The following is a 72,089-nucleotide window of genomic DNA, read 5'->3' on the forward strand; positions in this document are numbered from 1 at the left end:
CTTTCTATTGCTATAAAAGACTTTCGTAGACGTCTCTATAAACTTATCGATTTTTTATCTACTTTACAGCGGCCTAAATATAGAGCTCGGACGTTTCGAAAACATCATCATATATATTATTTCTAATTGCTATTTTTATGCACGGGTCCCTTTTTCGCTCTTATTTGGACTCCAAATCTATAAATAAAGTTTTGGTTGTAAAGATGGAGATTCGGGCTATTAGCGAGCTTTTGGCAGTTTCGGTCGTAGTGCTTTTGTTTAGCTATATTTTATTAGAATAATTTGTTAAAAATAAACGATTGTGAGCACACAAAGAAATCTATTTGCACTATGGCACCATTGTGAATATTTGCACTGTATTACCGGCAGTTGCTACCACGCGCCAGATGGCAGCGCAACCTGTAAATTTTAACTGATTTATAGAACACCTGATTTCTGTTGATATTTGATAAAAGACTTTTATATTGGTTGCGCAAGATGCGCACGGGTCCGGCTGTTATATATTATTTCTAATTGCTGTTTTTATGTAAGGGCCCTTTTTCGCTATTATTTGAATCCAAATCTATAAACAAAGTTTTGGTTGTAAATATGGAGATAAGGGCTGTTAGCGAGCTTTGGGCAATTTTGATCGTAATGCTTGTATTTAGCTATATTTTATTAAAATAATTTGTTAAAAATAAACGATTGTGAGAACACAAAAAAATCTATGCACTATTGCGAATATTTGCACTGTATTCCCGACAGTTGCTACCATACGCCAGCGGTAAGTTTTAATTGATTGATAGAACAGCTGATTTCTGTTGATATTTAATAAGAGACTTTTATATTGGTTGCGCAAAATGCGACCGGGTTCGGCTCGTACCTCATATTTGAGGTGACATAACATTTGCATTGAGCTTAGCGAAATAGTTTATGCTGCATGAAAATGTTGTAGGAATGGTTATTAAAGAAATATATAAGGACTCATATTGCATAAATTTTTTAAATGAAACGTTGCTTTTTGTTGGTCAAAACTCTAGTTGATCCTGTTCGTTCATCCGGGCTCGAACGTTCGATTTTTTTTTCAACTTCATCACTCCGATATGAGAATATGTTTCAAATAAATTTGTAAAGATATAGAAAATGTTTAATAAGCTCTCGAACATTCCGGTTTTTGACATCCTTACAATCTTGACTGCTAATGATTCTCGGAAAACAAGTTATGGGACCATTAAGATACCTTAAAATCCAACAAATTTCTGGAGCTATAAGATGTTATTGTGATTGTTGAGAACTAGCTGAAGGCGAACATTTATGGTATCAAGTTTTACGAATCTTGTGTTCCGGGGTTCATTGCGGTTTTACGGAAACGGGTTGCTTGAAGTCGTTAATTATCCCAAACCAGCATGGATTTGTATCAGAACGGTTGACAGTATCCAATTTTTGGATGTTATCGTTTTCCATTGGCTCGAAAGTTTATTGTATTATCGGATTCTCGAAGTCGTTTTATATTCCCATATAATTCAAGTAAGTTAGCTTTCCTAGGCTTCCATTGATCGCTTTTAATATGTATAATTTCATACCTGTCTAACCGGCGGTGTGTAGTATCGATTGATGGTGCCATCTCTGATGGTTTTGTTGCCTCATACGAGACATTTTTATGCGGACATCGACTGATCCAGGGAAATAGCGCGGTTGATCAAAGTCCAAGCAAGGGGATATATAGTCCAGAGACTAATAAAGAAAGAGTACGGGGAATTGTCACGCATGGGTAAAGAGTCCTTGAGGTGCTTTTAAACACACATTTCCCATCGGGAGATGATGCAAAAAACCAGCGGACAGCACCAACACTTCGATCACGAAGCGGGTAGTGCCGGGCTTGATGACTGATACCAAGATTCAATGGATGATGAAGATTTTTTCTAAGTTTGCATCTTGGAGCTCAGATGGTATATTCCTTGACATGCCACAAAGATCGATCGCGAAATGGCTTAAAATAATATTCGACAGGCGCATAAAACTGAATCCTGTACTCCACTCTTGGAGAACTTCATTTTTGCTCAAAACGTTGGGGGACTGATAGATGTGTATCAAAAGTGCAATATGGATGAAAAACTGCTCTCAACAACGCAACATGCGTACACCAAAGTCAAGTGAGTAGAACGTTATAGACAAAAATAAAACCGTGGGATATAAGGAGCACGTCTAAGGAGTCTTCTTCGGCGAAAAACAAAGCTGTTACAACTCCAATGAGCGTAATGCCTCGAGTAAGCTTGAGTGCAAGCCGTAGGCAAGTAATAGATTGTAAGCGTTGGCATCTCGGATACGGATTATTGGTAGAAGGAGCCGCCGAACCTGAGCGATAGACTGCAGATATATACTGATGGCTACAAACTGGATTGGCGGCCACCGTGGTGTGATGGTAGCGTGCTCCGCCTATCACACCGTATGCCCTGGGTTCAACTTCCGGGCAGAGCAACATCAAAATTTTAGAAATAAGATTATTCAATTAGAAGAAAATTTTTCTAAGCGGGGTCGCCCCTCGGCAGTGTTTGTCAAGCACTCCGGGTGTATTTCTGCCATGAAAAGCTCTCAGTGAAAACTCATCTGCTTTGCAGATGCCGTTCGGAGTCGGCATAAAACATGTAGGTCCCGTCCGGCCAATTTGAAGGGAAAATCAAGAGGAGCACGACGCACATTGGAAGAGAAGCTCGGCCTTAGATCTCTTCGGAGGTTATCGCGCCTTACATTTATTTATTTTTTTACAAACTGGATTATAAGGTGGGTAGCGGTGTCTTTGCACCTCAACTAGGGTGGAATCCATCATTTAGCCTACACGATCATTGCAGCGTCTTTTAGGCGAAGGTGGCTGCTAAAAATGAGGCCGCTGATCGCCTGGGGAAAGCTGCTTACGGCTATAACCAAATTTGTATTTACTCTGAGTGCCAGGCTGCACTAAAAGCTCTTGGATCGGTCACATGTAAGTCCAGGACAGTAGAGAAGTGCGGCAAATCTCTTAACGAGATCGCTGAGTAAATTTCCCTCAGTCTGGTATGTGTGCTTGGATACTCGAATATGAGATGGCTGACGAACTTGCAAGAGAGGGCACATCCGTTCCGCTTTCGTCGTCCTGGAAGGGATTCAGCATGCCGCTCGCTACCTGTAAGCTCATTTTGAAAGAGATTTTCCTTAGGGAAGCGGGTGTGAGATGGAGCAATCTTGAATCCTGCTACCATTCCAAGCTCGTGTGGCCTGAATGGGACGCGAGAAGCACAAAAGTTCTCCTTCTTCTTGGTAGGGGGGCATATCTCTGGTGGTTGGACTTGCAACCTCATAGCAATCGGGAGGCACGTACAACGGCTGGGTGCTCCCTATAATGATTGCTGCAGGAGCTGCAAAAACGAAGAGGATATAGAAACAGTCAAACATTTTCTGTGCGATTGTCCCACGCTTTGGCACAAGAGAAATAAATCTCTGGGATCTCCCTTCTTTCACGATTTTTGTGATCTGGCTAAGTTGGAACCTTAGAAACTCCAAACGTTTGCTGTATCGAGCTGTTGGTTTGAGTAGGGGAGAGACCCACGTGGTATCACAATGGGACCTTTTTGGGCATAGGTGCACTGGTGCTCGCACCCCTGGCCACTCTAACCTAACATAAGCTAACCTAAGGGTTGGCACAAGGGTGCGGAAATGACAGAACATATTGTATACGTGTATACCGATGGTTCAAAATTAACGGAAGCGGTTGGATCTGCTGTTCACTGTGTCGATCCAGGAATACGTAGATCATAGAGGCTGCCAGATCACTATAGCGCGTTTTAGGCAGAAATTTTAATCGTTCAGAAAGCAGTAGAAATCTGGAGGAAGCGTGCTTAAGTTGCGGCCGCGTCGTTACATAAATTGATACTCAGGCGGCCATTAAGGCAATAATCTCACGCACTTCATCAAAAAGTGTCCTGGAATACAAACAGGCATTGGAAAGTCTTCGGTGAGGCCGCACCATACATCTATATGTAGTTTCAGGTAGTAAAGTTTTGAAAGGTAACGAAAAGGCAGAAGACTTGGCTGCCTCCTTTGCCGGCCCGATGAATCGAGAGTAGACGTGACAAAACCCTTGGGAGAAATCAAAAGGATACGCCAGTGGCATGTAAGCTATGAAGACAGAAAAGCGTGGAAAGAAGCACTGGGCTGCAAAAATTTCTAAATTCTCCGAAATAAGTCTTACAAAGTTTCTGTTGTTGTTGTTGTCAAAGTCCTCTAACGGGAGTCCAAGGAAGCTGGCAGTTTCAACAGGAACGGACCGTATGGAGATTGGTGTTACAGACGTAGGTTGCACATTACAATTGAAAAGATGGTTGGTGTTATGTGGGTATGTCATGCAGGACATACATTAATTATGTCGGTGTTGATTCTGAACAAGTAAGAGTTTAACCTGTTACAGTATCCAAAACGAAGTTGGGATAGGATGACTCGAGTCCCCTTGGTAGTGTGCTTCCTTCTTCTGCAGGAGAAGGATATTGCATATTAATAACAGGGTTCACCGGTCGCGTCCTGGCAAAAGCGTTTACCGATTTTGTGTGAATTTGGCTTAGGGCCTGCTTATGCTTGTCTGGATAAAACGACTGTGTTTGCAGGTGCCAGATCTCGTCTTATGAAGATGGTCCCTTAACCCCCGTGGAGGTAGGGCTACATGAAGCAGTTGTTTGCTATTATGTCCTGGTTTGTGATAATTTAGCAAAAACTGCCTCTTCAGCATTTCCTTGTGCTCTTTAATGTTGAGCTCTTTGGCCTCACTATGTAGATGGTGTTCGGGGATAATAAGGAGACATCCCGTTGCAGTTCTTATTGCCGCATTGCAATCTTTTGCAGTATGTGTTTTTAAGACCAGGCGACCAAACTGGTAACGCGTAGCTTATCATATGTGGTTAGCAACGTTTCTTTATCTTTTCCCCAGCGTCACATGCATATAAATTAGGCCACGTCAGTAAAAGCAGATGTAGGAATTGTGGGCTGCAGGAAGAAACGGTTGTGTACGTGTTGTGTTCGTGTCCTGCGCTCGCCATCCTTGAAGATCGTCTTGACCTCCAGCAGGTTAGGGGGTCAGAATATACCCCCGGTAGGTATGCCTGTCGTAAGAGGCGACTAAAATACCAGATTCAAGGGGCTGTGTAGCGCAACCCTTTCAGGTCGCCAGCGCAATATATAGCTTCTCCAAACCCAATAGTCAACCTCACCTATCCGTGGCAAATCCTGTTTCACTAAGAGACGAGGCTCTGGCGATCCCAAGCTCCTCATGAAACTTGGGGGTGGGCAGTGAGAAATGGCCTGAATGTTTAATTTGGCCATATAAATCGTTCCCGAAATGGTGCGGTTAACACCTTAATGGTGCTGTGTTACCGGAGCGTACCGGATCTGTATCCGGCAAAGGACCATCATATCGATAACACTCCCCAAAGCCTTCGGGGACTAACCTTCTACAACAACAACAAAAACAAGATGGCCTTGAAGTTTAAATGTGGTCATATTTAAACGATCCAGAGATGATCTGGCTTGTACCTTAATGGTGCTTATTACCGGGATGCACCGGATCTATATTCAGCAACGACCTTCAATATAGATAACACTCCCCAAACCAACAACATTGATTGTTCGGATTGCCCAGCCGATACTGATTTAAGATGTTAAAAAAGTCTGGTTCTTCATTCACTCGCCCAGTTTTAAAATTAGCTTTTTAATGTGTTTTCAGGTCTTACCACCCACAAACCTGCATAAAAGATATTTTATAAGATGCTCGAAAAAAATGTTTAATTGTTGTAAATATATTGGAATAGAAGCAAAAAAACTGATTATTAGTCGTTCTCTGTATGTAGTTCTAAAACATGAAAAATGTCTAATGCACCGACTGATGGCGGTTCATAATTGCATTTTGCTTTTACATTCATAAGTCTGGTAACCTCGCCAAATATCTGCACCAACTCGATTTGCAGCCAATAAATCCCACGCACAAAAAGTGACGGTATTGTCCGCGTTTTAAGTGTTCCATTTGTGATGTAGTAAAAGCCGCGTATCAATGGACAAGAAGTAATGAAGGTACTTTGAAGAAATGTTGCATTCTGTGTAGTCATGCTGAAGTTTTGTACCATTTCGATTATTTTGCAAAAATCCAAATTTTTCTCTTTCACTACATTTACTGATTTCTCACCAGAATTTGTAGCAACTTTCCGTATGAATATATTTATAAGTATTTTTCCCGGGAATGATTGCAACAAAGTGAGGTTATAATCGATACCACCACCATTTCCAATACGATACGCAATATGCAATCCATTCGGCACAAATGATTGAGAATAGAAATCTTCGATTTTCAGTAGGTTCTAAAATTAATAAAATAGTACTCACAATAAAAAAAATACGCAATAGCACATTACTTACGCAGTCTACCCCAAAACTGTGGTAATTTAATATTCTGTTGTATTCAGTCCAACCAAACAACATCATTATTGCGATTAATTCAATAACTGAGTATCGCGCAAAGTACAGCATTATGCATTAATGGTTTGTTAATAAGCTAAAAAAAAATTTGGAAAAATATTTATAATTTAGTAAATTTTGTCGGTGGGTATATGCTCTAATGATTCTAGCAAATATTTATTTTGCTGCACTTATATAGATTTTTTGATAATTTTTAGTTATACTCAGCGTGCTTTGCACACAGAGTATACTAACTTTGATTGGATAACGGTTGGTTGTACACGTTTAAAGGAATCGAGATAGATATAGACTTCCATATATCACAATCATCAGTATCGAAAAAAATTTGAATGAGCCATGTCCGTCCGTCTGTCCGTTAACACGATAACTTGAGTAAATATTGAGATATCTTGACCAAAATTTGGTACACGAGTTTATCTGGACCTAGAATAGATTGGTATTGAAAATGAGCTAAGTCGGATGATAACCACGCCCACTTTTTATATATATAACATTTTGAAAACACAGAAAACCTGATTATTTAGTAAATAATACACCTAGAATGTTGAAATTTGACGTGTGGACTGATATTGAGACCCTTGATAAATATTTGAAAACAACATTTTAAAATGGGCACCGCCCACTTGTGATAAAATCAATTTTACAAATATTATTAATCATAAATCAAAAATCTTTAACCTATCGTAACAAAATTCAGCAGAGAGGTTGCCTTTACTATAAGGAATGCTTTGAAGAAAAATTATCGAAATCCGTTAAGGACCACGCCCACTTTTAGATTAAAGATTTTTAAAAGGGTCGTGGACGAATAAAATAAGCTATATCTTTGCAAAAAAAGAGCTTAATATCAATGGTATTTCATTTCCCAAGTGGATTTATAACAAGAAATAGGAAAAACTTCAAATTTAAAAAATGGGCGTGGCACCGCCCCTTTTATGACTGAGCAATTTTCTATGTTTCGGGAGCCATAACTCGAACAAAAATTAACGGATCGTAATGAAATTGTGTACACATATTTTCCTTATAGCGGAAAAATATTTCCAGTAAAAATGGACGGGATCGGTTAAAGACCACGGCAACTTAGATATAAAACTAGCTTACACTGAAGGAAATGGTGCTAGTAAAATCAACAAATCGATTCTGTTGTTCTTGACTTAACGGATATTCGGTGAAATTGATCGAATTATGGTTAATTCGACCGAGTTCTTTGTCATGCGAACAAATTAGTTTAACCATTTCAAGAAGAGAAATTGTCGTCCTTAAGTTAACAAAATTCTGTAAAATTGACAGATTCCTAATCAATCTAACTGATTTTTCTGTTAACACAACTGATCTCACTGGTCATTTCAACAGCGATCAACAGTCAATACCATTGTTTACTATATAGTTTGGCAACTTAAATAGAGGTTTTGTTGCGAATAGAGTGGAAGGCAGTGGACTAGGCAGTCGAATGTCATATAATGAAAGAATGGTGTTCGGAGTCTTTTCAAAGTTAAAAAAAAAAAATGATAAAAGCTTTAATAAAAATAAAACTATTGTTTTAATAACAATAAAAACGCCTTATATATTCTATATACACAAAATTCGTAAGGATTGTCTCACTTTAAAATTTGAGTTAAATAATCTAAAGTTTGTTTTTGAAACTGAGTCGAGAACTGTGCGTGTGAATGTGCGAATTTTCACCGATCAGCTGTTAGTTGCGCTACTTGGTAAAATTTACAATGGTCAATACCCTCGGCAGTGTTTGGCAATCGCTCCGAGTGTATTTCTGCCATGAAAAGCTGTCAGTGAAAACTCATCTGCCTTGCAGATGCCGTTCGGAGTCGGCATAAAACATGTAGGTCCCGTCCGGCCAATTTGTAGGGAAAATCAAGAGGAGCACGACGCAAATTGGAAGAGATGCTCGGCCTTAGATCTCTTCGGAGGTTATCGCGCCTTACATTTATTTATTTATGTATACGGCAACATAGATACTTTGCTTACCTTTTTCAACAGTCAATACATGAGCAAATTTCAAAGAGAATTTTACGCTCACTGCGCTCTCTACTTTGTTCATATGACGATGGTGCCACTTGTTTAAAAAAAACACCAAAATAAGAAAACCACCAAATCGAAAAAACACGCAAAATGGAAAAACAACAAAAAACTAGTTTTTCAGTTATCAATACAAAACGAAAAACCCTTTTTTGAATTTACTGTGAAAAAATCATGAGATACCGGGACACCAAGCGAAATGCAAAATTACGCCCTCTTGTTGCAAAAGTTTTGTTTGAACGAACAGGATTTTTCCAAAGTTAGTAACATTTTGTACAAGTTTTTACGAATTTTCACTCACGCGCTGTTCGGCAAGCACTCCGAATGTATTTCTGCCATGAAATACTCTCAGTGAAAACTCATATGCCTTGCAGATGCCGTTCGGAGTCGGCATAAAACATGTAGGTCCCGTCCGGCCAATTTGTAGGGAAAATCAAGAGGAGCACGACGCAAATTGGAAGAGAAGCTCGGCCTTAGATCTCTTCGGAGGTTATCGCGCCTTACATTTATTTATTTATGTATATGGCAACATAGGTACTTTCGTACAAAGCTGTCGCAACAACTTTTTTGTGTTCATTTGACTACTAAAACGGTCAATTACGAATCAACGATTTGTGCGCAGTTGATTCAACATCTTATTGCGATGGATAAAAATTGACAGAAATTTCGGTTGAATTGACCCGTATTTCGGTTGATTTTACCAGTATTTTTCTTTCAGTTTAAAAGGGTCGTAGACTAGAACAATAAGCTATAACTTAGCAAAAAATTGTTTTGAATCAATGATATTTCACTTATCAAATTTTATTGTAAGAGGTAATGGGGAGACATTTAAACGGGCGGTGCCACGTGTTATGTAGAAAAGTACTTTATCTGAAATGAAATGTGCAATTGAAGCTCACGCTGAGTATATATAATGTTCGGTTACACCCCAACTTAGATACCTTTACTTGTTTTTTAATTGTGGAACATAGCGATATGTGTAGAAATAATTGGTTTTTGGTAACGTTAATTCTTATAGGTTATATACAGCCGGACGAATGCCGCACAGTGGCATTTTTGCTTGGTTTAGACGCGAAATAGTAAAAAGTTTCAAGTCATTTTTTTTTTTTTGAAATTTTAATGCAGTTTGTTTTTAAAATGTCCACAGTATATAACGGTAATTATCATTTCTTATAATTATTGTTCTTCATTGAATAATCTGCTGTCAAACTGTGGGTTTTTGATGACGCGCTAAGCAGTACAATTTACCGAAGTGAAATAAGGCGTGGTTTAAGATGAAATAAAACTTTGTGGTGCAACAAAAGCTAAAATATTTTTTGGTTATTTAAAATCTGCACGTATTTATATTATTTTGCATGTGTTCAAAAGTTTTTTGGTTAAGTACTTTTTCATGAAATTATGAGTTTTTTAATGTGTATTATTTTGTACTGAAAATATATAAAACCGTGAAAAGAAAAGCCTGCCAAAAGTTTGAACCACGCTGTACCACAATAATTTTTGAATTTCTACAATAATTTAATATCATTGCATATAACTCAAATGATTCTTCATCCCCCTAGGTCCCCCTTTTTATATAATGACGATCACAAATAGGGAGTTGTATGAGGTGTGGATTGCAGAACGTGGCCAAAAGCAAAAGGATAAAGCCGTTTTAGACCACGTGTGTACTGTTTTAGGGAGGGAGTAAATAGAGACGCGGGATTGTACGATAAGTGCTGCAGTAAACTTCGAATTTGTTTATCAAACTTTGTATGAGATGGATTCAAGGAATTACACCTAAGTTAATTTTCTTGGAAAGTTTGCTTCATGGTTTGAAGAAGATACGAAATTTAAATATATGTAGGTATGTTCAATTGTGAACAAAAGAAGAAGATAAGGCTATAATAAAGTTTTTGTTTGGGGTAAATTCAAAATTTTTGGAAGGGGGTCCAAATCCCCCACCCCCTTCGCCTATCTTCACTGAAGGGCGGTAAAGCATACAAACATATACACTTGGCTTGAATGAAATATATTCATTTTTCAGTGAGTTATTAATTTTTCGCGTCTAAATAATGCAAAATGCCACTGTACGCCGTGGTGTTGGTTAGTTGTTGTTAGTTGCTGTGCCGCCCGGGTGTCAATGATCTAAGCCCAAGTAACGCATGGAACGCCATTTCGATGCTCATTTTTCCTGGAATCCATTGCTGCTGTTTTAGTATGGCTAGTCGGTACTCTATTCGCACCATTAAGCTAATTCCATAAGATTCAGCACTATAGAAACCTAGTGCGTGCTAAAGCCGCAGCTCCTACAAATGCCGTTGAAAGTGATCCCCATTATCGTGGCATACAGGCCAGGCGGCCTGTGTCCCGTGAACGTGCCAGTGACCCTGAAGATTTCTTTCTTTGGCCTATTTTGTAGGTCCTCTGTTCTCCTATTATCGCAGTTCGGCCATGTTTACTGGGTTATATTGCAGGTGTCCGTGGAGTACTAGCTTGAGACTGCTAACTCCTGAAAAATGCCACGTATGCTTTTTTTGATTGGTGTAAGTGGATTATGTATCTCGACCGCCTTCACTGCTTCCTGCAGTGCGCCTGCCCTTGCAAGTTTGTCTGCCTTCTGGTTTCCTTCGATGTTTCTGTGGCCAGGTATCCATATAAATGTAATGTTTCCGAAGTACGCCGCGGCTTGAAGTGGCCTCTTTCAGCTGCCGACGACCTTACGACTTAGTGATAGGTGAGCTAAGCACCATGAGTGCTACATGGCTTAGTAACAAAATTGGGCAGATGGACTGACCGCTGAACACCTTAAGATGTTCACAGAAGACACACGTTCCCACACCGCAGTCTATTTTTGAACCGTGGTCAAGTAGGTATTATGCTAACTTTAAGTGTCAGAGACCTCGTGCTCAAATAAGTAAGCCATAAACTTAGTTTATGAAGCTCTTCTCGTATTAGCTGTCCCTATGAGGTGGTGGACACATACTTATTGAATGTCCACAATGAGGCCAAAAAAATACCGAGATCCAATCCTTGCGATTTCCCTTAATATCTAGATTCGTGTGACACCTAGAGAAACGTCTTGCCATATATTTTAAGCTGTCATTGACCCCTGAACCACATTTTAAATTTCAATCCTCTAGCCGGTAGAGTCTATCTCACTAGGAAATCACTCAAAACCGATCCCAAGATTCCGAATTCCGTATACATTTTCTAAAGATCTCGACCCGTTCAACACCGAACAAAAATTCTTTCCTCTTTTGTTGCTTGGTTCCGTTGCCCTAATGAAATTTGGCGTAAGAATTGTTTTTATGACAAGAAATGGGCGAAATCGGTTGGAAGCCACGGTCGCTTTTCATACCCAGCCGTATGTTTTCATTCATTTCGCTAACATGATAACTTGATTAAAAATTTAGATACCTTTACCAAATTAATTCACGGGCTTATTGAAAATGGTGTAAGGTAGATAATAACCACGTCTACTTTTTCGATATTGAAAATTTCGAAAATTGGAAATAATGGGACAATGTCTTAATACTGGCAAAGAGATGAAACTTGGTAGGTATGTGGATTAACGCAAAATAAAAATTTAGTGAAGCGTCGGAAAATAGGACAGGCATCGCTCACATTTAGGTGAAGAAAACTTATAGAAAAAAGTTGCTAAAATCTTCGCAATATATTTGGCATTATAGACGTGTAAGTGCAAAGTACCTTTATTTAAAAAAAAAAATTTTGAAATGATCCTGGTGCGCCCCTTTTAACTAATCTCTTCACAGAACTTTTAATATCCAAGTCGGACAAGTTTGATGGATTTGGCAGAAACATTGTCTATATGATAGTGGTGCTTTTCGTGACATTCTCTTTAAATGTATCTTTAATATTGTGGCGAATATAAACATCACTATGCTGCTACGAAATAAATGCACAGCAACAATAAAGCAAGCAGCCACACTTATGTACAAGGCAACGAAGCATATTCCATACACATAACCAGCAGCTTGAAGCAGAGAGATAATTTCACATACACATATATCGCCGGCAGCTAAGAGCAGAAGTTGTTGCTCACACATACATGCATATGGCTAGAAGAAAAACATAAACTACAGATATGTATATGTACATCTATATAGCTAAATAACCAAGAATGAGATACAACTGCTCTAGAAGAAATGTTTGTGAAATGTGTAGACCTTAGAAGAACGAGGCTAACTGAAAGTATAAAAGCAGAGCGGTGCAAGCGATAATAGATCAGTTTGATTTAAATACGTTATTAATTTAAGTATAATTGCTATTGTGAAGTACTACTTCCAAAGTAGTCTAAATAAAGACCATTTTGCAATACTGAGTATTGGAGTAATTTATTCGACAGTTCAGGGATTCGAACGTTAGCAGAAGGTGCAAAATAATCGGAATCCCACAAAATTCGTTACAATGTATAATATTTTGTTTCTCCCGAACTTAGACTACCTTAATTGTTTGTTTAGCAATTTCCTTCATTCATTTAGCAACATTTAGAGCCCAGTTTTTCAGTTTGAGTTTGAACTCCAGTCAAAGTTGACTAGAGTTCAAACCAGCCACTTCGGCCGCATGAGCAGCAAAATTTTATGTTAACGAATAAAGTGCCAATATTAAATTCTAGTCAACTTTAGCTAGAGTTTAAACTCGCACTGAACAACCGGGCATAAGCCTAATTTTGTGTTAGCAAATATAACAATCATGACTCCTACCTGCATTTTTTTGTTAGCAAATCAAATGAACAAACCTAAACCAATTTACACCTTTAATTTATTTTGACGGTTTATAGTTAGCAAGCAAAATTAAATTAACATGTAGGCATTAGACCAGGGAAATTGTTTTGTGCGTTTTAAACATTCAATAAATTTTAAATCATTAAATCTATTGGTGTCGAGGCCGGGCTGATTTGTATCCTCCTGAAGTGAAAAGCTGACATCATATCCATATTTTTCCTGCAGGCCACATATTAAATAGTGAAATTGGCATGGCTTTTTCGAAACACTCATTCAAGATAAAATCTGAAAAAGTTGGTTCACCAATACATGCGATGGGCGAAACATGGAAACAAGAGTACTAATTTGTGACGTTTACTGGAGAAAAAGAGAGGGAGAGACTTCGTCGCAAAGTACTGTCGTTCACGCATGTGGACTAAAAACTATTTACTCTCTCATTCATCTGTACTCATATGCACTGAGGAAAAAGGCGATTAGGTAAAGGACGCGCTTTCTAAGGCAGCCGGTACAAGGGCTGTCATTTAAGTGTAACCCCATATAAAATTTTTGCTTACCACCAGCACTGCCACTTGAAGGAGAAAATTGGCGGTTAACCGCCTAAGTGATTTTGGCCATTTCGTTACAAATCATGCCATGTTTCACGATAACTGACGCCAATTTAAATCTCCCAACTCAGAGGATGTCTCCCCCTTTCCTCTGTTGTTGTTGTTGTTGTATTAAGGATAAAGACACTCCCCGAAGGCTTTGGGGTACTAGCCCGACCATCTCGGCAGCGATTTATATGACCACATTAAACCTTCTAGGGCATCCTGCCCTCCACACCTCCTAGTTCCAGGAACTTGGCGTCGCTAGAGCCTCGCCTGCTAAATATGTGTATGATACACTCATATTTGTAACAGGATTCCCCTCGCGTAGGTGAGATTTACAATTGGGTTGCGGAAACTTTGAAGTTAAAGGGCTTTGCATTGCGCTTATCAACCCCTTGAATCCCCCCCCCCCCCTTCCTCTGGTTCCAAACTACGGTGCCAACAGAATTAATTTCTTGCCCAGAGCGTCTTCGTCCATTCGCATAAAATTACCTAGCCGGCGAAGGCTTTGCAATTATATTCATTGTACTACGTCATATCTGCGTAAAGCTTATACAGCTCCTCAACCTTCTTCTGCACTCGCCAATGACATCACGGACAGACCATTAATCCTCCGGACAACTTGTCTCTTGAACACTTTAAGTGCCCCCTCACCTTATCCCGACACCGTCCATGATTTCGAGCCATATATCACGACAGGTTTAATAGGCGACTTATAGAGCGTAATTTTTGTTTCTCGAGAGAGGTCTTTACTTTTCGATTGCCTGCACAGTTCAAAGTATGACTTGTTGGCAAAAAAAAATTCTCCGTTTGATTTCCAAGCCTGCTGGTTATTGGGGCTTAGAATATGCCCGCTGAAGGTATGCCTGTCATAAAAGGCGACTAAAAACCAAATCCCGTTCCTGGGTTGTGCGCTAGACTTGTGACTTGCCACGTTAAAACGCTTTTCAATGAAACATAAAAATAAAAACGTTCGGATGAGAACTCCTTTTTCTGATGACGACCACGAAGCTACCACCACCATGATATAAAATAAGTTACTTTTGACTTTGCCGATTGGACGGACAATGAAGGTTTTTTCCCACAGTCGGAAAGTTCTACCTCACTACAAAGCCTCACCTAAAATTTCGAGGCTGATCAACTTCGCTGGTGCCCGAAAAATGGTTATATACACAAGGTTCACTATTGTAATAACTATATGTCAAGCTACATGGCTGTCGCCCAATCGAAAGTCATGCAATTAGATCGACCATGTTGCGATAGACGGACAGGATGACTCCAGTATTTTAGATATGTGTATGATTCGAGACCCTTTTATCGACTCGGATCTATTTGAAGCCAAAATCCGCGACCGCCTCTGCCCGGCCAAAGGCAAGCACAAAAACACAAGGAAGGCTAGACGCCGAAAAGCTGCAACCGCATATTTCATATAGCGAAATTTAATTGATATTTTGACGAATATTAGCATCACTAAGCTGATACTAAATAAATGATGGCACAACAACAATAAAGCAAACTGCCACTCTTGTGTACGTAAAATAAATCAATCATCGCTTACACAGATACATACAAGGCAACAAAGAGATACTCACAAACACATGTAATCATCACCCTTAGTACTCACGCATACACCCGCATATGGCTAGAAGATAGACATAAACTACAAATATACATGTATATAGAAATTACCAAGCAGGAGGTACAGCAGTTCTAGAAGGCGAAACGTCTAGACTTTAGTAGAAATATGCCAATGAAGCAACGGAATAATCAGAATCAGTTTGATTTAAACACGCTATCAGTTGCGAAGTGAAGTATAATTGTGAAGCATAATTGTACTACTCCCAAAGTAATCTAATAAAGACCATTTTTCAGTACAGAATATTGGAGTGATAAATTCAACAGTTTAGCGATTCGAACGTTAGCAGAAGGTCTCAAATAAGCGGAATTTCACAAAATTCGTTACAATATACTCTTAGACCAACCAAATATGTTTTGAAGCACAAAAGCCAGACGACAATGCAATATGTGGTGGCCATATATTTATTAATTGTCCACAGCTAACACTGCATTACATTTAAAAATCTATAGTTATGGGTACTGTTTACCAATGCAACTGCTTATGAGCCAAAAAAAATGTTGTGTCTGGTACATCCATCCATCATTAGTTGGCACCCTTGCACTTAATCCCTCTAGTGGCGGAATCAGAGTAAGTTTTAATCGACTTAAAATTAAAATACGCTTCACACAATCCAATTAAATCAGACGACATAAACCCGAATTAGCAAGCAGCATTACAAGTGAAAACGTAAACCGCTATGTCGATACTTCCAGTTTGGCTTTCAACTGACGTACCTGAAGGCGATCGCAAAAAGTCTGGTTTACCTTGATTTAGAATAATCAAAATTCACATAAAAAGAAGATTGTAAAAAACAATCTGAAGGGCGCGTTTAAACTTCCTTGTTGTCTTTATTTTGATAGTCGTTTGACCGATATTCATTAAAGCTCTTGTAAGAGGCGCAACTTTTATGTATCGTAAATATAAATGACTACTTAAAAACTTGTACTTACCCGCAATTAATTCACTCTTCACACAGGTAGGCAGGCACTCGTGTTTGCATAAAATACATATGTACATTAGGGTGGGCCAATTTATTAACCGATATCACGCCATCGATTTTTCGATAGGATTTGGGCTCAGGAAAAAAAGTTCCACTACGCATACCCAAAAAAATAATTTTCGAGCCTGCGAAATTTCATTTTCATTACACATTATTTGAAAAAAAATTTAAAACATTTTCACCACGAATTTTTAATAAATACATAAAAAATGATTTGGAGCCTTGAAAATGGATGCATGTATGCTGAAAAAACCCTTAAAAAATGGCGAAAGGGTAACATTTTCGACCAAAACACTCCCCAAAACCCAAAAAATATTTCGCAGGCTCGAAATTTTTTTTTTTTGGGTATGCGTAGTGGAACATTTTTTCCTGAGCCCAAATCCTATCGAAAAATCGATGGCGCGATATCGGTTCACTTTCGTCCATACAAATTCACCCACCCTAATGTACATAGTTACATACATACATCTATAGTACAAATAGATTATTGCGATTAGGGTATTCGATTGTTCCATGTTTTTCCAAAATCTTTCAAATTAAGAACCGTTTTCTCCATTTTCGGTTAAAATTAACCGGTAGTTTATGGATAGTCCACCGGTTTCTGTCAATTAAAGTGCCGGCCGGCGTAAACCGGAAACGATGAAAACGTTCCCAAAAGGTTTAAAGAATGTATTTCCTATAGAGCCTAATTCTGAAATGAAAAGTAAATGGGATATTTTTGAAAGGCTACCAAAATCATCATAAAAAAACCGGTAACGGTAAAGGGGAGAACTACGGAGGAAAGACAGGGATCAAACATTTATAAGAGCAGGGAGAAGCAAGAAGATAACAAGTTTTCTTTGCAGAAGCTACAATATGACAAATAGCCGTGTTTACTGAGAAATTAGATGCATCGGAGAACGTTTTAGTTACACAGGCCGACAAAATTTAACCAACATTCAGACCCAGAAACCAGACTATATATTTCCGAAGGTTTATGATTCGCTGAATCCAAATCGGGTCTCAGAATTGCTCTATCAGCTCTGGTTTTCGAGAAATAAGAGGACTTGTGTTTAAAGATGCCAAACATCTGCAAGGCTACATAACCTCAAATATGGGAAAAAACGGTGTTTTTTGCACTTTTAGGTTAGGATATCTCGAAAACCAGAGCTGATAGAGCAATTCTGAGGCCCGATTGGGATTTAGCGCATCATAAACCTTCAGAAATATATAGTACGGTTTCTGGGTCTGAGATGCTGTCGGCCTATGTTATCTATCTATATCTGATTTGTAAAGGTGAACGCGACTTTAGAAATTGCACCTGCGTTAGTTTCATATCGATCTATCCTAGTAGAAAGATCGTAATTTAAAAGTTTTTTTTAAAAAGGCGTATCTCAGACTTTCCGTTAATTAGGCCGTATCTGACCCAAGTGGTTAATACAGCCGTATCTCAGGAGACTGGTTAAAAAGGTTATAACTGAAAAAAAATACAATTTTTTTTGTTAAAAGGCTTCGAATTTAACTTAATTTATTTGCTATTCACAGTTCGCAAAAGACATAAATTGGTAAACCAGAATATAAAGTTTTGTGTCTTCTATAGTATAATTTAGCATTTTATGTAGTTAACGAATTATGAAAAGAAATAAAACTAAGCGGGGGTTGCCCTTATTGCTTTTAAATGTATGAAGACATTTATTTGAAGCAATTTATAATTTATTTAATAATTTGGGAACATTTTAAACAACGTGACATCAGGACGGACAAGGCGGCAGCTGGTTCGATTATAAATCTTTTCAAAGCTTTTCTCCCGGGAGAGGTAGTTGGAGTGAGAGTGGGAGCGTGACAAGGAGTGGAAGTGGGTAAGGGTGTGGAAGTGTGAGTTGCATTTGGAGTGGGACTGGACATGGGGGAAAATAAAAGCAATAACGAATGACAAGAGTAAAAAGAACAAATAAGAACGGGACTGTCTTCGGCTGTGACGAAGACTTCATACCTTTCATGAATGGGTCTGAACAATAATCTTATCCCATTCGTAATATCCAAATAATCGGCTGTATAAGATATGCAATATATAGTGAACAGATTTACATAGCTAAGCGATTTTTAAGATAAATATAAAATAAAAAATAGGTAGGTATTTTGTGTGAGAATGCAAAGATTTACGGTTTATGTTGTCTGCTTGAAATAGCTATGATCATGAATCACTTATCTCAATAATATATGACGTGAACGTAAGTATTTGATGAAATTTGAAGCTTCTAACCGTTAAAAAGGGGGCAGAAATTACAGTTTATAAGGGGTATATAATATATATACCACCAATCTCTATGATTATTTCATTCAACAATATATGCTATATACTTAAGCATTCGGTGAAATTTGAAGCTTCTAGCTGTTGCAATGGTGTAGAAATTGCGTAAAGTTTCTTATCTTAACAATCGGTTGTAGGGGATATATGCTATATATACGACCGATCTCATTCATTTTTTCAGACAACAATATGTGCAATATACGAAAGCATATGGAGAAATTTAAAGGTTCTAGCTGTTAAAATGGAGCACAAATTCCGAAAATTTCTTATCTGAAAAATCGGTTGTATGGGATATATGCTATATATAAGACCAATCTCATCCATTTTTTCAGACAACAATATGTGCAATATACAAAAGCATATGGTGAAGTTTGAAGCTTCAATCTGATAAATTGAGGAAGATGTGCCAAAAATCCTCTTTTCTGAAAAATCCGTTGAATGGGGGATATATGCTATAGTGGTCCGATACGGCCGGTTCCGACAAATGTCTAATCGGATACCTAAGTATGCCCGCTCACCAAATTTTATCAAGATATCTCAAATTTAGGGACTAGTTTGCATGAAAACAGACTGACGGACATGACTAAATTAACTCAGCTATTCATCCTGATCATTTCGGTACACTTATTGGTGGGTCTATCTATTTTCCTTTAAGGATTTACAATTTTGAGATTCGTGACAAAGTTAATATACCATTTTATTTTCATGAAAGGTATAAAATAGAAGGCAAAGTAGAAGAGAATGGGATAAAGTAAAGAGGAAAGTGAGGCTTACTTTTGAAATATTGCAAACCATTTTTCGGGTAGTACAAGGTTCGTCGGGTACTCTTGATACACAACATTTTTGCAGAAAAAACGACAGTTGTCGCCTTTGTCACTGCTATGAAGCAGGTCCCAGATGTTAGGAACTGATCTTCAAATCGAAGCTGAACGTACGATCGGACCACAGCTAAGAACTAACGTATGAGGGCATGTTTGAGTGATAGTTACCCGCGTAGCTCCAGTTCAGTTAGTCGGTTACCCTAATTGTAATATTGCGGTAGGTCTTCTATCTGGTTTGGCATTTTTCGTAAACACATCTACTTTTGTTTGCAACATTATTTTAACAGTTAAATGCATTGAGCAGTTTATATATATGTGTAACAATTTAAGCAATTGCGTACATACCATACATCAGGCCAATGTTTGCATACAAGCATATGTTTAAGGTATATGTCAAACATTTATTGCGATACGTGCTTCTGCATTTGGGTGGAGTGCAGATTTTATGTACATACACACACATAAGTCTTGTACATACATATTTACATTTTAAATTATCACTTGATTAACTTGGTCTTTTTCACTTTTGCTTTTCTCATGTCGCTTTGTGTATTATGACATTTTACATTTTTTTCGGACGTTTTGTCCATTGTTAAGTCATCAATACCGATGCAGTCAAGTATTTGGCGGTCATAAACAATTTCCTTGCTGTAACATCAGGGCATATATAAAAGGCCTCACAATTACGATGAACTACACAATCAATTTTGAATTGCAGTTGAACGGGTTTGAATTTGTTCATAACTAATAAAAAAAAACATACTTTGGTGATAAAAATGAAATTCTTAGCATTGGTATGTTTTTTAAATCTTTAGTTCCAACATTATGTAAAATATTTGGAGATAAATACATAAAACTACTGAATCATATGAGGAAAAAAATAAACTCAATACGAAATCATGCATTATTGAAATAAAACATCCAACTATATTATGAGATAAAATGTCAATATTTGTGAAATAAACTATGAAAACAAATTCGAAAAAAGTGCATTTTAAAATACTTACATATATTAAATTTCAAAAATTTTAAACCGAAAATAATATGATCAGTTGAGTGCCTCAGGAAAACAGTGAGAGTGACGACATACAAGAAAGATGTACATCTTTAAATCTGCAAGAATAAGCGCTTACTATTAGAGTTTACCAAGAGATTTCTTGCGAGCCTTGATTTCTCACGAGACTCTCGAATCTCGAAGTACTCGTATGGCTCGCGAATTTCGCGACATTCAATTTAATAGACTCATTGGCTGTTTTATATAGAGCTTACGATTTCTTCTGGATCACAAGCGAAAATGTCCACAAAACCACAAGTAAATGTATAGAATACTGCCAATGCAGTGACTGAATTAAAAGTCGAGAAGCTCGCGTGTATTACGAGTATGTCGAGATTCGAGAATCTCGCGAGAAGCCGTGTTCTCGATGTCTCGTTACAAAAATAAAATATTGTGAACAAAATTATATGTATAATAAATATGTTTTGTGTTAAGTGTCATTGGAAAGCAATATAATCAACAATTAAGTCACAAGTGAAAAAAAACAAGTCGTTAGCTTAATGTGAAAATGTGCTAAGTCACTTTTTACGAATTTTACAGGAGACGAAAAAAATTAATAACTTTTGAAATAACCTTTTTTTTCAAGCATACTGTGAATGAGGATACCTTAGTTGCAATACTTTTGAATGTAGAAGCTTTAATGTGAAAATGTGCTAAGTCACTTTTTACGAATTTTACAGGAGACGAAAAAATTAATAACTTTTGAAATAACCTTTTTTTTCAAGCATACTGTGAATGAGGATACCTTGGTTGCAATACTTTTGAGTGTAGAAGCTTTGAAAAAAGATAAATAAAAATCATATATGCTAACCCAGTAGCTATTTTATGACTTAGCACAATTTCCGCACTCAAAACAAATTTCTTCTCCTGACTTAGCACATTTTACTCAATATGTTTCCCCATCACTGTTGTTGTTGTTGTTGTAGCGATAAGGTTGCTCCCCGAAGGCTTTGGGGAGTGTTATCGATGTGATGGTCCTTTGCCGGATGCAGATCCGGTACGCTCCGGTACCACAGCACCAATAAGGTGCTAGCCCGACCATCTCGGGAACGATTTATGTGGCCACATTAAACCTTCAGGCCATCCCCTCCCTCCCCACCCCCAAGATCCATGAGGAGCTTGGGGTCGCCAGAGCCTCGTCTGTTAGTGAAACAGGATTCGCCGCGGATAGGTGAGGTTGACAATTGGATTTGGAGAAGCTATATATTGCGCTGGCAACCTGAAGGGTTGCGCTACACACCCCTTGAATCTGGTATTTTAGTCGCCTCTTACGACAGGCATACCTACCGCGGGTATATTCTGACCCCCTTACCCGCTGGGGTAATGATTGAAATATAACACTAAAACTATATATTTCACAAAAAATACTATTTATTTGTCAAACTATTTCTAATGGTTCTGATCCCTTTTGCCGGATGGTGCGCAGACAATAATTTATTTTTAAATTCAAACAAATGCTGTGTTGTGTCTTATTCCATAAAGACAACTGCCACATACTTTATCTACAAACTAAATGCTAAATCTCTTAATCGTTACCAAGAGAGTAAAGACTTCGGTGTCAATTTTGACTCCAAACTCTTTCTTTCTAGTCACATTGACTTCATTGTTTCAAAATTTGTTGCAATGGTTGGGTTCAGTAGACGTAACCCCAGTGACTTTAAGGACCCTATGACGTTGAAGGCACTTTATATATCCTTGGTCAGAAGTGATCTCGAATATTGCTCAATAATATGGAATCCTTTCTATGAATCGTAACTCCTATAAAATTGAGAAAGTTCAAAAAATTAAAAAAAAATTACTTTACGTATGCTTCACTGGCCAGACGGTCTCCCATCATATACCAGCAGGCACAAATAGCTTGTGCTTCAGGCTTGGCATGCCTATAACGTAATAAACTCTAGCACGAATTGCTCTGATTTATCTAATTTTCAGCATAATAGATTATTTATTGAAATAATTCATAAAACGAATTATGCTATGAATGAACCTATAACTAGGACTATACATCTAGCAAATCGATTCAGTAGTGTTATTAATTTTAATAACAGCTTATATATGTAAGTTTAAGCTTGAATTGTTTTCTATTTTCAACTAGTCTGTAAGAAAGCATGTAGTTATCGACATGTAAGAATTGAAGCAGATTATAGTCAGCGCAAAGCATTTATCAAACAGCAAAGGCATGTCTCAATTGGGTGAATCCAATTTCAAGGGGTTGTGTTCGCAATCCTCTCTAGAGATTGCCAGCGCAATATATAGCTTCTCCAAACCAATTGTCAACCTCACCTAGGCGTGGCGAATCCTGTTTCCTTGACAGGCGAGGCTCTGGCGACCCCAACTTCCTCATGGAACTAGTTGAGGGTGATGAGGGCGGTATGGCCTAGAAGGTTTAATGTGGTCATATAAATCGTTCCCGAGATGGTCGGGCTAGTACCTCAATAGTGCTTTGTTACCGGAACGTGCCGGATCTATATTCGGCAAATGACCATCGACATCGGTAACACTCGCCAAAGCCTTCGGGGATTGTCTTTATCGTTAATACAACAACAACAACAAAGAAATGACTAGTAATTCAGATTGATATTATTTACAGGTTGACTTAGCACATTCTTTTTAACAACTGACGACTTAGCATATTTACACATCATTACCCACAGCACGTAAAAATGAAAAATTAAAATATTTTTTTCTTTTGTGATCGATGTATTTTAAATTCAGTTTTGAAACTGCATTAAAATAAAATTTTTCAAAAAAAGTGACTTAGCATATTTTCACATTAAGCTAACGAAGTGTATAAATACTGTTCATACAGCGATTAAGTTTATGTCGAGAAGCTCGCGAGATTTACGATTGCTTTGAGACACGATTATCTCGCGAGAAATCGAGTTCTCGAATTATCGGGTCTCGAAAATCTCGCTTGTGTTCGAGAAGAAATCTTAGGCTTTACTCACTATACTAAAATAACAAAATGCTGCGTCCATTGTAATGAACTCATATTCTCTGTCATTTTTTTTCATTTATTTATTCAGATATAGTAATCTATTAAATATATGAATTCTTACGAGTTACGTAAAATAATCACCACCATAGGTGATGTTAAAACTTCATTAAGTCGTAATATAAGTTTAGACTTACTAAGTGAAAAATCTATATCCAAAGAAGTTGAAAATAAATTAAACCCTTGTAACATTCTGATGAGAGGGGCACGATATGAAAAGTGTATCCTCAGTTCATTCAAGATGTAAAATATCATTATTTCTAAGGTTTGTGTGAAGAACCAGGAAGTTAGATGGTGCTAGCAGAAAGCAAAAGTCAACTTGGCCTTGAATTATGTGAAACACAAAGCTAAAAGATAGTATGACTCTTTTATTGTGTAATGCCTTTGAGTTAATAAGGAGGCACCATGAATTAAATGGAGGGATAGGATTCACAAAGTTTAAAACGCGAAGGCCAAAATTTACAAAAGTGTTTTGCACCCGTTCTAATATCTTTATTTGGAAATCGTAATATGACCTCCATATAAAAACTGAGTATTCCAGCTTAGAGCGCACTAAAGAAGTATAAGGAAGTTTGAAATTGTATGAATCAGTAACGTCTGTACTGCAACGGCAAATGAAAACAAGCACTGAATAAGATTTAGCTATTGTATGATTTATATGATCTTGAAACATGAATTGGAGTCGAAGATTACTCGTAAATCTCACATTTTAGACTGCGGATTCATCAATACATTAGTAGGATGTAGTGATTGAAGTACGGGATTGAGAAAAAGTTATTTCTGCCATCAAAAGCAAATACGCGGGCGATTTTTGAGAATGTTAGGTTAGGTTAAACTGGCTAACTGAATGAGTCCTTAGTATTACCAGAAGTTTATTTTAACGACCAAACTGAAAACCCCTATCAAAAACCAGGACCTATATTATAAAATTACTCCGTCCTCTATGCAAATACTAGAAGCTTTCTAGGACTTAAGCCACTTGCTGCTTCTACATCTGACAGCTGTATCACTCCGAATAGTTGGTGTCTTAGCCTGGCAAGCGCAGGGCATGAGCACAAAACGTGCTCTATCGTTTCCTTCTCAAACCCGGATTCGACATCAGATTACCTCTCAAAAGCACTGATTTTCGACAGAAATTACAAGGTGCATATACCCTCTAGAACCAATTGGGCGGACGACAGAGTTGGCAGGGAGGATGCCACCTGAATCTACACTTACGTGTCCAAAATGGACTGCGGCGTCGGAGCAGGTGTCTACTCCAACCAACTAAAAGTCGCAATCCCCATCCGTCTTCCAAACACAGCCAGCAGCATATTTCAAGCAGAGCTGCAAGGAATAGAGAGGGCCTGTATCTTCCTTTTGCAGAACCGGATAGACGGTGAGGTAGTTATATACTCCGACAGCCAAGCGGAACTCAAAACGCTAGAAACACCGTACACATCCTTTAAAACCGTCGATAACTGTAAGAGGGTGCTACGCAAAGCAGCAAACCAGGCAGCTGTCACTCTCAGCTAGGTACCCGGCCACAGGAACATTGACGCCAACGAAAAAGCGGATGAAATAGCAAAGGAAGAAGCATCGATAGACAGTCGCGGTGCATCGACCACTCACATCAGTTCAAACAGACATTCTCACCTATCTAAGTAAAATAGCAATCCGTGATTGGTACTCTACGGACACCTGTAGAATCATGAAATTAATATGGCCGCACTACAACCAGAAAAGAACCGATGACCTACTAAATCGGTCTAGGAAGGAAATATACAGAATCACGGCCAATATTACAGGCCACTGGTCGTTTGGCACACACGCGAATATAATGGGTATCCCCTACAATGAGAGGTGTAGGAGCTGTAGACAGGAGGGTGCCGAGGAATCGGTTACTCGCTTTCTCTGCGAGTGCCCAGTCCTTGCAAATTTGCGATACCGAACTCTAGGCAGTTATGTGTTTCCGGACTTAAGGGCGGTGTCAAACTGCCGAATTAAGGGCATCGGTAGGTTTATTGATCTAACCAAGTGTTTTGAGTAAAACTATAAGCAGGGTACATCAATCCAAAACGTAATTGGTTCCAGGAGGAAGTGCATCAAAATGGCGCTTAGAGCGCTACTTGGGCCCGGCTCCACAGCCGGGCAGCACACAAACCAACCAACCAACCAACCCGCAATACCTACATCTGCTATCACTGGCCAAGACCTATTTAAAAGCATGTGATGCCACAAGGCAGTGCTCAGTCAGAATACCCGTCATAAGTCCTCTGTCCTCTCTTTTTAATAATAGAAGCAACTTTGTTAGTCTAAGGTTGTAAGACCTACACATAATCTTCGACACTTTACAGTCCCGCGCTTGAACGCACGCCTTTCCCGGTTGGTCGAACAGGTGCACCTCTCGCCTTCTCTTAATCTCGCCCAATCTAATTGGGACGTATACGTAGCAAGCTTCAAGGGATGCGCCCTTTTTAGCTAGTTCATCTGATTTTTCATTCCCATCTATTCCCATATGCCCAGGGGCCCAATGTAGAAGTATGCTTCGCCTTGCCCCAATTCTTTCCAGAGACTGTTTACACTTTAACATACTTTTAGATGCTGTGCTGTGCGAGATTATTGCCTTAATTGCAAGGCATCCCGGATTGGCGTCCGGACGATCTGGTCACCCTACACAATACCTAAGATCACTTGAAAAATAATTTATATCTTACTGAACAGTCAAAACTTACGAAACCCCGCGCTTATATTATGCCTCTAATTAACAAACGCTTACTTGCTTTTTTTTATTTCAGACCGTATTTGCAATTCTGCTAATTGTTGCTTTCGTATCAGCCATACCCGCCGAGGAATCACTGCCAGGCAGCATTTACGATCAGGATGAACAACAACAGCAAAGTTTTTTCAAATTAAAGAAACTAAAGAAATTGCTTTTGGGCTAAATTCTTCTATATTTTTATTTTTAATTAATTTGCTTACCACTAAAACCATATTTGTGTGTAAAATAGTTTTTATTTCTTATCAATATACAAAGATGTTGGTTATCACCTTTGTTGCTATGTATTCTTCTCATTATACCATTTGCGCCATTAAATTCTACTTTGATTTATGCCCAAAACTACTAAATAAGGAAATTGTATGTGTAAACATTTAAGTGTATTTATACTTAAATATCAATAGTTTTGTAGTCAACCAATAGAATAAATAAACGCAAAATATACATACATACATATTTACATTAACAAAGAAAACACAACTCGACTCGAATATCTTCTTAGCGGAAGTGATAAAAACAGTGCAAATATTCTTAAAGTTGCAAAGCCACTCAGTATGAAAACATAGTGCGTTTCATTACCAATATGAGATCATCCATACACCTCTTTAGCAATTACAGATTTTTTTATACTCAGCTGAGCAGAGCTCACAGAGTATATTAACTTTGTTCGCATAACGGTACCCCGTAACGGCATAAACTAATCGAGATAGATATAGGCTTCTATATATCAAAATGATCTGGGCGAAAAAACACATTCATTTAGCCGCATCCGTCCGTGCGTCCGTCTGTCCGTAAACACGATAACTTGAGTAAATTTTGAGATATATTAATGAAATTTGGTATGCAGGTTCCTGGGCATTCATCTCAGATCGCTATTTAAATTGAACAAAATCGGACTATAACCACGCCCACTTTTTCGATATCGAAAATTTCGAAAAACAGAAAAAGTGCGATAATTCAGTACCAAAGACGGATGAAGCGATGAAACTTTGTAGGTCGATTGGCCTTATGACGCAGAATAGAAAATAAGTAAAATTTTGGACAATGGGCGTGGCACCGCCCACTTTTAAAACAAGGTAATTTAAAAGTTTCGCAAACTCTAATTTGGCAGTCGTTGAGGATATCATGGTGAAATTTGGCAGGAACGTTACTCCTACGTTACTATATGTGTGCTAAAAAAATTTTCAAAATCGGATGACGAACACGCCCACTTTTTAAAAAAAAAAATTTTTTGTCAAATTTTAACAAAAAATTTAATATCTTTACAGTATATAAGTAAATTATGTCAACATGCATCTTCAGTAATGATATGGTGCAACGAAATACAAAAATAAAAGAACATTTCAAAATGGGCGTGGCTCCGCCATTTTTTCATTTAATTTGTCTAGAATACTTTTAATGCCATAAGTCGAACAAAAATTTACCAATCCTTGTGAAATTTGGTAGGGGTATAGATTCTATGACGGTAACTGTATTCTGTGAGAATGGGCGAAATCAGTTAAAGCCACGCCCAGTTTTTATACACAGTCGACAGTCTGTCCTTCCGCTCGGCCTTTAACACGATAACTGGCCTGAAGGTTTAATGTGGCCATATAAACAGTTCCCGAGATGGTCGGGCTAGCAACTTAATGGTGCTGTGTTACCGGAGCGTACCGGATCTGTATCCGGCAAAGGACATCACAACGATAACACTCCCCAAAGCCTTCGGGGAGCAACCTTATCGCTACAACAACAAACACATTCCATTCCAGGGTTACCCTGGGTTCATTTTCCTACATGGTGATTTGCCCTTATTTTGCCTCCAAAGCTCACAGCTGAGTATGTAATGTTCGGTTACACCCGAACTTAGCCTTTCTTACTTGTTTTAAATATGTTTTATTGTGAGCAAATATGTATGTATCACTTAAATTTCTCTCACTGGCTGTATGGTATAAAATAATGTTAGATACCCTGGTCGTATGAGTAACCTACTCCCATACAAAAAAATGTATCAGCGCGATCCTGAACGGTTTTTTTCGCCTCTCTCATTCGTCCATAAAAAATCCTCTGGAGTTTTTTCACCTCTCCATTTCTTCTTATTCTCAACAGTGTTCGCAAAAGGTAAAACTGGTTAAGATAGAAAAATGTATTATGAACGTGATTGAGGGGGAGATTTCACTGCCATTTTTAAGGAATTTTTTTTTGTAAAATTTAAAGGAACCCAGAAAAATAGTTTAAGTAAATTGCTTCCTTAACACTAACTTGCTAAAATATGTATGTACATTAATATTACACCATACTACTCAAGCCCAGAACATAGATGAGCTATAAAATAAAGAATAAAATAAACAACTATCTTCCTAATCTCTCCGTTTTTTAGCCTCGCAAAACCTGACATTGTCACCGACAAAATCATCGACGACCCTACATATTAACAGCATGGACATGGCAAGTGTCGAATATATTGGACATCCACGCCAATGCCATTAGACTGTCTTACACCCAAAAATACTGGGTGTGACATTCGAACAGGATCTACAACTGTTCCTAAAATCATAATAAAATCCTCAAATCTCTTGCCGGCAGCTTTTGGGGTAAAGAGACGCTCATGACCACTTGCAAAGCAATTGGCTGGCCGCTTGCATGCTATGTGTTCCTGATATGGTCGCCACGCCTGAACTCCCAGAAGAGGAAAGCATTCTCCCTAGAGAAACGTGCATCACTCTAGCTCAACTTCGATCTGAATACTGTCACAGGTTGAACTCTTACCTATCCAGAATCAACAATAACATACAAAATGTATGTCCTGCTTGCAATGTGTCCCCACATGACATCAGCCATCTCTTTAGTTGCAATGTGGCACCAACGCCTCTAACACCCGTATCACTCTGGTCCACCCCTGCTGAAATTGCAAGTGCCTTGGACTCCCGTTAGAGGATATTGATTACAATTTATAAGTGGTCGCACCTATTGGATGGGGCGAAGCACTGCTACAACAACTTTTAAGCTTAGCTTCCACATCAAAAGAAAAGCAAAAAGTCTATATAAAAAACGCTCAAGAAATGTTATTATCGTTATGTTAACAATGCTGTTGATAACGGGGTTCACTGGACGGGATCTAGCAAGGATGCTTACCGATACTGTGTGGATTTTGCTCAGGGCCTTCTTATGCTTATCTGTGAGGTTTCCTTATCCCTATTGGAGACGAATTTAATGTTATAACTCAATTTAGAAAGTAAAATTCTATTGATAAAAAGCTCTTTTTCGTTAAGTTATAGCTTATTATTTTCGTCTACGAGCCTTTTAAAAAATTGTTTTTTATAAAAGTGGGCGTGGTCCTTAACCGATTTCATTAATTTTCCTTCAAAGCATTCCTTATAGTAAAGGCAACCTTTCTGCCGAGTTTTGTTACGATAGGTTTAACTATTTATGTAAAGTTATGCAACTAATAACGTTTATTATTCAATTCAAAGTTGAGTATTCAAAATAAGTACAATTAAAGTTATGGTTTAAAGTGGATTACAATTAAAGTAGGTTGGTACAGCGAATGATTATAGTAACGACGGCTGCTTTGGTCGACGGCTGATTACGACTCACTGTCCGCTCGCTATTAGATTTTCTCCGAGCTAATTTACTCAGGCTGTGCGCTCGTTATTCGTCTTGAGTGTTTTACGTTTGCGCCGCCATATGTGTTGGTATATGCGTGCTGTCACAGTGCCTCCTCGCCCGACTTACATTCGGCCACCCTGATTAGTCATCTGCCTCAGATGACAAAAGCTCTTCGTTGTTGACTGTATACTTCCAAAGTTTCATATTATCGCAACTCGTGGACGTATTACAGGGCCCCTCTACATCTGCCGCCTTTCTAACGTTGAACCGGCCATTTCGTTTAACTTGTGTGATTTCGTACGGGCCGAGATATTCGCTAGCCAGCTTTCGTCCGGCTACAAACTGCGTGCGTCGTATTGCTACTAAATCGCCGATCTTGTACCCGTATTCCTTCTTTCGTTTGCTATCAAACTGCTTTTTGTATTGATTCTGAGCGTGCTCGATTTCGTGCCTCGCCTCTTGCCTCAAATTGTGCCGCCCTTCGTCGTATGCATCATATAGCTCCTGCTCGAGTAAAAGTTGTATCTGATCACTGCATGTGTGGTTCATTTTGACACCAAACATAAGTTCAAACGGCGGCCGCTTTGTAGACGCATGAGTATGTGAATTAATAGCTTGCTGTACTTTTGGAACTAACTTGAACCATTTTGCAGGTTCTTCTGCCGAGAGCTTTGCAATAATCGACATAACCGTTCGATTCACTCTTTCGATCTGTCCGTTTCCACGTGGGACCCCGGTAGTGCTCCAGATGTGATCAATACCCCTCTCCTTTACGTGCTCGGAAAACATATGTGCCGTGAACGCGGCACCTCTATCGGTAACTATGCGTGCGGGGTTTCCAAAAACCGCAGACCATGACTCCAGCTTCTGAACCGCTTCTTCGCAACCTGTGCTCTTTGTGGGGTACAGCCACACAAATTTGGTAAACGCGTCGACGATTGCCAAGATATATTTATACTGCTTTGAGGTAGCGTCCATTGGTCCCAGATGGTCAATATGCAACGTATGCAATGGTTGGTCACCTTTATCAATTACGTGCAGATAACCCTCTTTTTTACCCAACTTCTTATTATAAATGATACATTTCACACAATTGTTGATTACCTGCGTAACTTTTTGTTCCAGGTGTGGTATCCAATAATTTTGTTGTATAGCATGCATAGTTTTTTGCACCGCAAAGTGACCAACATTATGAGCATCGACAATAATTTCTTTTTCCATCTGCTTTGGAACCACCAAAAGATCGTTACCCTCAATATTTTTATATAACAGCCCACCTTTTATTTTAAAAGCTCCGTATGGTCGGCTATCCAGTAGATCTGCGATTGCTTTAGTCATTGTATCCTCTTGCTGTGCTTTTTTAATACGAGCCGCCAACTCCGACGCTACTATCATAACCTGCTGTGGGTATCGACTGAGGCAATCAACGTGCTTTAACCTTTCGCCTGCTCGGTGCTCTACACTAAAGTCGAAGTCTTGCAAATAAACCACCCACGAGGCAACTTCTCGGGGTACATCCTTTTTACTTAACGTTTGTTTGAACGCCGCGCAATCAGTCACTAGCTTAAAATGAATACCCAACAGGTAGTGACGAAGCTTTTTAAAAGCGAGGTATACCGCCTTCGCTTCCAAAACATAACTGTGCTGTCGCGCTTCTGCCCCCGTCGACTTTTTGCTCCAGAAGTACACTGGGTATAGCTGGCCGCTATACCATTGCAATAGTGTTGCACCGAAACCATCCTTCGACGCATCTGTATGTACCTCAGTCTTTGCATTTCTGTTGTACAACCTTAGTACTGGCTCTTTAGTCAAACAATTTTTCAGCGTTTGTACAGCTTCGACTTCAGCTGGACCGATAGCAAACACAGAGTCTTTACGTAGTAGATTTGTTAATGGTCTGGCGATGTTGGTTGAGCCCCCAAATGTAAAGTTATGCAATTAATAAAGTTTATTATTCAATTCAAAGTTGAGTATTCAAAATAAGTACAATTAAAGTTATGGTTTAAAGTGGATTACAATTAAAGTAGGTTGGTACAGCGAATGATTATAGTAACGACGGCTGCTTTGGTCGACGGCTGATTACGACTCACTGTCCGCTCGCTATTAGATTTTCTCCGAGCTAATTTACTCAGGCTGTGCGCTCGTTATTCGTCTTGAGTGTTTTACGTTTGCGCCGCCATATGTGTTGGTATATGCGTGCTGTCACAGTGCCTCCTCGCCCGACTTACATTTATACTCAGTTGAGCAGAGCTCACAGAGTATATTAACTTTGATTGGATAACGGTTGGTTGTACAGGTATAAAGGAATCGAGATAGATATAGACTTCTATATATCAAAATCATCAGGATCGAAAAAAAATTTGATTGAGCCATGTCCGTCCGTCCGTCCGTCCGTCTGTCCGTTAACACGATAACTTGAGTAAATTTTGAGGTATCTTGATGAAATTTGGCATGTAGGTTCCTGAGTACTCATCTCAGATCGCTATTTAAAATGAACAATATCGGACTATAACCACGCCCACTTTTTCGATATCGAAAATTTCGAAAAACCGAAGAAGTGCGATAATTCATTACCAAAGGCGGATAACGCGATGGAACTTGGTAGGTGTGTTGAACTGATGACGCACCGTGGCACCGCCCACTTTTAAAAGAAGGTAATTTAAAACTTTTGCAAGCTGTAATTTGGCACTCGTTGAAGATATCATGATGAAATTTGGCAGGAACGTTGCTCCTATTACTATATGTATGCTTAATAATAATTAGCAAAATAGGAGAACGACCACGCCCACTTTTAAAAAAAAATTTTTTTAAGTCAATTTTAACAAAAAATTTAATATCTTTACAGTATATAAGTAAATTATGTCAACATTCTACTACAGTATTGATATGGTGCAACAAAATGCAAAAATAAAAGAAAATTTCAAAATGGGCATGGCTCTGCCCTTTTTCATTTAATTTGTCTAGGATAATTTTAATGCCATAAGTCGAACAAAAATTTACCAATCCTTGTGAAATTTGGGAGGGGCTTAGATTCTGGGACGATAACTTATTTCTGTTAAAAAGGGTCGCAATCGGTTGAAGCCACGCCCAGTTTTTATACACAGTCGACCGTCTGTCCTTCCGCTCGGCCGTTAACGCGATAACTTGAGCAAAAATCAATATATCTTTACTAAACTCAGTTCACGTACTTATCTGAACTCCTTTGTATTGGTATGAAAAAAGGCCGAAATCCGACTATGACCACGCCTACTTTTTCGATATCGAAAATTACCAAAAACGAAAAAAATGCCATAATTCTATACCAAATACGAAAAAAGGGATGAAACATGGTATTTGGATTGGTTTATTGAGGCAAAATATAACTTTAGAAAAAAACTTTGTAAAATGGGTGTGACACCTTCCATATTAAGTAGAAGAAAATGAAAAAGTTCTGCAGGGCGAAATCAAAAGCCCTTGGAATCTTGGCAGGAATACTGTTCGTGGTATTGCATATATAAATAAATTAGCGGTACCCGAAAGAAGATGTTCTGGGTCACCCTGGTCCACATTTTGGTCGATACCTCGAAAACGCCTTCACATATACAACAAAGGGCCACTCCCCTTTAAATCCCTCATTAACACCTTTCGTTTGATACCCATATTGTACAAACGCATTCTAGAATCACCCCGGGTCCACCTTTATGCCGATATCTCGAAAAGGCGACCACCTATACAACTACCACCACTCCCTTTTAAAACCCTCATTAATACCTTTAATTTGATAACCATATCGTACAAACACATTCTAGAGTCACCTCTGGTCCACCTTAATGGCGATATCTCGAAAAGCCGTCCACCTACAGAACTAAGCCCCACGCCCTTTTAAAATACTCATTAACGCCTTTCGTTTGATATCCATATTGTACAAACGCAATTTAGAGTCACCCTTGGTCCACCTTTATGCCGATATCTCGAAAAGGCGATCACCTATACAACTACCACCAATCCCTTTTAAAACCTTCATTAATACCTTTAATTTGATACCCATATCGTACAAACACATTCTAGAGTCACCCCTGGTTCACCTTAATGGCGATATCTCGAAAAGGCGTCCACCTATACAACTAAACCCCACGCCCTTTTGAAATACTCATTAATAACTTTAATTTGATACCCATATCGTACAAACACATTCTAGAGTCACCCCTGGTCTACCTTAATGGCGATATCTCGAAAAGCCTTCAACCTATAGAACTAAGCCACACGCCCCTTTTAAGATACTCATTAACACCTTTCGTTTGATATCCATATTGTACAAACGCATTCTAGAGACACCCCTGGTCCACCTTTATGCCGATATTTCGAAAAAGCGACCACCTATACAACTAAACCCCACGCCCCTTTTGAAATACTCATTAATAACTTTAATTTGATACCCATATCGTACAAACACATTCTAGAGTCATCCCTGGTCTACCTTAATGGCGATATCTCGAAAAGCCGTCCACCCATAGAACTAAGCCACACGCCCCTTTTAAGATACTCATTAACACCTTTCGTTTGATATCCATATTGTACAAACGCATTCTAGAGTCACCCCTGGCCCATCTTTATGCCGATATTTCGAAAAGGCGACCACCTATACAACTACCACCACTCCCTTTTAAAACCCTCATTAATAACTTTAATTTGATACCCATATCGTACAAACACATTCTAGAGTCACCCCTGGTCTACCTTAATGGCGATATCTCGAAAAGCCGTCCACCCATAAAACTAAGCCACACGCCCCTTTTAAGATACTCATTAACACCTTTCGTTTGATATCCATATTGTACAAGCACATTCTAGAGTCAACCCTGATCCACCTTTATGGCGATATCCCTAAATGGCGTCCACCTATAGAACTATGGCCCACTCCCTCATAAAATACTCTTTAATACCTTTCATTTGATATACATGTCACACAAACACATTCCAGGATTACCCTCGGTTAATTTTCCTACATGGTTATTTTCCCTTATGTTGTCACCATAGCTCTCAACTGAGTATGTAATTTTCGGTTACACCCGAACTTAACCTTCCTTACTTGTTTTGATTTATGATTAATAATATTTGTAAAATTGATTTTATCACAAGTGGGCGGTGCCACGCCCATTTTAAATTTTTATTTAAATTTTTATCAAGGGTCTCAATATCAGTCCACACGTCAAATTTCAACATTCTATGTGTATTATTTACTAAATAATGAGGTTTTTTGTGTTTTCCAAAATGTATATATATAAAAAGTTGGCGTGGTTATCATCCGATTTCGTTCATTTTCAACACCAATCTATTCTGGGTCCAGATAAGTTCGTGTACCAAATTTCGTGAAGATATCTCAATATTTACTCAAGTTATCGTGTTAACGGACAGACGGACGGACATGGCTCAATCAAATTTTTTTTCGATGCTGATGATTTTGATATATGGAAGTCTATCTCTATCTCGATTCCTTTATACCTGTACAACCAACCGTTATCCAATCAAAGTTGATATACTCCGTGTGCAAAGCAAGCTGAGTATAAAAAAAGTCTAGAAGCCACATGACCTCAAATGTTCTTAAAAAACGTGTTTTGCGCTTTGGTCTTCAATATCTCAAAAACTTGAAGGCCCGGGATTAGGGTTGATCAGGTCGAAACGTTCGCGAGTTATAGCAGAAAAAGGCGTTTTTCTCAATTTTAGCCACGAATATCTCGAAAAAATTAACCAATTTGGAAAATCTGACCTTAGATTTAGGTTCCCTTCAAAAAAAATCTTTAGGCACCATTAGCAAAAGTCTTTCCACAGACTTTATGCTTGTTTTGTTCTTAAACAATGCCGAGATATTCGGGACTTAAAAAGGGCCGTGATCACGATCATCCCAAGTATATACCCATTCATCTGAAAACTTGTGTGTATAAGCATGGTTTTGACAGTTTTTCAACAAAAATTCATTAAACGATCATCTTTATGACAAAACGCCGTCAACACGTCTGACAAAAGCTAAAAAAAAAATTAATAGACTTGACCGTGAATTAGAACATCCGAGATATGACAACTAAATTAGTGTACTTTATTTAAGTCACTGGGTAGTCGCCAGCTAAATACATACATAAATTGTAAACATATAGAGATATGAATGCATGCGTGCTTGTACTTAAGAAAGAAACAAGTAAGGAAAGCTAAGTTCGGGTATAACCGAACATTACATACTCAGCTGCCAAATTACACCTTGCAAAACTTTTAAATTACCTTATTTTAAAAGTGGGCGGTGCCACGCCCGTTGTCAAAATTTTACTAATTTTCTGTTCTGCGTCTTAAGGTCAACCAACCTACTAAGTTTCATCGCTTTATCCGTCTTTGGTAATGAATTATCGCACTTTTTCGGTTTTTCGATATCGAAAAAGTGGGCGTGGCTACGATCCGGTTTCGATCATTTTAAATAGCGATATGAGATGAGTGCTCAGGAACCTACATATCAAATTTCATTAAGATACCTCAAAATTTACTTAAGTTATCGTGTTCACGGACAGACGGACGGACATGGCTAAATGAATTTCTTTGTTCGCCCAGATCATTTTGATATATAGAAGTCTGCATCTATCTCGATTAGTTTATGCCGTTATGGGGTACCGTTATGCGAACAAAATTAATATACACTCTGGGCTCTTCTCAGCTGAGTATAAAAATAAATAAATATGTTAATTTATGCAAACGTTTCGAATGATTTTGCCTAAATGGGAAATTCATAGCATTGGTTTCTTTGAGTTCACTATTTGCGTAAGTTTGAATACCAAATTCCGTGTTTTATTTGTTTGCTTTAGTTTTTATTTTTTAATGAAGGTTTGTGTACAAAATAGTTATTGAATTTGCGAAAGAGCATTTTATTATAACTACAACACAAATATGGTCGAATCGAAAACTTTTTTTAAACTTTGTGCACGTCATTGGTTGACAAATTACTTAATTAGGCACCTACTTATTTGAATATTAATTTTAGAACCCATATCTATCTGCAACAAAAAGTTATGGTTCCATGCCTGAGCTTCGAAAGAGATCTTGGGGCCATAATTAAGTCGTATAGAAAAGGCAGAACATACTATACATGTGTATACGGATGGTTCCAACTTAATGGGAGGTTTCGGGTCTGCTGTTTACTGTGTGGATTCCGAAATAAGTAGATCCTACAGGCTATCAGATTAGTGCAGCGTCTTTCAGGCAGAAATTGTAGCCGTGAAGAAAGCAACAGAAATTCTTGAGGAAACGTGCTTAAGCTACAATCACGTCAATAAATATATTGATACTCAGGCGGCCATAAAGGCAATCATCTCACATAGTACTTTATCAAGAACTGTTCTGGAATGCAAAGAAGCATAGGAAAACTTCTTTAAAGGGTTCCCTGTCTTAACGGTATGGAAGGTAACGAAAAGGCCGATGAGTCAGCGGAGGGTGCAACACTCGCTCAATCGACGATAGATGTCCCAATCCGTTTGGGGGAGAAATCAAAAGGAGACAGGAGTTGCATATAATCTATTCAAGCAGGAAATGCGCACAAAATGGCTCATATCTCTGAAGAGAAAAGACTTAAGGCTTACGCATACTAACTGTTCACTGTCTTCTGGCCTCACATGCTTACAAATTAGGGATCGTCAGTAAAATGAGGTGTATGTAGTGCGAGCTGCAGGAGGAAATGGTTGAGCAAGTTTTAGCATGCCACTATTAGAGGCGGCAGAGTTGCCAGATCTCGAGGCAGCAACTAAGCTGGGTCCTAGAAAACTTCAAGTATTTGAAAAGATAACGAAGTTAATCTATAACAGTAGTCCTGGCACGTGGGTTCTTCCTTTTGGTCACACAAATGTTTGTAGCACTATGGACACATTCAGTGTATTTATTGTCCTTATTGACCGCCCAGTTCAACCTAACCTAACTTAATCTGCGTTAAAAAGATAACTTACAGTTCTGCAAGTGGGCCTAAGCAGATGAGGGACAACCATGAATACCCCAAATGATAAAGAAATGCCGTATTTCGCTGCTTTTACAGGGTCCCGAAAGGTAAAAGTTTAAACCCCGAGGCCATATTTTCAACTGTTTTCACTTCATACATCGTGGTAGGCTTTAATGTACACCCATATTCCGGTAATTGAAAATTACACAGAAATCGCACATTTTGTTGAACCAAATGAAAGACTTAAGCCACGAACTTGTTTCAAACTATGCCCTCAAAGGGTGTGCAAGTGATAACAACCAAAATCCACTAAGGACGGAAAATTACATAATTTCGCTGACATATACAAAATCAATCATACCGCAATTTTTGTCAAATTCTTATTGCTCTGACATTATTTTTGTAAGAATAAATCAAAAAACAAGTAGGGAAGGTTAAGTTCGAGTGTAACCGAACATTACATACTCAGTTGAGAGCCATGGTGACAACATAAGGGAAAATAACCATGTAGGAAAATGGCCCGGGGGTAATTCTGGAATGTGTTTGTATGACATGTGTATCAAATGAAAGGAATTAAAGAGTATTTTATGAGGGAGTGGGCCATAGTTCTATAGGTGGACGCCATTTAGGGATATCGCCATTAAGGTGGACCAGGGGTGACTCTATAATGCGTCTGTACAATATGGGTACCAAACGAAAGATGCTAATGAGTATTTTAAAAGGGAGTGGGCCTTAGTTCTATAGGTGGACGCCTTTTCGAGATATCGTCATAAAGGTGGCCCATGGGTGACTCTAGAATGTGTTTTACGATATGGGTATCAAATTAAAGGTATTAATGAGGGTTTTAAAAGGGAGTGGTGGTAGTTGTAAAGGTGGACTCCGTTTCGAGATATCGCCATAAAGGTGGACCAGGGGTGACCCTAGAATTTGTTTGTACGATATGGGTATCAAATGAAAGGGGTTAATGAGCATTTTAAAAGGGAGTGGGCCTTAGTTCTATAGGTGGACGACTTTTCGAAATATCGCCATAAAGGTGGACCAGGGGTGACTCTAGAATGTGTTTGTACGATATCGGTATCAAATTAAAGGTATTAATGAGGGTTTTAAAAGGGAGTGGTGGTAGTTGTATAGGTGGTCGCCTTTTCGAGATATTGCCATAAAGGTGGACTAGGGGTGACTTTAGCTTGGGGCTTAGTTTTTAGTGGACGCCTTTTCGATATATCGCCATAAAGGTGGACCAGGGGTGACTCTAGAATGTGTTTGTACGATATGGGTAACAAATTAAAGGTATTAATAATGCTTTTAAAAGGGAGTGGTGGTAGTTGTATATGTGAAGGCGTTTTCCAGATATCGACCAAAATGTGGACCAAGGTGACACAGAACATCATCTGATGGATACCGCTAATTTATTTATATATGTAATACCTGCAAAGATTTCAAGGGTTTTTTATTTCGCCCTGCAGAACATTTTCATTTCATTCTACTTAATAAGGTAGGTGTCACACCCATTTTACAAAGTTTTTTCTAAAGTTATATTTTGCGTCAATAAACCAATCCAAATACCATGTTTCATCCCTTTTTTCGTATATGATATAGAATTATAGCATTTTTTCGTTTTTGGTAATTTTCGATATCGAAAAAGTGGGCGTGGTCATAGTCGGATTTCGGCCATTTTTTATACCAATACAAAGTGAGTTCAGATAAGTACGTGAACTGAGTTTAGTAAAGATATATTGATTTTTGCTCAAGTTATCGCGTTAACGGCCGAGCGGAAGGACAGACGGTCGACTGTGTATAAAAACTGGGCGTGGCTTCAACCGATTTCGCCCTTTTTCACAGAAATAAGTTATCGTCCCAGAATCTAAGCCCCTACCAAATTTCACAAGGATTGGTAAATGTTTGTTCGACTTATGGCATTAAAAGTATCCTAGACAAATTAAATGAAAAAGGGCAGAGCCACGCCCATTTTGAAATTTTTTTCTATTTTTGTATTTAGGTGCACCATATCATTACTGGAGTTGAATGTTGGCATAATTTACTTATATACTGTAAAGATTTTAAATTTTTTTGTTAAAATTTGACTTTAAAAAAAATTTTTTTTAAAGTGGGCGTGTTCGTCATCCGATTTTGCTAATTTTTATTTAGCACACATATAGTAATAGGAGCAATGTGCCTGCCAAATTTCATCATGATATCTTCAACGATTGCGAAATTACAGCTTGCGAAGCTTTTAAATTACCTTCTTTTAAAAGTGGGCGGAGCCACGCCCATTGTCCAAAAATTTAATAATTTTCTGTTTTGCATCATAAGGTCAACGCACTTACCAAGTTTCATGGCCTTACCCGTCTTTGGTAATGAATTATCGCACTTTTTCGGTTTTTCGAAATTTTCGATATCGAAAAAGTGGGCGTGGTTGTAGTCCGATTTCGTTCATTTTAAATAGCGATCTGAGATGAGCACCCAGGAACCTACATACCAAATTCCATCAAGATACCTCAAAATTTACTCAAGTTATCGTTAACGGACAGACGGACGGACGGACGGACATGGCTCAATCTAATTTTTTTTCGATTCTGATGATTTTGATATATGGAAGTCTATATCTATCTCGATTCCTTTATACCTGTACAACGAACCGTTATCTAATCAAAGTTAATATACTCTGTGAGCTCTGCTCAACTGAGTATAATTGTGTTGACTTAAGTTCGAGGCTGCGCAGCTAATGAAAATCAGCAGCAAAAGTGTTTCGATTGCACCTTGTTTAAGGTTGGAATTGCATTGAGATTGGTATAGCTGGTGACCACCCTGAAATCTGATTCCAATACCTAAATTTTAGCTAAAAATACAGCAATATATTAATTAATAAATTATATTTGCACTACACTGCAGCGAATTTGGAAGGCACTCACGCAAACGCACTCAGCTCCGAACTGGTGCCAATCGCATGGAGAGCGGGACAGTTGGCAGCCACACTTATAATATTAGCACTTATGTATGTAGGTTTTAGCTTCATAAATGTGTTTAAATGTATCTGTCAAAGGTATGACTATCTCAGAACCACTTACAACTGAACCAGTTAAGCATGCGTTTATCGCGCCTTTTCGTAGGACTTTAAAGTGGTCTGTTGAAAGCACTGCGATGCGACATAATTAGAACTAGTACAGCCCCTTGATGCGATAATTCTGCATCAGTTCGGCACAAGTGCGATTCGCTGCAGAGTTCTAACAGAAAATTAGATAAAGCCAGAAGGAGCCGGGGTTGGACTTTAAATAGGGAAGCTAAATCGATCCAGTAGCAGTTGAAATTTCTGTGAAAAATTGTTGCCACCTTTAAAGAATCTTATTTAAAGTAAGCCTCTTAATTTTTATATTTGTTATACGTATTAGACATAAGCTAAAAAATAAATTCTTTTATATTTGCAGAAGAAATTTGGCAATGAAGTGCTAAACGATATCTACATACACACACGCGTATAGTTCATACATAAAGCCGTGTGCAGAGTTTCAAAGTAAATTTGTTTTGTCAGTCACGCTAAGACAAATTTGTGTCTATTTGCCTTTTGCCAATAACACATCATCTTTTTGAATTCAAACTAAGTACCTAGACCAGTTATGCGAATCACATCAATATTCAATTTGTACGGGATGTACTTAGTAGATACATAACACTTGTACAAATTAATGTTTTTTTTTTTTTGGAACTGGCAAACGTACATATGTACATGTTTAAAAAAAAAATTTTAAATTTACAGAATCTATCTAGGAGGATAATACCACCTTTTAGCTATTCTATACTATGGAGTTCTTGTTTGGTGGAAAGCCACACAAAAAAACAATCTACCTCAAAAGATTAGAGAGGGTATACAGACTATCAATGCTTAGCATTACGGGAGCCCTGAAAACAACCCCGACGGCTGCACTGTATGCCAGAATGGACATTCGACCTGTAGATCTGGTAGCAAAGAATACAGCGTTTACAACTGCAACGAGGATCGGTGCCTCGGGGCAGCTTGAGCGCCGACCATATGGCCATAGTAGTATAGCGTCATCAATCACAATCTGCGCTTCGAGGGAGATCTTAAGGCCACAATAGAGGAGGATGGTTGGCGCAAGAGAGCTCAAATGGCGGACGAGGCGATACATGTGTACACAGATGGTTCCAAAGTAGTGGAAGGACTAGGGTATGCGGTGTACTGTGCTGATACAGAAATAAACAGATCCTACATACTCCCAGATCACTGTAGCGTTTTCCAAGCGGAAGTATTAAGCGGAAGCTTAAACTGCAGCCACGTCAACTTTTATATTGACAGTCAAGCAGCAATTAAGGCAATAATCTCGCATAGCACATCATCTAAATACGTGTTACAGTGTGAGCAGTCTCTGCAGAGAATCGGGACAGGGAGAAGTATACATTTATATTGGGCCCCAGGGCATATGGGAATAGATGGGATTGAAAAAGAAGATGAACTAGCTAAAAAGGACGCATCGCTTGAAGCTTGCTCCGTAGACGTCCCAATTAGACTGGGCGAGATTAAGAGAAGGCGAGGGGTGCACATGATCGACCAAGCGGGAAAGGCGTGAGTTCAAGCGCGGGGCTGTAAAGTATCAAAGATTATGTGTAGGTCTTACAACCTTAGACTAACAAAATTGATTCTATCATTAAAAAGAGAGGACTGCATCCTTTTTTTTTTTTTGCGTGGAGGCTGAAAAATGCCTAATGCACCATAATTGCTGCCGTCGCCTAAAAAACAGCCCCGTTCTGGAACCGTCGGCCACCGCGGCACCACTTTCGCATTACTTCAGGGTGGCATTCCATATTTCTCATTTTTTAAGAGCCTACTGTTGTCCCTCCGTCCAGGTTCCCGCCATTTGCTATGAGTGTCCATTTAATCGCCACTGCTTCGCATACGCATTTCTCTGCGCTCCCTCTCAGCATCTATCAGGCGTGTCATTACTATAAATGCCATTTTTCTCACTGCAGTCCAGCACTCTTTCCTGTTGCACATATGTGATACTAAATTTCTCGTGGTAGGTTCCTCCCCAAAGACTCCATGCAAGGTGAGTCTTTCTTCGTGGAAACGGGTGCAGTGGAACATGACGTGTTCTGCGTTTTCTAACTCCGTGGTACACATTGGGCAATGAGGATCTTCCTCTATCCTACGGTTCCATAAATAGAGGACTGCATACTCATGACGGGTATTCTAACTGAACACTACCTCCTGGCGTCACATGCCTTTAAATTAGGCTTGGTGAGTGATAGCAGATGTAGGAAGTGCGGGTTGGAGGAGGAAACGATCGAGCACCTTCTGTGCTTGTGCCCTGCGCTTGCCAGGCTAAGACTCCAGCTATTAGCAGTGATACAGCTGTCAGATCCAGAAGCAGCAAGCGGCTTAAATTCTAGAAAGCTTTTAGTATTTGCCAAGAGGACAGAGCTATTTTATAACATAGGTCATGGTTTTAGATAGGGTTTTTCAGTTTGGTCGTTAAAACAAACTTCTGGACTCATTCAGTCTATGTGAGGTCCTCATGGACCGGCCAGTTCAACCTAACCTAACCACCTTTTAGCACCATCACTGTTCAGCAAGCTACACAAGTACTCGCTGCTTCTCGCGTTTAACGGTGTCTACAGCTAACACGCCGCTGGCGGCATCTCCGTAGCATAGACATACGAAATGTCACCAGCGCCTGCCTCCGGCACCATCACACGAGTAGGCGGGGGAAACATACCTAGTCTTTATCATCCTGTGCACAGTTTTCCAGTACAGAATATATACATATGAGCTCAGCAACTGTAATCCATCGAGGCGTGCTTTTGTGGCAACGTGGTGCCAAGGCGCACACCAAAAAATACCGGGCACCCTGTCACTATCCCTGGTACATCCTTTCCCAGTGCCAGCGCGGCACATGTGACCTAGCCTTATACCGCCAGGGTACACTCACCCATATCTTACCCCCAAATTAACGACATCTCTCTCCCTGCACTCCGGAATACTGTAGTTAAACTGTAACGGGTTAACTGGAAAGCACACGGAGAAAGCCGACTTCATGAAGCTGCTTAACATTCGCATAGCCGCGATCAAAGAGGCTTTCCTCGTTGCAAAATGTGATTTGCAGACTTGCTCTGACTACAACGTATATAGAAAAGATCGTGCGAGAGGAAATGGAAACGAACTCGCATTTATCACTCACCACTCTGTGCATTATTATGTATATATTGGATCCCGACATCGTTCGCAGGGACAGTGTCCTGCACCCGAATTCCAACATTTGCTAATATGGTACTAAATGTTGCATACCTTTCTGCGCACTTGATACGGTTTTGGATATTTTTGGCGATGGAGTTTTGGCATAGCGATTGTGGATTTTGCTCAGGGCCTCCTTATGCTTATCTGTGAGGTTTCCTTATCCCTATTGGGGGCGAATTTAATGTTATAATTCAATTAGAAAGTAAAATTCTATTGATGCAAAGCTCTTTTTTGCTAAGATATAGCTTATTATTTTCGTTTACGACACTTTTAAAAATCTTTTATTTTTTCTAGAAATATTTTCTACTGTAGGGAAAATTTGTTTATTACGATCCGTTAATTTTTCTTTGAGTTATGGCTCCCGAAACATAGAAAATTGCTTAGTCATAAAAGGGGCGGTGCTACGGCCATTTTTTTTTTTTAGTTTGAAGTTTTTCCTATTTACTGTTATAAGTCCACTTGGGCAATGAAATACCATTGATATAAAGATCTTTTTTGGCAAAGATATAGCTTATTTTCTTCGTCCACGACCCTTTTAAAAATCTTGTATATAAAAGTGGGCGTGGTCCTTAACCGATTTCGTCAATTTTTCTTCAAAGCATTCCTTATAGTAAACGCAACCTCTCTGCCGAATTTTGTTACGATAGGTTTAACGAATTTGGATTTATGATTAATAATATTTGTAAAATTGATTTTATCACAAGCGGGCGGTGCCACGCCCATTTAAAAAAAGATTTTTAAAATTTTTATCAAGAGCCTTAATGTCAGTCCACACGTCAAATTCCAACATTCTAGGTGTATTATTTACTAAATAATCAGGTTTTTGTGTTTTCCAAAATGTTATACATATATATAAAAAGTGGGCGTGGTTATCATCCGATTTCGCTCATTCTCAATAACCATCTATTCTGGGTGTAGATAAGGTCGTGTACCAAATTTGGTGATGATATCTCAAGATTTACTGAAGTTATCGTGTTAACGGGAAGACGCACAGTGGGGTATTTGATCAATCTAGCTGGCAAAAAGTCGGTTTTTCAATATATTTTAATTTTTTTAAATATACTCCCTGGCGTTGCTAGATGTCCGCTGAATAGTATACATACCCCAAAAACCATCTGGAACGTCAACGGCGCTAACCGCGCACCTCTAAAATTATATAAAAATTGTGTGCAGTTCGATGCATTTTTGGATTAAAAAGCAATATACCCTTCTAACCTAAATACTTCTTCACTATTTTAGCCTTAATCAAATCTAGTTACATTTTCTTTTAGGACAGGTAAATGTGTTTTTAATTCATGTGTTGGATTTTTTATACCGCATGTTTTAACTGAGTTATTCTACTTGTAATACTACTACTTTTCAATATTCAAATTTTTTAAAAACCTTTCAAACGAAAAGATATATCTTTTTTTCATGGCATGTCATGTCAGTAATTTTTTGGCAATACATAAGCTTGTGTTTGTTTCAAAGTTTAATAACAAAAACGGCTGCGCATACTCGCAATTTTTTGAGTGGTGATCAATTTTGTAAGGTACTGATACCGTTACTGGCAAAGGATGGCAACCTTGTGAAAATTCTTAAAATGTAATACTATATCGATGTACCACATTTGATTCAAATCGGTTAAGCCGTTTCCGAGATGGTAGTGTACATACAAAAACATATAAAGAGAAGGTGAGGTGGCAACACTAAGTGGCAACCTTTATTAAAAATGTCAATAGAAATGCGGAGTAAAATACTTTTCGTTTGATACCCATATTGACATACATCATGCAATGCCAAAAAATTACCTCGGGTATATCCGAAACCGGGGTCCCGATCCATAGTAATTCTGCGCGGAACACCGTGAATTTACTGTCAAATATTTCCTTTCATAACAGTGAAGTAAGACAACCACTTTTTGAACAGTAATAACTGCTGTTTTAATTTTGGCCAGCTAAAAAAAAAAACAAAAATAAAAAAATTTTGGCCAGCTAGATTGATCAAATACCCCACCCCACATGGCTCAATCAAATTTTTGTCCGATACTGATGAGTTTGATATATGGAAGTCTATATCTATCTCGATTCCTTTATACCTGTGTACAAGTACAGCTGGGTAAAAAAATTGTCCACTCTTCGATTTTATGAGTTAACGGTATGGTTTTAGAAAACAGTCCCCAATAATGTTCAAAAAGAAAATTGAAGGTGCAAGCTCGTCACTTTTAATGTTAACCCAGGACCACCATGTAATATTAGTTAGTGGCTTGTATTTTTAGACAGATATTTATGTACCTAAACCACTATTTGTGCCTGGTTCCGAGGAGAAAAAAACTTTTTTTGAAGCTCCCTAGTAAATATATCCGTAAGTAGTAATTTCGTTCACTAGAGTATGCGCCCGCTACGTTGTTCACTTTCAACAAGATGAGCGGTAAAATTGTAAATAAACGATAATAAATTGTATTTAAACTGAGCTTAATTTTAACTACAGTTTAAAATGAACAAAGCTTTAACTAATGCGAACTACATATATGGTTGAAAATCATTCATTTACAAATTTAATTCAAATTTTTTCCATTCAAAACTTTTCGTCAGTGGCACGCTTTAGCATAGAGTTATGTAATTTATATCCGTGATTTTTTCTATTCTGTTTAAGTCTCGATTTGTTTTTATATATGTGATTATGCTAATTATAATTCTATTAGGGCAATTGTACACGTATGACAGTTTTCAATTGCTGATTTTAACATATGTATGTATGTATGTATATACATTAGACCGGGTCGATTTATTAACCGATATCGTGCCATCGATTTTTCGATAGAATTTGGGCTCAGGAAAAAAAAAGTTCCACTACGCATATCCAAAAAATTAATTATCGACCCTGCGAAATTAAATTTTTTTTACTTTTTTTCGACTTTGATTTTTAAGGTTTTTTTCATGACCTACTAAAAAATTTTCATTTCATTGTAAAATTTTCATGTATACCCTGTGCGACGCAAAATTTCCGCTAAAAACGTTGTCGATAACAGTGTTTTGAAAAAAAAAAATGTTTTTTTTTGTTATCGCCAACGTTTTTAGCGGACATTTTTGGGTCGGACAGAGTATACCTGAAAATTTTACTATGAAATGAAAATTTTTTTAGTAGGTTATGAAAAAAAACCTTAAAAATCAAAGTCGAAAAAAGGTCAAAAAAATTTAATTTCGCCGGCTGGAAATTTATTTTTTTTTTTTGGTATGCGTAGTGGAACTTTTTTTCCTAAGCCCAAATCCTATCGAAAAATCGATGGCGCGATATCGGTTAACTTTCGTCCATACAAATCGACCCACCCTAATATACATACATATGCGGCCGTCGTGCTGTGATGATAGCGTGCTCTGCCTACCACACCGAAGATCCAGGGTTCACGCCACGAAAAAGGTAGCACCAAAATTTAAGAATCAATTTTTTTCAATTAGAAGAAAATTTTTCTAAGTGGGGTCGCCCCAGTGTTTGGTAAGCACACCGAGTGTATTTCTGCCATGAAAAGCATCTCAGCGAAAACTCATCTGATGTATATTGGAACGATTTTCCGTCATCCCTTGTCAAATTTGGTTTTGAGACAAACCGGTTTCGGCGTTGTGCCATCATCAGTGTCGATTTTCGTTCTCTCACTGCCTTGCAGATGCCGTTCGGAGTCGGCATAAAACAAGTAGGTCCCGTCCCACCAATTTGTAGGAAAAGTTAAAAGGAATACGACTCAAGTTGGAAGAGAAGCTCGGTCTAAAATCTAAAGTATGTAAAAAAGTATGTTTCTGCTAAAAAAAATATGCATCATGGTAGAAAAAACTTCATGGGTTACCCATTCCCAAGGTGTCTGTTGCCCGTAAAAACTTTGATAAACTTCTTGGTATTCTCGTGCCTTGGCTTTCGGCAAGAAAAGAAAACTACTCACAACATCACGGTGTCTGTCTTCGCGTTGTATATGTATGTATTCCTTCTTCTTTTAAAAATTATGATTGACACTATTCCTATTGGGATTATGACACATAGAAGGTGCAAATCGGATTCAGTTCGGGCAAAGGACCTAGTCGCCTAGTCTTGAAGTAAAGCACTTCATAGATAGCAACCTTAGTATTACCCAACATTTTTTAATTTTATAATTTATTTAATAATTTGGGAAAAATTTAAACAACGTGACATCAGGACGGACAAGGCGACAGCTGTTTCGATTATACCTTGTAAATCTCTTCAAAGCCTTTTCTCCTGGGAGTGGGAGTCGAACTCGCACCCCTACGATAGTTGAAATGGTTGTAAACGCATTCAGCTACGTCATGCCTGTTGTGAAGTCTTTCCCAATTGCCTTCTTTTTGCATATTTTAATCTTTTACACATTGCATACTTCGTATGCAATTATGTGTTAAAGCTATGCTTGGTACGGCGGTTTTCAAAGAAACTTTGGTTTCTGTTGTTGTTTTCGTTCTATTTATAGAACTACAACGAATTAACCAATTTTGTCTGTATGTACTTAAAAAATTGCTTCAAATAAATGTTTTCATACATTTAAAAAAAAAGCAATATGGGCAATCCCCGATTATTAAAAATCATACATTTTTTAATTTATTTTCCCATTTGTTGCCTGAAGATGTTCTATTACATCTAAAACCCTAAAAGAATCCTTCAAATACGGTCCCGATTTGATCCCAACATGTTTTCTTAAAAAATGTGCTGAATACATTTACCAGCTCCTTACTGATCTGTTTCCCGACGGCTTGGAAGGAATCTTTTCTTATCCCACTCCATAAAAAAGGAAAGCAGGTCGTCTATTGAAAACTATCATGGAATAGCAAAGCTCTCCGCTATCCCTAAGCTTTTCGAAGCAACCTTTACTAATAGGGCTGATCACATTCAACACGGCGTATACAGACCAGAACCACAATAAAGCAAAGCTTGACGACACCCGTAGCCAAGCATTGGCACCTTGATTACTTTGAGAGCGGCAGCCACCAATATGAATTAAAGCAAATAGTAGAGAAAAATTTAGGAAAAAATATTAATTATATTTAAAAAACGCCCAAAAGAATGATTTTAGCTTTTATTATCTGTTATTTACTTCTATTTTAGTTTTTATTGACAAAATAAAAAGGACGCCACTCACTGTCGATTCACAAAAATAGAATTAGGTTTTATCTGGCTACAACAGCTGTCGTGATTGATTGTCGTACTGCTCTGTCGCGCGCGCCGAAAATAGCGATGCTCATAAGAACATGTGTAAAAAGAATATGACATATATTTTTCCTCATTTTGAAGAAATTTGGCCATGCGAATGAGGAAACATTTTCTTAGGTGCCATTTCATTCCCATTTTTCTTCAATCGGGAGAAATTTTTTTTGAGTGTATATACACTGATTTCAGCAAAGCATTTGACAAAGTATGCTACTCATTACTTGTCTATAAACTCGAATTGCTTGGCTTTCAACCTGGCCTAACTCGCTGGATCTCCTCCTATCTTTGCGGCAGAACTCAAGGAGTAATTTTTAAAAAAATTTCAAACAATGTCATCAATGCTCCCTCCGGTGTGCCTCGGGGCAGGCATCTCGGTCCGGTTCTGTTTTTGCTCTTTATAAACGATATTACCACAACTGTAAAATATTCTGAAATTTTAATGTATGCCGACGACGTAAAACTTTTTAAGTCATACGCGTCGGTTGAAGAACGTTCTGTACTCCAGTTGGATTTAAATTGTTTAGTTACTTGGTGTAATGCGAATTTTATGCCGCTCAACATAGAAAAATGTAAATTCATGTCTTTTTCACGTGGGAACGTACAGCCAGCTTCTTACACAATTAATGGCCAAACTCTGGAAAGCGTTGATGTTTTTGTCGACTTGGGAGTTACAATGAATTGCAAACATAGTTTCAATCCTCATATTAATGCCACAGTCAATTAAGCGAGAGGAGTTTTAGCATTTGTGAAAAGATGGGCAAAAGAGTTTAGTGATCCTTACGTTACAAAAACCCTTTTTGCATCATTGGTGAGGCCGATATTGGAATATGCATCGATAATTTGGAATCCGCATTATCAAGTTCATGTGGATAGGCTAGAATCAATTCAAACACAGTTTTTACTTCAATGGGACTCCTTGTATAATCTTCCTCCTTACACTAATCGGTTAAAACTAATAAATCTTCCTACCCTTGCAAGTCGTAGAGAAACGCTAGGTGTACTATTTATGGCTAAACTATTAAATGGATCGATTTCAACCCCATTTCTTTTCAACGAAGTAAACTCGAATGTTCCATGCCGAGTTTCAATGCATTATAAACCTATAATTCTTAAACAATTCAGAAACAATTTCCAACTAAACAAACCTTTTCTATGTTTGTGTGAAGATTATAACTCTCACTCGAGAATAATCGAAGGAAGCAAGAACATAGCATATTTATATAAATGTAGATACGATTCTTTATTTTATTATTTAATCCTATTTTGTAACTTATAATAAGTATGGTATTAAGGCTACGTACTTAGCACATTTTCCTGATACAATTTCATTGTTATATCGCAGCTTATTTAAGAACCTAAAATACGAAGCTTGTGTGTGTGATTATATTTTTTAACATAGCTGATTTCCTTTCTGCAGGAAGTTAACTATACCAAATAACGTTAATATTTTTATACAGGTTCTTTAAAACATACAAGATTTTATCCCAAGAATAATAGTTTCTTCAGCAACGCCAGTTTCAACAGAAAGCTTTGATCATCTGTTGGTCCGACATTTTCGCGTGCACCTCTAATTCCTTCTGGAATTGCCTCTTCTACAGGCACAGCACTGACGGTCAAGAAAAGAGCGCAGCCAATAAAGAGAACCTGTATGTATAAATAGAAAATATTATGTGAGGTTGAACAATTTAAAAAATAAAAATGTTCATAAAAAAGCACAGCCTCAAGATTAAATAAAATTTAAAGGTTACATTAAACGTTCATAACTCGCTGGAATGAGTTGTCAGTTTTAGCGAGCAATAATGATACGGCGGCCGCCGTTGTGTGGTGGTAGCGTGCTCCGCCTACCACACCGAGGGTCCTGGGTTCATATTCCTGCCAAAGTAACATCAAAAATTGATAAACAAGTTTTTTCAATTAGAAAAAAAACGATCTAAACTGGGTCGCCCCTCGGAAGTGATTTGGCAAACACTTCGCGTGTATTTCTGCCATGAAAAGCTTCTCAGTAAAAATTCATCTGCCTTGCATTCGGGGTGGGCATAAAACATGTAGGTCCCGTCTCGCCAATTTGTGTGGAAATTAAAAGGATCACGAGGCAAATTGGAAGAGAAGCGCGGCCTTAATCTCTTCGGAGCTACATCGCACAAAGTATTTATTTTTTATTTATTATAAGTGTCACAACCGAAACTTTGCGTACAAAAGTATTTTACTCTTCCACCAAGTTCGTAGCTTCCCTGCAAAAAATGGTTGGCATATCTGTTTCATTTTTGTCATATATGTAATTACTCTAATATAGATTGTCTACGCCAAGTCTCGCTTTGCTTTTGAGTACTGCTTGAAGTAATATTTTGTGATTTTTTGGAGTGTGCTCTCTTGTAGATGTTCGATGTAGTACTCAGAAACTAATTCTAAGCTTGAGTAAATGACACTATCCCATGACATCGCACTGTATGTTGGACTACACTTATGAAGGAAGCTCTTCTCATTCCTAATATCATACAAGAATAAAATGTGCGACAAATTAGAATGCGATGTCCGAAAGCTCGAAGTTCGTTTCAGAACACTCCATGGAACATCTACGGTACTGTAGTTTCGAAAAAAACCCAAAAAACTACTGCATGGAGTAATTACAGCAAAGTGAGAACTGAGCTAGATAAATCATAATGGAGTACTTATACATATTTCAAATATGTTCCAATAATTGTTAGCATGGTTTCCACCGACACATTAGCAACTTTGGTGATCACAGCACTCTCTATCCAAACAAGCCTGTTGGAATGCATACGTGTTACTCATTTTTTAAATCCCAATAGCTCTGCAATGGTGGATCGGATTAATGGCATATTTGAACTGGTGACAAATAGTACTCGTTAGATCCATAACTTATTATAATTTTTAGGAAAAGTTTGACAGTTAAATAGTTATCGCTTCAGTGAAAATGGTTCTCAGTCACTGATCGTAACACGTAATACGGGCCCAGATCTTAATGACCAAAACCATCCATGCTGATACTTCGTATTTTGCTTGATTTTGAATAGCCAATTAACACGTTCATCTACAAAGTTCGGGTTGACGACTACTATGCTCAATAATGATAGCACGAAATTAAACTCGACATGAAGTTTAAGCTTTATATTTAAGATGAGCCCGGCAGTTATCTGTTATATAACATGGGACCTTAAGTTTACTGTCCCAATTCGAAAGGATAATAATACGGTTCAATTTTAAATCTATATTTTAATATAACACGCACCAAAAATAAGAATTTCATTTTGTATAACTGTTTTTTTTGCACTCTTGGCTCCGAACAGCGTAGTTGGAAAAGCAAACTATGAATGTTAATCAATTTAAGCTTAGTTGTACTATTTATATACTTAAGCTGCTGTTTCTGTTTTCAAATGCTTTAGCAATGTCACACTTCTGCTCGCAAAACGGTTCTTTGTGTTAGTACCGTTGACGTTACCATACGCGACATAACTATTCATCTATGGCTTTGATTGAAGGTAATTCACTGTTGGGAATGGAGATGAGCTGCTGGGAGCCTAGAAGCCCACGCCTTAAAATGGCAAATAAAAAATATAATCCCCTTAGCGTGTTGATAGCTTCAGGTGGTTGTTGTTGTTGTTGTAGCAGTGCTTCGCCCCATGATCACAAATTGTCATCAATATCCTCTAACGGGAGTCCAAGGAAACTTGCTGTTTCAACAGGGATGGACCATAATGAGAGCGGTGTTAGAGGCGTTGGTTCTACATTACAATTAAAGAGATGGTTGGTGTCATGTGGGGACACATTGCAAGCGGGGCATACATTTTGTATGTCGGGGTTGATTCTGGATAGGTAAGAGTTTAACCTGTTGCAGTATCCAGATCGAAGTGTAGCTAGAGTGACTCGCATTTCCCTGGGGAGTATGCGTTCCTCTTCCGCAAGTTTTAGGTACTGTTCTTTGAGTTCTGGATTCACCAGGCAATTCCTGGCATAAAGGTCCTCCGCCTGGTTGTGAAGTTCGCTGAGGACCTGCTTGTGTTTTTTGGCTTCATACGGCTGAGTTCTCAGGTGCCATATTTCCTCATAATGCTTACGGAGATTACTCCTTAAGCCCCTGGACGGTGTTGGCTCATCAATCAGATGTCTGTTGGGATGCCCAGGTTTCTGGGTATTCAACAGAAACTGTTTGGCTAGCATCTCATTTCTCTCCCTGATGGGGAGTATTCTCGCCACATTATGTAGATGGTGTTCTGGGGACAGAAGAAGACAACCCGTGGCGGTTCTGAGAGCAGTATTTTGGCAGGCCTGTAGCTTCTTCTCAGTGCTTCTTCTCAGTGAGTAGTTTTTAGGCTTAGCGACCATATTGGGGACGCGTAGCATGCAATCGGCTGGCCAATTGCTTTGTAAGTGGTAAGGAGCCTTTCTTTATCTTTTCCCCAAGTACTGCCAGCAAGATATTTAAGGATTTTTTTACGACTCTGGATTTTCGGTACGATTGCGGCTGCATGCTCACAAAAATGTAGATCCTGATCAAACGTCACATCCAAGATTTTGGGGTGTAGGACAGTCGGTAGCGTAGTTCCATAGACGTGGATGTTCAAAATGGTCGAGATTTGGGACGTCCGTGTTCTAAATAACGTCGCGGAGAATTTAGTAGGTGATAATGCCAGATTTCGCGAAGCGAAAAAACTGGAGAAATCAGGGAGGTAACCGTTTATTCTGTTGCAAAGCTCGTCTTTTCTGTGGGCCTGGGCCTGTGGCCATTATTGTGCAGTCATCGGTGTAGGAAACGATAGTAACTCCTTCTGGGGGAGAAAGTAGTATGTAGAAGTTAAACAAAAGCGGGGATAGGACACCACCCTGTGGCACCCCTTGTTTAATTCTTCTTGGTTTTGAAGTTTCGTTTCTAAATTGCGCCGATGCCTGCCGACCATCCAGATAATTTGCGGTCCACCTTTTAAGACATGGGGGAAGGGTAGACTCTTCCAAGTCTTGCAGTAACGTGCCATGGTTGACCGTATCAATCACCTTCAGGTGGCGATTACGTGTAGTGTACCGGATGTACCTGCATTGACAACACTTTAAAACTTTCAAGAATAGTCTTTACCGCGCCTACTTACAATCACGAAGCACTGTAGTGTTTTTCAATCTAATCTAATATTAAGAAAGCTACCATGCATATTGAGTGGACACATCTAGGCTTGAAAAGTTATCTGAATCAACTGTGATACGAATATCGACCGTATGTCATCTCAACAATAGGAGCAGTTACGCCGAGGCCGATAAAGGCACTAATCATTATCTTGATTCGTTGCCAATTAACACCTTCACATTTGTGCAACTAAAATAGTATATGCTTTTAGATTGAGGGAGTCTGGGTCTACAAAGAGAAGCAATATGTACAAGAACGCTATTGTTTTCAGCCTGTTCTTTGCGGGAACCATACCAATATATCTTCTCGGCTACGAAGGAAAATGAATGTACGACATCAGCGCACAGAATCAATCTGATGTTGGCAACAGAAGTACTGCATGCAATGTGGATTATTTTTCTACTGAACCCATGGTTGAAGCGACCATATGAATAAGCCTATTTCTATCTAATTCAATAAATATCTCATCATAATCGGAAAGACTGTATACTGGGATTCAAGGTGTTGTTAAGCGCAATACAAAGCTTTATAGCTTCAAAGCTTCCACAATCCATGTGTCAACCTCACTTACGCGAGCGAAATCCTGTTACAAATATGGATATATCATACACATATTTAGCTGGCGAGACTCTGGCTACGCCAAGTTTCTCATATAACTAGGGGTTGGGGGCGGGATGGCCTAGAAGGTTTAATGTGGTCATATTATTATTCCCGAAATGGTTGGGCTATTTAGTAGCTTAATGATGCTTTGTTACCGGAACGTAACGGATCTATATCCGGCAAAGGACCAACATCGATAACACTCCCCAAAGCCTTCGCGGAGTGTCTTTGTCGTTAGTACAACAACGACAACTGTATACGACGGACGCCATAACTTCTTCAAATGCCAACACTTCGCGCAACAGAAAACTAGAATAGTATAATATATATTATATTATAGTATATTATACACTTGGCCTTTATGAGGGCAGGCATGTCTTGCGTATGGACGGATGTGATACGGTCAGCAAGTGCGTCAGGCACAAAACAAATTAACAACAACGGTCTAATGACCAGGTACATCAAATTGATTACTCGTGCTTGATTTAAAAGTCGCAGATGGTCTTCTGCCTAACTAGCTAAAATAATTTGGCTTTGAAACAGGGGTCTGCATATTACGACATCTTCCTTTTGACATTTATCCCACGTCATTAGCCTAACTTCATTATACAAATTACCCTAGGGCAGTTCCACCGTCGTAAGCGGCAGACTTGTCACTTAAAAAATCAAGCGGTAAAAACGCGTTAGCTGTAACTCATGTTTGTATGTATATATAGGTTAAGCTGGTCTTCCCATATACATATGTACATAAATTCATTACACAGTTCTTGTTTTTATTTTTATTGACCCATTAAAACTTTTAACAAATTTAGTAAATAGCCTTTGATATTTTCCCGTTTTTCTCCTTCCTCAGCTTTAATCGATTGTAAATATTTACTTCCGGACATGACGTACATACATAGTTGCAAAATTTTGAAAATAATACTATACCTAAAACATGCATATACATGCATATGTGTGTATGTATTAGAGATATACGCCGCCGATTCGCGTTGTTTTTCGCACGCCACCGCCGAATGTCAAAAAATAGGAGCGGCGGTGGCGGCGGCGGCGGCGGTGTTCGGCGCGTTACTATTTTTCTACTCTATTGTTCATCTCGAAAATTGGTCCGATATGGTCAAAAGGGATATCAAGGGATGCGCATCACTGCCAGTTATAAAAATCCAATTGCGAAATATAACACTTTCTAACCGTACAAAAGTTATTTGAGAAAACATGCGCTTTCAATGCCGGATTTCGTATCTTCGAATTCACCAAGTTATTAAAGCAAAACACTTAAAGAAAAGTTATATAATAAATTTAAATGCTCACTTCGCATAATTTTTTCAAAAAAATTAATAAACAACAATGAATTTAAATGAAATCTGTGCTTTTTTGCAATAACCGCTTAAGTCTTATATATTAGTTTGCCGCAAATTGATATTTAAGGTTTAAATGCATATTTGAAAAAATGTCAAACAGGTACTCAATCGAAACTTCGTGAATCAGATGGTTTAAAGTAAGTTTAATAAAGGCCACCAACTATTTTTTTAAACGTATGTGTATTTTTTTTTTTTATGTGTATTACAAGGAAGTTGCAAATTTTAAAATATGTACACTTACATCTTACATCGACTTAAGCCGTTATTGCAGATTTTGATTTAAATATCAGCCTTACTTATATCGACTCAAGTGTTTATTGCAAACAGTAAACGTACAAACCTAACGGCTTAACTCAAAACGGAAATAAACAGTATCGAGATAAATATTTCATTTGTGAGTTTTATTTAACAATACATACAATTTTTAACATAAAAACTCACCTCCATAAATTAGAAACACTAATAATGGTGATTTCTTTTCTACACCAAAATGTCGCCACTTTCAGCGGCAAACATTTTTAAGATTCTCACTTCGCCCTGTGAAATTATAGCCACTTAAAATGTTCAGTGCCAACCTGCATGACTTGAAAAGAAGAAAAATTGTAACCATTTTTACAAAAAAATAATTTAAAAAAAATTTTTAAGTTAAACGGTTTTATTGAAAACAATACTTACATGAAATAATAATAATACGAAAAGCTAGAAAATAATTAGGTAGGTCCTAGGTACTAGTCATCACACTCCTTATCAATCTAGGGCATTGATCAGACAATTAAATAAAAGCGTTGGGCGCGTTAAATTTCTAAAAATGTGAGGCGTAGCATAACCTGATTAAGGTTCAGTTGGTTTTACTTATGACTATCAATAGAAATATGACGCGTCCAACGCTTTTATTTAATTGTCTGATCAACGCCCTAGATTGATAAGGAGTGTGACGACTAGTACCTAGGACCTACCTAATTATTTTCTAGCTTTTCGTATTATTTTTATTTCATGTAAGTATTGTTTTCAATAAAACCGTTTAACTTAAAAAAATTTTTTTAATTACTTTATTTTCAAGTTTTTAGTCTTTATTTAATTGCCTATTATTTCTCATTCTATTTAGTTCATTTAGTGACTCATTATTACAAGGACTCTTTCCTGACAATTTGTTACAACCTAAGTCCTCAATACATAATCCTTCCAAAGACTTTACTCGACTCTGCGCCACGTATGCTTGTCCCTCATCCAACTCCAAAATATTTTGATGTCACTTCTACTGGACTGTATGCAATATTTGTTCCAAATATGAGCCAAATCGGGCATCATAGGTCGCTTTCTATTCATGTATGTATTATGTGTTCCAAATATGGACCAAATCAAATCGGACCACAAATACGATTTTTGTGAATATCTCGATCCTTGCGCCACCTAGCGGCGATTTTTTTGATAGGTCTCTTTCTATTCTTGTATGTATTATGTGTTCCAAGTATGAGCCAAGTCGGACCACAAATACGATTTTTGTGAATATCTCGATCCTTGCGCCACCTAGCGGCTATTTTTTCATAAGTCGCTTTTTATTTTTGCGTGTATTATGTGTTCCAAATATGAGCCAAATCGGACCACAAATACGATTTTTGTGAATATCTCGATCCATGCGCCACCTAGCGGCGATTCTATTCTTGCATGTATTATGTGTTCCAAATATGAGCCAAATCGGCCCACAAATGCGAATTTTGCGAACATCTCGATCCTTGCGCCACCTAGCGGCGATTTTTTTTCACAGGTCGATTTCTATTCTTGCATGTATTATGTGTTCCAAATATGAGCCAAATCGGACCACAAATGCGAATTTTGCGAATATCTCGATCCTTGCGCCACCTAGCGGCGATTTTTTGCTTATTATTGCATTGCCATCGGGTTCTGAACTATATTCCAAGTTTCAAGCTTGTAGCTTATCGGGAAGTTACCTAAATTTCAATTACAAGATTCGTTCACAACGGCCGGCCTGTCAGCTCAAGCTAAACAAAACCGTTTAAAAAATGCAGTTCGTGTGTTTGTTCGCTGTCAACTGTGATCGCAAATTGCTTTTGAGTGAGGCATGATGCGACACATATGTACATGTATAGCATTCGCTTCAGCTTCGTTTGATCCATAGCATTCGATTCAGCTTCGTGTGATTCATCAGCTAATTGACAGGACTGTTTTCTGCACCATCAATGGCAGTGAGGGCAAGTAATGTTGCATTTTTCACCATTTTTAGGGGTAGGTTGTTGAGAAAAGATAATGATGCCCTCTATTGAGGCTAAGCTGATTTTACAACAGAATACAACTTTGAAGGGTTGACGTGAAGGCGACATTTTCGTGTAGAAAAGAAAACACCATAAAAGGAAAAATTCGGGGTAATTGCACACATATCTATGTTAATATTTAATATAGCGAGCTAAGTTTCATTAAAACTCTTTCATTAAGCAATGGATTTTTTTTAAATAAATTGTATGTGAACCTCTATTTATAATATTTTTTATAGTAAATTTTAGCGAAATTTCTTTTTTATATCGTAACCATTTACCATTTTTTCAAAGAAATCTTTCGCTATCTTGATTTCTAAGTCTCCAATTATATTTTGATTTTAGTAAATATAAAAAATTTATAAAAATTAACTGTATCCATTTCTATAACAATAAAAACGTTTTTTGTACCTGCACACCAGTGAGCTGCAATTATTCATCATTTAAAGTTATTAGTGGACTAACCAAAAAATGAGTATTAGTGCGTACACAAACAAAGAATATCAAGCACTTATATCCACTTAAACACATTTACATAGTCATGCTTCGTAAAATGAATAACCGCTCGTAAGCTACGAAGCAGTTCAGTACTCAATTGTCTTATTGAGCAGGAAAGTCAACTGTGTTATACGAAAACACTAGTTGGAATAAGTAAGACTGACAGTGCAATAAAATTAATATAGTCATATCAGTCTTCTGACGCTAGCAACACAACGATGTACACGAAACTAAACTGAATACTGTTATAATATATTTTTCTTAGTTGAAAAAATTTTTTAAATCAGAATAGAAGAAAGAAAAAATTTAGACAACTGCCAAAGCTCGTTGTATAGATCCATTTCGGGAACTGCTAAATTCCTTCATCGGCAACGTTTAGGCGCCGCTGCTATAACCATTCAGCCATCACAGCGGTTTTTTGTTTGTCTTCATTATTCCTACTTCAATTCTGGTTCTTGCCAATTGATATTCACAGCACTGCGACATCTGTTACAGAATAGTTGTGAAAATTGGACTTTGTTTATGGCGATGATGCCATAGTGTCATATTTTATTGACACTTTTTCCCCGTGCTCTGGGATGTATTAACAATTTTTGTTGTTATATCGGCCTACTGATTTGTAATATCGCGAGTTAATATCGAGCTCAAGGCCTAACAATAATTATTTTATCATTATTATTGTTATAATATATTTTTCTTAATTGAAAAAATTTTTTAAATCAGAATAGAAGAAAGAAAAAATTTAGACAACTGCCAAAGCTCGTTGTATAGATCCATTTCGGGAACTGCTAAATTCCTTCATCGGCAACGTTTAGGCGCCGCTGCTATAACCATTCAGCCATCACAGCGGTTCCCAGAGCACGGGGAAAAAGTGTCAATAAAATATGACACTATGGCATCATCGCCATAAACAAAGTCCAATTTTCACAACTATTCTGTAACAGATGTCGCAGTGCTGTGAATATCAATTGGCAAGAACCAGAATTGAAGTAGGAATAATGAAGACAAACAAAAAACCGCTGTGATGGCTGAATGGTTATAGCAGCGGCGCCTAAACGTTGCCGATGAAGGAATTTAGCAGTTCCCGAAATGGATCTATACAACGAGCTTTGGCAGTTGTCTAAATTTTTTCTTTCTTCTATTCTGATTTAAAAAATTTTTTCAATTAAGAAAAATATATTATAACAATAATAATGATAAAATAATTATTGTTAGGCCTTGAGCTCGATATTAACTCGCGATATTACAAATCAGTAGGCCGATATAACAACAAAAACTGAATACAGCGCTAAAGAAAACCCGATAATAAACGAAGTATACAGCAGTGAGCTGCATTATTCATGTTTTAAGGTTATTAGTGGACTAATCAAAAAATGAATATTAGTGCGTACACAAACAAAGAATATCGAGCACTTTATCCACTAAAACACATTTACATAGTCATGCTTCGTAAAATGAGTAACCGCTCATAAGCCACGAAGCAGTTCAGTACTCAATTGTCTTATTGAGCAAGAAAGTCAACTGTGTTATACGAAAACACTAATTGGAATAAGTAAGACAGACAGTGCAATAAAATGAATATAGTCTTATCAGTCTTCTGACGCTAGCAACACAACGATGTACACGAAACTAAACTGATTACAGCGCTAAAGAAAAACCGATAATAAACGAAGTATACAGTGTATTACACACGAAACCAACATGCTACTGAGTTAAAGCGACTATGATTTCAGTTTATACTCAACAATGTCATATATGTATGGGACATATGTGTTGTGGGGCACTCGTATGTATTTTCTATTTTATGTGCTAGTCACTCACAGTATTTTTCTGTACTTGACTAAGTACACATTTAGACAAAATTTTTTGGCTCATGACTAAGTGCACTCATTTTATTAGTACTCAAAGCAGATCTCTGCTGGACACCCAATAAAATTACACCAATCATGGAAATGATGTATTGTAGCATTTGTGATTTTCTCCATAATAAGTAATCTAAATAGTATTGGGAATGTGATTTGCTGATATGAAAATTGCGGACACAAATGAGCGCAATTATCACTGTGGAACACAACATTGTTCATTCTCTGAAGGTTCTTAAGGTCTCTGATATTCATTCGTTTAAATCTTGTTGTATAATCGTTGACTGTTAAATTAAAAGTCCACAATTGCTTTTATAAAAACTTAAGGAGTTGTTGGAAAGGAGTTGGCAAACATTGATGTAGGTCGAAGGTAAAACTTCTTATGCCAGTAGTTCCTTTATCTACCCATTAGGAGTTATAAGCCAACTCCGCTTTTTCTTGGTGCACTGACCGCTCATTCTGCAATTATTGAACGTATTATTTAACGTACCGAGTTAAAAATAAATATAATAAACTAGCTTTACCAGGCGCACGTTGGAACGCCCGAGATCGAATGGATGTTGCGTTGTTTTTTCTGTTTTTTTGTTGATAATTTAATTTATTGTTCTGTAAATTGAATTGAATTTTGCACGCATATTTGGTGAAATTTTCTGTTAAAACATTTTATTCTTGTATCTTATTGTATCTTATTTTATATTATTGTATTGCTGTTACCGCTGATGATTGTTGCTTTGATTACATTCCGAAGAAGCATGACTGGTGAGCCAATTTTCAAAGTTGATATATGCGCAGGCATTCCTTTTGGATAATTCACAATTTTATCTTCATCTGTAACTGTGTCGATCGATTTATATTTCGTCACTTCACCAGGAAATTGATTTTGAAAGCGATCATTGATTTTGTTAACATGATCATTTTTGGGAGCTAAGATAGTTCTTTCGCATAGCCAAAAAACATTTAAATTTAAAATTCTTAATTCTGAAATATGAAAAACTTTCGTCTTGATCGAAGGAACCTCGAGCCAAAATTTGGTGATGCTCGAAGTATAGCAAACACGTTTTCATAGGGAACACACACACACAATTTGATTTTTATAGAAGATGTAGATAGACTGAAGCTAAACAACTTGTTTAACAGCGGCAGATTACTAAACGTCCAAAAGGCATAACAGCTAAACTCAACAATGCAGTCAAACCAGGCATGCTTAACGAACGAAACGATATCATTTCGTTACGATAATCAACGTTAATAAACGACACGAAGTGACTTCGTTTCGTTTATTAACGTTAAGATCGTCAAATTAACGTTAATTTGGCGTTCTTAACGTTAATAAACGAAACGAAATGACTTCGTTTCGTTTATTAACGTTGATTATCATAACGAAATGATATCGTTTCGTTCGTTAAGCATGCCTGAGTCAAACTTTAGGTGTTAAAATAACTTAAGTTTGTACGGCAGCCATAGTTTTTCCCCATTCCACATTTTACTGGAGGTTTCAGGATTTGACGTCACATAGCTCCTTACCAATTTTAATTATCCTACCATTACGACATCCAGATATATGCAGTATAATATATTCCATTTGTATGGGAGGTGCCACGCCCCCTTTTCCCAATTCCATATTTTCTTGGTGGTGTTAAGGATTGACATCAAATAACTCCTTACTGAATTTCAATGTTCTGGCATGTATACCTTCAAAGGTATGCAGTACCAAAGATTCCACTTGTATGGGAGGTGACACGCCCCTTTTATATATGGAAATTATTTTTAGCCTAAAACCTTCCCGTTGATCGAAGGAACCCATAACTAAAATTTGGTGATGATTTATGTGTGGGAAATACGTTTCCATAGCGAACACACACAAAATTTGTTTTATATATATATATATGGATAAACCGATTTGGGATTTCAAAATCAACTAACCATCATCTCTCCTTCCGTTCTCGAGTTATGGAGTGACAATCAAAATGTACACTTCTTTTTATATATATAGATTTTGTACATTTAACACCCTTCCTATATGAAAACAAGTCCACTGCTTGGGATGGATATTTGTCACAAAATATTGCATACATTTTCTAAAGCGTTAACTCGGCGTGAAGGCATTTGCAGCTTAGGCCACTCCTTGTGTAGTGCATCTCATAGCTTGGAAAGCTGTTAATGTGTTGTTTAATTTTGCTTATTCTATCTTTAGAGAGCATGTTCCATCCAGCTGCGGAGCCCTTCTATCAAGAAAACTTGAATTTGGACTTTCGATTTTTTTTCCACAACGCTTTTTAAAAGCTCTTTGACATATTTGAATATTTTTTCCGCCTTCATTCACATTATACACATGTGACCAGGCCACATTGACGGTGGTAATATAATTTAGCCAATTTCTCGCAATCAATATTTATAAGGGTTCCAATAAACAAAACTCGTACATTGTGAGACCCAAGTGCGCCAAAGCTATCAAATACTTTTTTGTGGAGAGAAGGTGATATTTTAGTCTTACATTTTCTACAGTGGATAACTCCTTCTGCTACTATGTTTCCTTTGGATTTTACGTAACTTTTACCACTATTCCGTTTAATTTAGAGCTTTAGTGCGAGAAGGAACCTTCTTCAGTGCTTGAAATAGTTTTTGGTGATCAGAAGTGGATGATACTAATTTGATTATTTTCATGGTTATCAATTTCAGATTCAAAGTCACTAACTAACGATCATCATTATCAAACGCAAACACTTCGAATTCCATTTTTTATTGATTTGTGTATTGAAAAATACACAACTGTTTAGATCTCTTCTGAAATTTAAGGATCTCGCCAAATTAAAAACAGTGAACACTGCAATTTTCACTCAAATGGAACACTTTTAAATGTAATTTTCTAATGCGTACATACTTAGAGCGTAACTTTTACACGATTATACACTTGCTAATAATTTCTCTATTAGTTTACCTAGAAGGATACTGGTTGGACACAAATATGTAGCTTTAGTTCGCGAACACCATATCACTAATAACTCAAATTCTTCTTAAGTCGACTTAAGCGGTTATTGCATGAAGCCACAGAAATGTCCCAAAATGTCGAACATATTTCCAAATTGTCCTCAAGTTGTTAAAAAAGCAAGTGATCCGAAAAAGATGCCGAATTTTATATCCCGATTGGCTGAAAGAATAAGTGAAATCAGGGATGCAAAATCCTTTAGTAGGCTCCAGTGGTTTAAATACTCCTTTGAAATGATTCTCAGCTCACACTTAAGTTGCTTATATCTTCAACACGTATGAGAAGGGTTTGAAAAGTCACTTTATTTGCTTAACTATAAAATAGCGCCTGAAATCTTAATTTTGATTTTCACACTTCATCACTCAACACCCAAGTCTCCTGGTTTGACATTTCCTAAAGTTGCCGCCCTATCTCCATCAAGTACGTTGGAGTGAATCACATTGGTTATAGCCTATCAACCATGTTTAAATTTGACCTACACGTAACGGCTTGTGTTTCAAATGTGAATACGTAGGAACATTTTTTAACCAGGTTAGGCCATGTTGTTCGCAAGAACACTCAAAGTGGTGAAGCAAAAGCTTTCACAAGACAGTCGAACAAATGACCGGGTGTTCTGCTACCCTAACGTAGGGGATAGTCGAGCTAGTCTGAAAACTGAAGGCGGCCATCCATAATGAGCTCTTATATCATAAGGCCGGAAACGAAGACTATTGAAGTAAATTTATCGAACACAAACGTCTGCGAATTTTGGTCTACATTTTAGAACTTTTATCCACGGCCCTTATAAAGTTTAAATTATACGATTTTCACCCATGAGTTACGTAATGATATCCACTTAGACTTCTTATGATTTCGAGGGCGGTATCCTTGGCAGAATAGTTACTCCCTAACGTTTCAAGGTGTTTTTTTTGGTGAAGCTCGGAAGCATAGCGCGACAAAAACATCCGTCAGAAAGTCTTCAGAGCTACAACTAGAGCTTCTAAGAAAGTGACGTCGACGAAGGTATGAGTTGGAAGTCGCAGTCCTATAGTTTCTGTGCTGGCATATGATATAAGCGCTAGGATGCGTGGTAGCGACTGCTGATCGGTATTGCTACTGTTCGCACGTCGGGAATTGTAGCTTTTAGAAACAGCCGAAAAAACTGAAGGGCCCTTTGGCGAGATCAACAATAGGCCAGCATTGATGCTAATCGTTGAAACTGTGCCACGAGAGTCATTACTATTAGTAGATAATTGATAGCAACCGTAAGTCGCCTTTATGCGTGACCAGCATGTAGCCACAAATGATTTAAAGAAATCGTGCCGACGACGGATATTAGAGCTAGCCCAGACCATCTCCTTCAGTGAAACTACGCTACAAAAGTGTTACCATTTTAAGTATTTCTCCCTCTCTCCACAAGGAGCTAATCCCGAAATTTTCTGAACGATCCGCGAGATTTTGAGGCAAAAACCGCGGATCTTTCCGAAAAGGCCGAAACGTCGATTTCATTAAATACATATAAACAAAACCTTTCCAAATATTATTTTTTTTAATTTTCGCTTTACAATTCTCTCAGATACTACTCATCCGCGAGTAAATGATGTTGTTCCAGAACGTCAAACATACCATTGACGTCAGCAGATGTTTCCATATTCATTAGTTGTGGACAATGTGATACTCTGAAGTCCAGCCATTCAATTCAGAGGTTTACGCCGATCACTTTGTCGGCGCGCCGGACACGCCGCCGCCGCCGGTATATAATAGAGCCTACGCCGCCGCCACCGATTAAGTGACCGGCGTATATCTCTAGTATGTATATATGGAAATGATTAAACAAAAAATTTGTTTTTCAAGAGAGAATGTTTCAATGGGTGTGCAAAACAACTTATTTTTTGATATACATGCAAGTATACGTCCATGAATTTGTACATTGGAAGCTCAAATCCAGACACCAGTTCTCCTTTTGTCCTAGAGAGAAAGTAAATAAGAATCCACAAATGGAAATTGAGGAAAACAACTTTTCTTGTATGATTGATTGATTGATTGATTTTTTAAATTTTGGAAACATTACTTGCCTACAACCATTTGCGGCTGGGACTGAACCAAAATCTAAGATAAGACCTAAGGTCTCAACAGATTTAAAATTTGTGTAGATCTCGTATCTGCTTCACTTATTGACCCACCCTAATGTATTAATTTATTCATTAATTGGCGCTTAACCGCCTAGGCAATTTTGGCTGTTGCATAACAAATCACAGTAGCTATCCCTGTTTTGCGATAACTGACGCCAATTGGGAGCACCAAAAGAAATCAAATCTTTCTCCACCTCCATCTCTCAACTCAGTGGAGGTCTCCTCTTCTGCTGCTTTCAAATACGGTTGTCGATAGACATACTTTCTTTGTCGGAGCATCTTTGTCCATTCGCTTGACATGACCTAGCCAGCGAAGTCTTTGGGCTCTCATTCTTTGCACTTGTTTCATATCGAAGTAAAGCTCATACAGCTCATCGTTACTCCTCTTTTAATACTCGCCGTCAATATTACGAACAGGATTATAAATCTTCCGAAAATCTTTCTTTCGAACACTCCAAGGGCCATTCCGTCTTCTTTCGACACCATCCATGATTTCAAGCCATACATTGGGGCAGGATGAGTGACTTGTAGGGTAATTTTTGTTTGTCGAGAGAGTACTTTACTTTTCAATTGCCTACTCAGTACTTAAACAAAACTTTTTCCCCTTTTGATATCTAAGCTGACATTGTTTTCGTTGTTAGTTCTGGTTCCCAGATAGTTAAACAGTCTTTTCCAATCCTTATGGAGCTGGTGGGGAAGCTCAGCGTCATTTGGCAAAACCCTATTAGCATTGCAAAGAACTTAAATTATGTGTGATTTACAGCAAACAAGCAAGCCCTTCTCGCACAATCAAAGGCTGATTTATGGTCTATCGTGCAGATCTGGTCGATAGTAGATTTATCAGGTCTGAAGCACTATTAAGGTTAATTCAGCTCGCTGACTTTGGGCTTCAGCCTTTCGCACAGTACGCTAGATAGAGCCTTATACGCGATATTATACTGGACAGAGGACAGAGCAAACTTGAATTCCAATTTGGAGTAATTCGCTCGTCCGACCATATTTTGCATAGGAGTTGGGGCATGTTCTTTACCTACTCTTCGGCTCCGTCAACAACTAATGCAAAAATACAATTATATGGACATATCTACAAATCGGCAGCCGAAACTTAAAAAAGCTGAGTTTTGTTGGGATAATTTTTATTTTAACTGTGTCGGGTATCCGCTTAGGTTAGGTTAGGTTTAACTGGCCGGTCCACGAGGACCCTACGTAGACTGAATGCATCCGTAGTGTTACTAGAAGTTTTTTAAGTGATCAAACTGAAAAAACCCTATCAAAAACCAGGACATACATATTTTATAAAATAACACCGTCCTCTTGGCTAATATTAGAAGTCTTCTAGGACCCATGACACATGCTTCTTCTAGATCTGGCAGCTGTATCACTTCAGGCAAGCGCAGGGTATGAGCACAAAACGTGCTCGATCGTTTCCTCCTCCAACTCGCACTTCATAAATCTACGATCACTGACCAAGCCTAATCTTAAGGCTTGTGCCGGCAAAAGGTAATGTCCAGTCAAAATACCCGTCGAGTCTACAGTCCTCTCCTTTTAATTATAGGAGCAACTTTGTTAGTCTAAGGTTGTGTAGGTCTTGCAATATCTTAATCTTTGACACTTTTCAGATCCGCGCTTGCTCCCACGCCTTTCCCGCTTGGTCGATCATGTGCACCTCTCGCCTTCTGTTAATCTCGCCAAATCTAATTGGTACGTCTACGGAGAAAGCTTCAATGGATGCGCCCCTTTTAGCTAGTTCGCCCTCTTTTTCATTCCCATCGACTCCGATATGACCTGACCCAATTCAGATGTATGCTTCTTCTCCCTTTCCCGATTCCTTCAAAGGACTGCTTAACTATACTCTTAACACACTTTAAGACACTCACATTAATGCCTGTTTTGCTGCTTGGCTGTCAATATAAAAGTTGGCTTGGCTGTATTCGCAAAAAGGGAATGAGGTAGTATGTTCGTCCTGTAATTAATGACACTATCGGTACTATACGGAAATTTTTTGAAAAACTCTTAAAAAAATTTTCGTACACACTATGACGAATATTAGCATCACTAATTGATACTCACATCCCTAAGCTTATTAAATAAAGACACAACAACATTAAAGCAAGCTACATAAATACATTAATCATCATTTACACATGTTCATACAAGGCAGGAGAGAGATACTCACCATCAGCTGAAGTAGTGCTCACATATACACACGCATATGGCTATGCGAGAGACTATAAACTACAATACATACATGTACATATATGGCTGGTAACCAGGGATGAAGTTCGCGAAGTTACTAGACCTTATGAGAAAAGGGTGAACGAAGCAGCGAAAGCTGAGTAGTCAGTGATCAGTTTTGATTTAAGAACGCTATTAGTTGTGAAGTATGTGTTATTGTGAAGTACTTTCAAAGTAGTCTAATAAAGACCATTTTGCATTATTGGATATTGGAGTTATTTATTCAACAGTTTAACGATTCGAACGTTAGCACAAGGTTTGGAATAAGAGGAATTTCCCTAAATTCGTTACAATACTTTAACATTTTTTTAGTTTTTAAAAAATAACATAATAATAATAATATTGTAACGAATATTAGCAACACTAAGGGGTACTGTCATCTCTAAGTCGATGCTAAGCAGTGACGTGAATACACATCAATAATTCAATCATTATGTCTACACATATATACGTACAAGCAGCAGAGAAGCAAAGCACAAACACATGCAGATATCTTATCTGAGATATGCCATTATAATTGTGGAAGTGTCGCTCACAAACACACGCGCATATGAGAGCTATACACGTACATCTGTAGTTATAATTATAACAGATAACCAACTAGTAGATTCTAGTACAGAAGCGCCTAGAAGATGCAACGAGTATAAAAGGCCTCAACAATAGAGGCGCTACAATCAGTTTTGATTAAGCACGCTATCTGTCGAGCAATAGTAGAGTTATTTGTTGTGAAGTACTTTAATAAAGACCATTTTGCATTACTAAATAGTGGTGTTATTTATTCAACAGTTTAGTGATTCGAACTTAGCAGAAGGTTGCAAATAAGAGGATTTGCAGTAAATTCGTTACAATATTAAGTATTTTATGTTAGGACGATTCTTCCAGTCTAAAGGGCGAATTAAACTTCCTTAACCCTAACGCCATATTCGTAACCATACCCAGATCCATAACCATCTCCAATATGATCGATTAATGGTGCCTTAACCTAAAAATCGTTTCATAAAAATGAATAAAACGTAAAAAATTACAAACAGATTCCACAAAAAAGAAGTCTCTTAGTCATAACGTATCCAAAACAATGAATAAAATCTACAAAAAGTTATTAAATTCACCAACTGAAATATTTTTAGGTTATGGATATGGCGAGAAACCAAAAACCAATTGGTTGGCTATGGTATGTTTATGGAGTTAACGTTGTGGTATAGCACTATTAATCGATTACATTGATTTCCATAAGGTAGGTTCGATCAGATGTTTTATCTGGTTATGGTTTTATGGTTACAAGTCGCCATTAATTGACCCTTAAGAAGTACTCAGAGATCACAAATCACACACAGAAGATTGTGCATTCACGAGTTCAAAATTGCTTCGTTCTGCGCAAGTACGTCACACTTGACTGCTTCAGCGAATGAAAGAAAGAGAGAAAAAACAAGCTCTGAAGGAAAAATACGTAAAAATTGCCCATAAAAAACAGCTGAACTAATGCTTACGTCAGTATTAAGCTGGAGTCATTGGTGCCGTATGTCGTATCGCTGTATCCGTATCACTAACGTAATCAGCTGTTTATCGTTACGACGGTAAACCAAAACCCAATTGGTTGGCTACGATACGGTTACGACTTTAGCGGCACCAATAATCGATTGCATTGATTCTCATAAGGTTGGTCGAATCAGCTGTTAAAAGGTTACCGATACGGTTACCGATAAAGCACCAATGTCTCCAGCTTTAATCAGGCAATCGCCGCGAACAGACGTATTTTCTTTAGCTCGGTTGTGATTAAAACTATTGTTTCCCTTGACTTTTCGTTCGCAAACTACCTGAGCAGTTGTTGTTTCATTTTGTAGTATACAAAAATATAGTGCATAACAAGTGAAAAGCAGTGCTGCGCAAAAATGAATGGGGTTGACCCCCCTCTTCAAATAGGTTTCGGTTACTTGATCCAGATAATGACCTACCTAGCAAACGCATAAGGCCCGACGATTTCACGCCCCTCAACCCCACGACAAAACGATGACCACATTCCGCTATATCTCATTGCAAGCGCAGTGGGATCAAAAGTAGGTGATGAGATTCGAACCCTTTCGTCGTATAATGTGTTCCAAATCGACAAAGGACTCAAAAACATAAGTTCTGACTACTCGGAAGTGACTGCATTAAGATCTGGCGATCTACTCATCAAAACCCTTAATGCAAAAACAGCTGAAAAGTTCCAGAAAGCAACCTTTATTGGCATTATTCCAGTCAAGATTACCTCACATAAAGCGCTCAACACCTCACAAGGAAGAATCTATTCAAGGAATATCATCAACCTCTCGGAGGAAGAATTACTAGAAGGTCTAGCTAGCCAAAAAGTAGTCGATGTCAAAAAAATTATGAAAAAAGCCGGAGACCAGTTGATGCCCACTGGGGCAGCCATAATCACCATTGATTTCAATCCGTAGACCAGACGTGATCAAACTTGGATAGGAAAGAGTTAGGGTACAGGAATATATTCCCAACCCAATGAGATGTCGGAATTGCCAGAGGCTAGGACATACTAAAAATAGGTGCAGAAACATCGAGCTCTGCAAGGAATGCGCCACCCCCCCCTAGTCACGAACAGTGTACTGGTAAATACTGCATCACCTGTGATGACAACACACACACCTCGTATGACCCAACCTGCCAAAGCTTCTTAAAGCATAAAGCGGTAAACAAAATAAAAATCGATCGACGATGCACCGTACGGGAAGCATGGAAGGTGTACAATAGCAACCCATCTACCTACCAAATCGAAACATTTGCGAAGCAAACAAAAAAAACCTACAATGGCACAAATAGTTAAAAACACAACCTTTAACACTGCAAGCGATCAAGAGAAGCAACTCAAGACAAATACAGAATCAAACAAAAACAAACCAACCAACAATAAACCTCAAACAGTTAACAGTACGTCAAAGAAAACAGACAACAATGAATTTTCGAAAACAACAATACCTTCATCTCCATTCATCGAAAACACTCAAGCAAAAGCAAAAACCCCAACCAACCAATATGCACAAAAAACAAACACCACAAGTAAATACAACGATACACACTTAGAAGACGTACCTATGGAAATCTCCCCAACAAGGAAGCTTTACAACACTTTCCCACATATAAAAACACACTGCCTCAGCGCACTGAAAATAGTGACAACCCCCTTTAATTATCATAATGGACATTGGCTTAGATTTATTTATACTTCAGTGGAACATCCAGGGATTTATTAATAATAAATTTGTCCTGGAGTACCTAATTTCCACACATAAGCCAGATATCATATTATTACAAGAAACCCACATAACACAAAAAAACAAACAATTTCTTTACTTACCGAATTATCAAACGTTTCACCACAACAAAGACCTAGCATATGCAAAGTCAGGTATAGCAATTTTTGTAAAAAATACGCTAAAGGCTTCAAATCATATAACATCAACCAATCAACTCCTACATCAAACCATAACTATACACGGAATAAAGAATCTATACATTACTAACATATACAAAGAAACGGACATCAATCTAACCCAACAACTTCTTCAAGACATACCAGACACAAATGGATCACATCACCTAGTTGCAGGGGATCTAAACGCTCAAAGTACACTTTGGGGGTCCGAGTATACCTCCAGGAGTGGAAATGTATGGGAATCATTCGCTCATGACCGCAACATGGTAATATTAAACAATGGTGCGCCAAA

At 38.1% G+C, this 72,089-nt stretch overlaps 2 protein-coding genes across 5 annotated transcripts; both read right to left on the bottom strand.

Annotated features, from left to right (window-relative positions):
- Nucleotides 1-5,773: 5,773 nt before the first annotated feature.
- LOC137233902 (uncharacterized) lies at nucleotides 5,774-20,871 on the bottom strand. 4 transcript variants are annotated; one of them, XM_067757436.1, is made up of 4 exons: nucleotides 20,812-20,849; nucleotides 20,550-20,655; nucleotides 6,412-6,547; nucleotides 5,774-6,353 (listed from the first exon to the last, which is right to left on the bottom strand). In XM_067757436.1, exons 3-4 carry the CDS (start codon nucleotides 6,520-6,522, stop codon nucleotides 5,829-5,831), a joined length of 636 nt encoding a protein of 211 aa, XP_067613537.1. In that variant the 5' UTR covers nucleotides 6,523-6,547; nucleotides 20,550-20,655; nucleotides 20,812-20,849; the 3' UTR covers nucleotides 5,774-5,828. The 4 variants fall into 4 exon arrangements, with proteins under 4 accessions (XP_067613537.1, XP_067613538.1, XP_067613536.1 ...); XM_067757437.1 differs by lacking the exons at nucleotides 20,550-20,655; nucleotides 20,812-20,849 and adding exons at nucleotides 16,382-16,418; nucleotides 16,898-16,964; XM_067757435.1 differs by having other exon boundaries at nucleotides 20,550-20,871.
- A 29,654-nt stretch (nucleotides 20,872-50,525) lies between these two features.
- LOC137252981 (uncharacterized) lies at nucleotides 50,526-52,710 on the bottom strand. The gene is made up of 2 exons (XM_067789171.1): nucleotides 52,561-52,710; nucleotides 50,526-50,954 (listed from the first exon to the last, which is right to left on the bottom strand). The coding sequence occupies exons 1-2, from the start codon at nucleotides 52,576-52,578 to the stop codon at nucleotides 50,790-50,792; spliced, it is 183 nt and encodes a 60-aa protein (XP_067645272.1). The 5' UTR covers nucleotides 52,579-52,710; the 3' UTR covers nucleotides 50,526-50,789.
- Between the last annotated feature and the right edge of the window lie 19,379 nt (nucleotides 52,711-72,089).

This window comes from Eurosta solidaginis, chromosome 5, assembly GCF_040869045.1.
Source record: "Eurosta solidaginis isolate ZX-2024a chromosome 5, ASM4086904v1, whole genome shotgun sequence".
Taxonomy (NCBI): Eukaryota; Metazoa; Arthropoda; class Insecta; order Diptera; family Tephritidae; genus Eurosta; species Eurosta solidaginis.

Coding starts and splice junctions, on each gene's coding strand:
- LOC137233902 (XM_067757435.1), bottom strand. CDS start 6,522: ATGCTGTACTTTGCGCGATACTCAGTTATTGAATTAATCGCAATAATG. Junction 6,354..6,411: donor ACAGTTTTGGGGTAGACTGC/GTAAGTAATGTG, acceptor TATTAATTTTAG/AACCTACTGAAAATCGAAGA.